The sequence below is a fragment of the Meleagris gallopavo genome, chromosome 2 (genome assembly GCF_000146605.3).
Source record: "Meleagris gallopavo isolate NT-WF06-2002-E0010 breed Aviagen turkey brand Nicholas breeding stock chromosome 2, Turkey_5.1, whole genome shotgun sequence".
NCBI classification, from domain to species: domain Eukaryota; kingdom Metazoa; phylum Chordata; class Aves; order Galliformes; family Phasianidae; genus Meleagris; species Meleagris gallopavo.
This window is the reverse complement of record NC_015012.2, coordinates 55449460-55502339: the sequence shown is the minus strand read 5'-3', so window position 1 is coordinate 55502339 and position 52880 is coordinate 55449460. Positions and strand designations below refer to the sequence as shown.

At 37.8% G+C, this 52880-nt stretch overlaps 1 protein-coding gene across 3 annotated transcripts; it reads left to right on the top strand.

Annotated features, from left to right (window-relative positions):
• Positions 1–4651: 4651 nt before the first annotated feature.
• On the top strand, positions 4652–28561 carry RNF217 (ring finger protein 217). Of its 3 annotated transcripts, none has more exons than XM_019612967.2 (6): positions 4652–4911; positions 12269–12433; positions 17637–17838; positions 24939–25010; positions 26074–26133; positions 27289–28561. In XM_019612967.2, exons 1-6 carry the CDS (start codon positions 4672–4674, stop codon positions 27336–27338), a joined length of 789 nt encoding a protein of 262 aa, XP_019468512.1. In that variant the 5' UTR covers positions 4652–4671; the 3' UTR covers positions 27339–28561. The 3 variants fall into 3 exon arrangements, with proteins under 3 accessions (XP_019468512.1, XP_010705626.1, XP_031408353.1); XM_010707324.3 differs by having other exon boundaries at positions 26074–26143; XM_031552493.1 differs by having other exon boundaries at positions 26074–28561.
• Positions 28562–52880: the final 24319 nt, after the last annotated feature.

Here is a 52880-nt window from a genome sequence, read left to right as displayed (position 1 = left end):
TTTGTAAAATCAGTTTGGAGAGTGCCAGGACAGTACTGGCATAGCGTGGAGACGGGATGTGGATTGCTAAAGTTAGTACTTGCATCACAAAAATGATCATGGAAATACAACCTTAAAGACAGGTGCAAAGTGTTTACTAAAAGTTTACACAGCCCTTTTTTATTCCTATTTGGTTTACTTGTTGAATCATGTCTATTTCAATTTCATTTGATTAGCACCAATCACCGTGGAGCCCTGAGCCGTGGTGAGTTCTTGAAGAATTTTCCACAAAAAACCTGTATGATTAGTCTTTAAGAAACAATTCAAGATGTCACTCTCTGCTTACCAGAAGTGAAGAAAGTAATTCTTCAGTAATTTGAAACTTACCAGCAAAAATGAGTGTGCAATATATTCAGTAAACTAGAAGCAGTAGAATTTTGCCTGTAAATAAAAGGAACTTCCTTCTGTTTGTTAATCAGTAGAATACGAAAGTTCTACAGATGAGACTGTCCCTTTGTTTGCATCTGTGTATTCTTTTTAAAATGTGAAGTCCACATTAGATTACAGGGGAAGTTAGTAGTAGTAAAAATTTAATCATTCTACAGCGATGCAGACTAAGCATGTTATTGTTCACTTTTCTTTTGGCTTAATAGTTGACAGTTTACTGGTTTGTTTAGCTAATGTATCTCTGAATTAAGAGTAAAGTTTAATTCAGACGATGCTGGTTTGTATCTGTCTGTTTTAAAGCAGAATGGCCCCCCCCTTTTTTTTTTTCTTCAGGAATACATCCCCCAAATTTACCCACACAGGTTGCTTTCCAGCTAGGTATGGCCAGGCTAAGCGAGAGGCACGAATTAGTGCTTCTTGTGTAGTTTGATCTTCACTTTCTGTGCAGCTAACAAAGATTTCGTTTTTTGTGAAAAATTATTTCCCCTGCTCAGGTTTCTGACTTAAATGACCATAGCATCCTTTCCTATTACTTATAGCACTGCGGTCTTTTTTGAGCAGTGTGTGGACTGGTTGAGAGTCTCTGCCCCCCTCCAATATTTTGTGATAAAATGTCAAGAATTAGGGAAAATGGGGAGGTGTACTGCTGTTTTGATAGTTCAAGCATTACCTCTATATAGCATGGAAGTCATGAGAGCCTGCTTCCATATGAAGGATTGTAAGTAGTACCAGCCCTTCCAGAGATGCTTTGCATTAGTGAAGCACAGCAGGGTGTGAGAACTGAATGCAATTTGACACTTACCATTGCATTGCCACTCAGCTACCTTTAGACACATCAATCATTCCTCATGCAGTGAAAATATACCATGCTGTTGTGTATATTGAGTGCTCTTAAGTTTTTGATACATGGTGGTATTTTGAAATTCAAATAGTTCTTAAAACTCAGTCTTTTGATACTGTGTTCAGCTGTTAAGGGATAAGGCTCTTCAAAATTTCCTTTGGGGAAAAAAAAAAGGGAAAAATGTAACAGCTATTACCCAGGTTAAATTTTTTCTTCTTATCCTGTTCTACAGTACCTCAGGGGTCTGCAGCAGCAGGTAGCCAACAAGCTACTTCTAAAGCTGTACTTGCATCAGTTGCTGATCCTAGTGCACAAACAAAGATAGACTGTTTTAGTAAGACAAGGCTCCATTGAAGTTACTGCTAATGAGCAAAACAGCTCTGTTCACTCAGTCCCATTCAAAACATAGGAAAAGAATCAATCTTTGCCAAATTTGAAAGGCTGAAACTATTACAGAAGATAAAAATGATTTACTTGAAGTGGGTGTAAAACATATTTTCAAAATAAGCACTGAAACCACACTTGACTTTTACCACATATTTAATCATATTCTGCGTGGGCATGAAAAATAGGAAGTGTTCAGTGTTGTAAATGCAGGTTTGTTCTAAATAGCATGTTATATATTTATTTATTTATTTAAGAACCAGCTTAAACGTCTAATGCAGTGAGCCTTCTCAGTGTGAAGTGTTTCTCCTCTGCAGCTTACTCCTAGCAAAAAGGCTTACCCACTTGTGTATTTTCCTAATTCTTTAAAGAAATAAAAAACCCAAGTAGCTGTAGATGGGATTAATTTGCCTATTTGACTTTAAATTACTGTGCACTTCTTTAAATAGACTGTTTTATTAATCCTCGTAGTAATGCCACAGTGTTTTTGCATTCCTGTAAAGTTTTTTCTCCTAGGTTAGCATATTTGAGTTCTTGAGGATGAGACTTTTTTTTTGTTTCTGCTTGTTTAGCACAGATGTACTGGATGATAAATTTCAACTGAAAGTACAAGTGTTCTGAAATAAAATACTGATATGTGTTTGGTCTCAGAAGTTGTGGGTGTTCTGTGATGCAGAGAGCTGTTGGAATTAGACTCTCAGGAGGGGTAGGCAGCAGCAGAGGAAGAGTATATTTTTCTTTTCTTTTTAAAATTAAAGTCTATATATGCCTCCTGGGAGCACCTGTGAAGGGCCGGGATTGCTAGAACATGAGCTGCCAGTATTGAAAGACTTGAGCATCAGCAAAGCTTTTCGGGCATCAAGATTTCTAGTAATGTGACTGGATTGCTCGGAGACCCCTATTTCTTGTCAAAAATACTTTGATAAGAAGCAGAGAGCATAAGTAAATACATTTAAGATCACATGATATAGCCATACATTCAGTATTTCAGATGATAGCATCCCTTTTAAAATAGAGATGTGCTGTCATGATGTTGTGATCTTATTGTGCCGTGGCTGTAGCTCATTTTGAATGTGTGTCAAACTGAGGTATTTTGACTTTCTGAGAAGTAGTTTAAAAATTAAAGAAGAAATTTGAGTGATGCCACACACCTGAGTTCAGTTTTCACATGCTGCTTCAGATGCCTTTCTGTCTTCCAGATATAAAACTGGTCATTGCCTCAGCACGTGGGTTCTTGTCTTTTTTTTTTTGTTATTTCTTTGTTTAAAAGTGTCTTCAACCATATACTCCTCTCACTTCACTCTGATCCATGTAAAAGCCAGAATGTTTGAGCCTATCTTTGTTTGCATGTAGTGGTAGTCTTGTCTGGATGTGAAATTTGGAGCATTTGCCTCCTGAGAACAGGTGTACCTCCTCTGTTCCATGGGAAGGTCTCCCTCCACCCTGACCTGTGCAGAGCATTTGCTGTGTTCTGGTTTCCAGATGGACTGCTGCTGTCTTGTAGTTACCTGCTTCCTTTCTTCACTCTGTTTTGGATCCACTGCATTGCTGGGAGACTAAAGGTAGTGCAGTGTGGATTTCTTTTTAAAGTCAATATGAACCATAGGTTTTATAACATTTTGCTGTGTCTTTTTCAATCCTCTAAATGGCTAAATTATTGTTCAGTTAGAGCCCGTGGCTCTGTAACTGGGGCAGCAGTGACAGCATTGTTGCTTTATTTTTTTTTTCCTAGATTAAATACTGCATTAGTAGTCTCTGGTGTAAGATGTCTTTCATCGTCACCATGGAGTAGGGAAATCTGCATCAGAATTTGAGAGGTTACTGTCGTATATAAGAGATTCCAATACCAGAGCCTATTGAAGAATAAACAGTATAAATTAACTGGACTGACCTGCCTTGAAACAATTTCTAGAAAGAGAGGCTGATTCCATCCACAGTCCTCCCTGCACGGAGAAGTTAGGTGAGGAAGGAGTTGAGCTGGTGGTCAGCTCCATGTCTGGAGTCAACACTCATTTTCTCAGCATCGCTTGTGGCAGACGTGAACATGCTCATGCTGGGGCCTTGCAGGCTTCTCAGACCCAGCAGTGTTTATTAACTCGGGCTCAGTGCCAAGCAAATGTAGCTACACTGCTGAGGATGTGCTGTTTTGGCACGGAGTCAGTCTCCAAGTCAGAGAAGTCTGACAGGCGCAAAGGGTGCAGGCCTGGGTCCAACCCTGGCCTAAGATCCAGGACCTGTGTTGCAGGTAACTGGCCATATGGATCAGCTTGAGACCATCAGGCCTTGTTGCATCAGCAACAGTTTCATCCCTGACAGATTGAATTTGCTTCTGTGTGTGTTTCTGTTTTGGTCATCATCTTAGGGATTTTTTAGTGTTGGATTTTTTTTTTAACTTTATGGCACTTCAAGTACTGGGAAAATTTATTAGCTTGGCCAGCCCCGGGCTCAACTGACGTGTTCTGTGCGTGCAGTATGGCATGTACTGAGCTGCTAGCAGCAAGGCAGAGCAACAGGGCTAGCATTGAGTCAGTTGATGATCTTAAATTGACTTTAATTTCTCTGTGTTGTGATTCCCAGCACATTTTGAGGTGAAGCAATATACGTATGTTTCTACTGCCTATTTTCTCAATGTCTTTGTGAGCCACGACAGTGAAGAGTTGGCCATCACAGCTAAAGCTTGGAGTATAGCTTGGGTACTGCTAATTTAAGTTCATGTTTTGTTTTCATGGAGTACATCGCCATGGTACGTACACTGAGACTATATATTTTAAAACTGCAGTTATTATAAGGGTAATTGGCTTTTCTGTTTGGATTTGGAAAGTATCCTCTGGAAAAATGGCTATGTCCTTGGAATAAGTAAAAACAATTTTAAGATGTTATGCTTGATAGTGTGTGGACTGTTAGAGTACTCTGCAAGACAATTCAATTTAATTTAGAATTTGCAAGAGTCTGCTTCTATTATAGTTGCAGAGTAGTACCTTTTCCAAGCAAAAGGTCACGCAGCTCTTCTGTTTTTTCATATGCAGGTGCAGCTGGGACAAGCAGATATAAAATGCCCGATCACAGAGTGCAGCGAACACCTGGATGAAACAACTGTCCTCTATAACCTGCCCCACGAGGACATTATCAAGTATAAATATTTCCTGGAACTCAGCCGCATCGACTCCAGCACGAAGCCATGCCCTCAGTGCAAGCACTTTACAACCTTCCGGAGGAGAGGCCACATTCCTACCCCTGCCAAATTGGAGAACAAATACAAAGTGAGCATGCTTGCCAGAGCTGTGGATTAGATGGCACAGCAAAAGTAGGACAGCATTAGTACATCGATGCTTTAACTAGTTAATTCACTTCTAGCTACTTGAACAGGTGAACTTTAGTCCTTATTTGATAGGTGGCATAATTTTGGCCTGACATCTTTTAATTTTAATAGTATTTTCTTTCTTCTTTCATGTGCAAACAGTAATCATGATCAGAAGAGACTGGGGAAGGGGAATTACACTGTAACTGATAATTCTAGCTGCACAACTGGCAAAAATAGATTATTTCCTGAAAATGAGCAAATGAATTCGAGGTACTTACTATGTTAGGTGACGGCTTCCTGTTGCTTGTTCCTTCCTAAGAACTAGAGATGTTGTCTGTCCTGCCTCTTGGTTATGATTTCTTTAATCCCTTACTAGAGGTTAAAGATTACTGTGGTTTCATGACTCTTAGTACATAAAATTGGAGGAAGATCAAAAAGCATTTTTCAGAGTTCCTTCAAGTAGAAGGTTTGCTTATACCGATTTAAATCGGGGACTAAAAAGCAAGATTTTCAGTTAGAAGAGGCTTTGAACCCTGAAGGTACATCTTGGTTCCGAAAGATGAAAGTTCTGTCTGCAGCATCATGCTTCTCATTAGCTTTACATCCAGTTATTAGATTTGTTGTGGTTAATGTCATGATTGAGCTGGCCTTCCCTGACCAAACCAGTTTTTCTCAGTAGGAGTTTAGATGGTTGTTTAGATAGGCCTAATTACAACATAAGATTGAGCCCAATGTAGGGATTAAAAAGTAAAAGGTTGTGTATCCAGTGCAGTTGAAACTTCAGCAAAGCTAACTCTTGAATTCTGAGCTTCCTTCCTGTTTCTTTGCAGTGTTTGAATTATATATAAGTAGCCACAAAATCTAGTGTTGGACTTAAGATTTTCAGATTCTTGGCATTTTAAGCAAAGGTGGAGGAATTCCAAACTGCAGGTTAAATTCTTTTTGCCTGCAGCCATTCTTCTTCAGCCATCCATTTAATATCCTCTCAGATACAGACAGGATGCATGGTCCAAGGTAGACCAGCTGTTGTAATGCTTTTGCATCAGCTTCTCTTAAGGTTGTGCAGCTGTTGTAAGTAGTATGTGCATGCCAACTCAATTTGTTCATTATCTTCAGAGCACAAAAGAGTCCTTTGCTTATGAATGCTGTGAGTTCAGATGCCATGGTTAAAATGTTCTCACCACTTCCCCAGAAATCCTAATCAAAGAAAGAATCTGAAGCTGCCTGATGCTTGATGTAGTACAAGCCAGAAGCAGTTCCCTGGTCCTGTGATAAAATGTTGTGTAGTCCTGATCTGCAGAGCTAGAGTCTCTTCCTGGGAACACTGTCAAAATATGTACTTTGAGCTGGCTGTACCCATGTGTAAGGAATGTCTAGTTGATACAGGACAGAAATACACTTGGGAAAGTACTGGTAAACAGTACGGACACTCATGGTCCAGAGCTTCAGACTGATCCTTGAACCTGTGTTGTGTTCCATTGTAGGTAAAGTTTTAGCAAATTGGTAGAAGCTCAGTACACAGAAGAGTTGCTACAAGGTCGAGACGTTTAAAAAAAGAAAAAAGTACCTGTCCTTATGTACATGTGGAACTGTGGACCATTATCTCAGTTTTCTTATATTCTAACGTGATTTTTTTCATACATTCTTTTCTGTCTTGAATTATGGGCTCCTTGGAGGTGAAGATTCTTTTTTTCCACATGTAGCATAGAAGAGATCTGACCAAAGACTAGGAGCAATATGAGCAGTAATTGCTTCAGAGGAATTCTGGACTGAAGCACCAGCACTCGAAGTGCTGCCTTTTCAGAATAACAGAGTCATGCATGGGGAAAACCCATGCAGAAAGTTACTGTCAGGATCACAGAAGGGCTTTTCCCAGTACCCTTGCTGTACTATATGCAGGGACAGGAAGACACTGTAAAATCTGAGAGTACGTTTGAAAAGATATTTTTAAAATGTTATTAATGGCTTTCTAACAATAGATACCCTATTTTAAATTATAAATAAAGCTAACATCTAAATTTAAAGAAGGATAAAAGTTATCAGCTTGAGTATTCTTTCTTGGTATATCTGTTTTGTTAGCTAAACTGAGGTAAGCCTAGCAGTTCAGAGTTGGCTACTCCTCATTTTAGAAACCAAAGTCTTGATGTAATCCTTGAAAGTTAACCTGTGCACACACGTTGGCAGAGGAGGAGAGGTAGGAAAGGAAAACTGGCTGTTGAAACATTCTTTATCCTGTTAGTGTCACTTAACAGAACACCATACAGCAGATTAACTATCTAGTATCCTGCATCATGTATTCATGTCACAAGAGGGATCCTAGCTTTAAGTAAGGAAAGATCCCTGCCCTTTGCCTTGAATCAAATTGGGAATGTAAGATTCAATCAAAGAAAAGATTCCAATAAACCTCTGCTGAAAGTTGGTGTGCCCAAGGTCTGAAGAAAATGTGCAAAAAATTCAACAAAATGGTAGTTCAAGTCTTACGCATAGAACAGATGGGTTTCACTAGAGAATGTTGGCTTTTTACTGTGAGTTTATTTTTCTTCTCCCATAAGCCTTAGGTTTCACCTTTTTAGAGTTGGCTTTTCGACCTGTCGTGAAGAAGTTGTTCTTGATTGTTGGGCTTTCTGCCTTAGTCTGTGATGTTCATAACAAAATTCTCTTGGTCACTTCTGTGAAGAGATACCCGTCACGTAAAGTATGTTTGACTTCAGAAGTGTGAAGCTTTTTTTCAACGTGATTCTTACGTAAACTATCTTTTGTTGGAACTGTTGAGAAGTTTCTGAAACTCTAGTGCTCTAGAACTGTCAGGAGTCTGTAATTGTGGAAGTATTGTGATGGTATAGATCTGTGTAGCTGATACTAGTGAGTTCTTCAACTTTTTCTGATCAAATTTGAACCTTGCGTTGCATATACTTTCATGGCTATGTATCACTTCAGTCAGCATTAAGCCTAAACTGCTCATGAAGTGGTAATTTTGCTGTACACTCCCTCTGTGTTCTTAGCTGTTCGTTCTTGCCAACTTGCTTCTGTTCATATTCATGTTTCAGTGCCACACTGGGAACTGGATGAAAGATCAGCTTCAATGGGATACAAGATTTGTTTTGTTGTTGCTTATTTTCAGCTGGTATAGGAAAGAGGATGGATTGATGATGAGGAGGAAGCAACTGTTTTGGCAGTAACCAATAATTATTTTGGAATGAATTAACTGTGTAACTGTAGATAGATATTGTAATTCAACTAATCAGTTAACTGCATAATTATTTCAGTCACTCTAATATGTAGCTAGCATTCCATTAAGCTGCAGAGAATCCTATTAATCTTTCTGCAGCTTCAAGTTCTCAGAAAATTTTTAATGTAAACTTAGTTTTGCTAACGTCATGTCATAGTGGGCAGTGCTTTGTATTGCTGTTACCTACCAATTTTGGAAGGTCGGCTTCTGGGAGGTGAGGAAATGAAAGTTTAAATAATTTCACTGACTGTCTAAGAAAATGGAAATTATTAGCCTCAAAGATCAGCGTGTGAGAAAGTTGAGAACCAAGAGGGTTAGTCTGAGAACTTGTGTAATCTTTTCTATTTCAAGGGAGATTGACCTTCAGCTGTCATAAGTTTGTGTGTATCCTCTCAATTCTGATCAACTGAAATGGAAGTCATAAAATAAATGGAAAAGTTTATATTTGGAAAAACATATTTTTTTCAGAAATAGCGTCTGTTTTGCTGGACTATACTGTATTTTGCTGCTTTGAATTATCTGAATTTGAGTCCTTATTATGATTTATGTACTAATTCTAAAGATAAAGCAAATCATCTGATGGTATTCTCAGAAAAACAGAGGAAGCATGGAGTAAGAATCTGAAAGACTGATGTAGTTGTCCTGTAGTGTTCCTTTTTCTTGAGCACGTTCCGTGCTGGTTCACTGAATCCAAGTTAGAATACATTTAAGGTTGTTGTTTTTTTTTCGTCTACTTCTTCCAAGAAAATAAGGTTAATAGTATTTAAAATAACATACTTCTGTTTGTCTGCATAGTGTATGTTCAGATGGTATGTAATGACTGAGAGAAGTCATGTGCTCATTCAGAATCTTAAATCCATTTACTAATTCAGATTTGTGGAAGATGAAAAAGGAAACTAGTAACTCCGAATCTTGTCATGAAGTAGATCCCTTTAGTTCAATTAATCAGGGCCACTGATTAATGTATTCTGAAATCTGTGATTGCAGCCTCATTTTTTATTTCAGTGTTTTCTAAATGATGTGTTTGGAAAGATCTGATGTCAGTGTGCTACATTTCTTGTAGTTACATGTGTGCTGTAATAGAGCATGTGACAAATGTTTGTTAAAAGTTCAAAACACAAAACAGCAAAAAAAACTTGTTTCAATTTGTTACCAGGTTTCTAAGTAAGCAGTTCTTATTTGCAGCTTCCCAGATCTGTTGGCATGGTGGGTTTGTTTGAGATGGATTCGTTCAGATTCCATCTCAAATGACTGAATATTGTACCTAATAAAAGATTCCAGGTTGTAGAGCACTTAATTGTGACTACACAAGGTCATTGTTTGCCTTAGGCATAATAAACACTGAGTAATGCAATGTGGTGTCTGCTATATCATGTCTTCCTAGCAGTGGATCACTGTGATGTATGGTATTGGAAGACATGATGCTCGAAGAAGATTTTGGGGTTATTGGTCAGGGCAGTAAGCTAGTAACCAAAGGTGACTGTTGTGCATGTTGGATTCTGGAAACATAAATTAGTGCTCTGCATGAATTTCGTTAGTAACAATAAATATTTTTTAGGTTCTTCAGAATGGAGATTTTCCTCTTTCCTCTTAAGCTGTTTTTATGAAGAATTAAGCAAAGATAGCAGGATAGTGTGTGTGTGTGTGTGTGTGTGTGTGTGTGTGTATTTTTTTTAATGTAGTCTTAGCCAGTAGACCAACAAATCTGAGTAAAGGCACTGGTTGTATTTTGTATGTTGGTTGTTATATACTTTGTCTTGGCCATAGGCCATTACCATATTCTCATACAAAAAGTTATAGTTTGTAATATATTTGTTATAACTTCAGCATGTTGTTTCAATGCAAACAAGTTTTGTATGCTACCTACCTGTGTTTCTGGTACCTTATTTCATTGACAGAAAGCATGTAAATGCAGTTTTCTTTTGTTAAGTATTTTAGTGTTTACTGTGGAAAAAATTCCACCCTGTCTTGCTATAACAAGCACAAAGTCATACTTATGCAGGATACAGGACATCAGAATTTATTTCATCTGTTTTTAAATTACATTGTCTTAGTCTGCTAGATATGAAGGAAAAAGCTGTGTTCTAGCATTTGAATACTCTTTTGTTTAAGAGGAATAATGACCAGAAATGGTGACCAACTGAAATGTTAAAACATCTTGTAAAAAGAAAATCTGTCTACATCTCAAGGTTGTCTTCCTTATTTACACTTCAGCCATACAGAATTCTGGAGGGGGAAATGCCATCTTAGATACAGTGAGAAAATTGTTAAATCTTTTGAGCATGAACTCACATTCTTGCACTTGCTGATCTGTAGGTTTGGATTGACTTAAAGAGGTAAGCAGAAGTGGTTCACAGAGCTGAGCAGCACATCATACGGATGATGATACTTTATCATATCTGATAAAGATAAAATACTTGGTTGAACAGTGCTACTCAGAAATATTTCTCATCACAGAAATGAGGCTACGCTCTCAGATGTTGCTGCAATGCAGAAACATTTGTTTTCTACAATTAAAATTAAAGGCAACCACTAAACAGTGGGTCAGGTAGAGACATAAAAGTACTAGCTAGAGCCATTTATCAATTATCATTTAAGTTTTTGCCTTTAGTTTTTCACATTTAAAAAAAAAAAGTCTATGCAGAAAGGGCTTAGGAAGAAGCATTAAGGGCTGCAGACAGCTTCATTTCGATCACTCTTGAGATCAGATCAGCTCTGTATTAGCTTGCTAGTAGTAATGGATGTAATAACTGCATATATGAACAATTCTGGCTGTGCTGCAGCAAACTACTTGAGGCAGATCAGAGTGCCAGCTTTGGCCTCAGTACAGAGCTGAGGTGGCATGGTGTGTCTGAGCAGAGAGCCTGGGCAGCTTGTGTGATGCCAGGACTTCCAAAAGGTGTTCTGTGGGCTTCACCTGGGCCATACCCCAAGAGAGACCTTCCTTTCCTCACGAGTCTATAGTGAGCTGGAGGCAGGAGACAGCTGTGGCTGAGAAGCTTGTTTTGGTTGAATTCCTCAGGCCAGTCTGTGCATTGGCATAGAGTAGGGGCTGTGTTAGGCATGGGCTGTGGATGGGCTGGTGGAAATGAGTGGTTGCATGAGGGTTGTGCCTTCCCCAGCTTCCCTCCATGTATTCATAGCCCTGCTCAAATCATGTGCTACCAAACACATGTAGTGGAGATGTTCCTGAAGCCTGGATGTGTCCATGTCTAATGTGGCTTCTGCTTGTTGCTATCTTCAGTCAAGGACCAGGTGTGTGGCCAGACTTCATGTGTGAGCACCTGCAGAGTGCCTGCGTTGCTTAATGCTTTTACAAATACAGCTCCAGCAGCTTTTTACAAGTAATAGCCAAGCTCTAAAAGGTGTGATGATTGTGTGTTTGTTGTAATGATTCAAAACTAGGAGCAGGAAGAGTAGATCCTCTATCAATGTAAAGAGCTTGGCTTACCTTTTCGGCCATTATTGTGGTTGTTAACAAGTGTGCTGTTTGGCACATGTCTGATCAGAGGTGTCTGGCATCAAACTGGTGGTAGGGGCACTTGACTGGAAAGGAGAAGGGCCCTCACACTTGGCATCTTTTCCCCAGCCTGTTTCTAATAGAAGCTTCAAAACCCATTCTGGTTTCTCCAGGTTCCTGCTAGAAGAGAATTGTGTCCTCTCTGGTAGAAGGCTAGGGAGTGTAGGTTATATCTGGAAGAATGAGATCCATCACAGTGAAAGTTAGCTACTGATTTTTTACCTGGTGACAAGTGTGTTTGGGGCAACCATCTTGGAAGGTATTTTCTTGGAAAGATACTCCAAGATATTATCTTGGAAAACAAGATACTCATGTGCTTTGCTTGTCTGGAGCCTTTCTTGGATTTTAATAATTCTGTATTTTTTTCTCTTTAAAAATAATTTTAAAAAAGAAATCAGTGTTGTGTTGCATAGCTTGTTGAATTTGTTTTTAAAATGGACATTGCAGAAGATGTTAGACCCTCATTGCTGGACAGTTACTCTTTGACTTAAGAGCAGCATTTTTAAAACACGCTTTCCAGTTGGGTCAGTGTATAGCTTGTAAATGTGTGTTTTCCCATTTGTACAGATCCAGTGTCCATCTTGCCAATTTGTCTGGTGTTTCAAGTGCCACTCTCCCTGGCATGAAGGTGTTAACTGCAAAGAGTACAAAAAGGGAGACAAGCTGTTGCGTCACTGGGCCAATGAGATTGAGCACGGGCAGAGGAATGCTCAGAAGTGTCCAAAATGCAAGGTAAGTTGCATTCTAGGGGTGCACAGATGTTAGCTTAAAACTGCTTAAATATTTATGTAGTCTAAATATTTGTAGCTTCTATTCTGGGTTTGAAGCAAAATTCACACTTGCTGTGTAGACTCTTACCTTTGACCCAGAGAGAAAAATGGGTGAGGTATTTTGCTTACCTCCCTGAACTGGTTTCACAGACTCTTAACATCTAAAAGAAACATTAAGAAAATTTTGAGTCTCAACTTGTAATGAGTGTGTTAGTCTGAATTATTCCTGTAACAAAGCTTTAAATAAATATAAAGTTTTAGCAAAATATGATGCTGTTCATCAGGTTTTCCAGAGAGCTCGGAAGAGTTGGGTGAATTTGATGTTGGAGTAAAGCAGGAAGTACTTAAGGACAAGTTAACTAGGAGACACTTTAAGTTTTGGCAAAACCAGAAGATCTTTAGGCCTGTGAAAGGACTGACATTTAGCCCTTTCTCATAAATACTTTCAACAGAATGAAGTGCAGTCTCATGCCCTAAAAATGTCATTTTATGTCCTTCCAGGATAGATGCCTAAATACTTGAATGAGTTTGAACAACCCCCCAGTGGCCCTGCCCCAGTTGCCCTCAACAAAGGTGTTTGTTATGGTTGTTCACTTTTTCCTCAGCAGTTGTCTGCAGCTGCTGACAGTAAGAACTAAAAATCTGGAGATACTTAGTTGCGCTTGGAGCCTTGCTGTGTGTCATAAGGGTATACTTCTCAATTTGTTAAGCTTCTTAATTTGATAATGGGAAAATAAACACATGTGGTGCCATAGTTTGAAACACTTCAAAGCACAAAGAAAAATTAGTAAAGCCGTGAAATCTGTGGTCATTTGTTTACCCTTTCTCTTACATACATGTGACATTGAGTTTTAGCAACTGCCATTTGCTTAGATATGATAGGTTTGAGCCAGTTCTTTAATGCTCAGTTTCTGGGAAGTCTTACAGTAACATCTTTTTACAAACTTCCTTCTGGAGTGGACAGAAGTATCTTATTTTGGTTTTAATCTTTGACTTGTGTCCAGATTGATTTTCGTGACAATGCATATGTTGTTTCTATTGAAATAAGTCATATGAAATAAAGGAGAAAATAATGTACCAAACCAAAAAGTATGAATGTGAAAAGGAAGTAGAGGAGGGTTACTAGCTGGAAAGAAAAGAACAAAGGCTTCCTGCCTTAAACTTTTAATAACCTGACTTTTCAGAACGTGATTCGTGTGACTGTTTTTGCTGCAATCTTTTGAAAGAGAAGGCTATACTTACAATTGTGGACTTACCAAGGTTGGAAAAGACCCCTAAGAGCATCCAGTACAACTGTTCAGCTGTCAGCAGTATTTCCCACTAAACCAGGTCCCTCAGTACAACATCTAAACACTTCTTGAATACCTCCAGGGACAGTGACTCCACCATCTCCCTGGGCAGCCCAAACCAGCACCCGACCACTCAGAGAGGTATTTCCTAGCATCTAATCTGAATTTGCCCTGGTGCAACTTGAGGCCATGCGCTCTAGTCCTGTTGCTGGTTACATGGGAGAAGAGGCCGACTGCACCTCACTAGAACCTCCCTTCAGGTGGTTGTAGAGGCAGCTTAAGTCCCTAATTGTTTGAATTGGGCTGTTGATTTCTAAAAAATTCCAGATTTCATTTGATTTAACACAGGAAAAAAAAAGTAAATAAAACCTGTAGGGTGGAAGATAGCATGAGAAGTTACAGAATTAGCACAGAAAAATCATTTTTAAGTTCTTTCTGATAATGTGATATTATAAATGAATAGCTGAGAAGGAGTTCAGTCTTTCCATAAACTGTACCCAGTTTCTGGTATTTTTCTTCAAGAAATGAAAAAGTTCTTCCTGTTCACAACCTCTGAAAAGCTTATATCAACATGGTTTTTTACACCAACATATTGTTTTTTAAATCAAATCTGTAACTAGCAAATCAAAAGAACCACTTAGTTGGTGGTTGAAATAGTGGCATTGTTTTTTCTTAATCAGATATTGTATATTTTAAAAAGTACATCTTATGCAGAATTCTTTGTCAAGGCACCAAAGGATACCTGGGCATAGAGGGATAACAAACCAAAAGTGAAAAATCTGAGTGTGGGGAGGTTGGAGCTAATTTTTTTTTCCTCTTCAGCCACAGCTCAAAAACTCTATATAAAATATCATGTACTACATTGACTCAGAAAGCTTGTCATATTTCCGATTAAAAAAGAGAAAATAATAAAAGAGAAAACAGGGTTCATAACATACTTTTTGAACTATCTTTTTAAATCTACATAGACAGTGTTTCAAGCAGCATGTTTATTTTTATATATATATGAATATTCTGTTTAAAGAACTTCTTTCATGTTTTGGTTACAAATTTGCAGCAGTCAAAATTTTCAGAAAAGGAAGTAAAATAAATTGAGTGGTGAGTATTTGGTCTTTACTGTGAAACTAAAGCTAATGGAATCTAAAGACAGAAACTTCAGTAAGGTGGGTATTCTTTACTGGGCAGACTTTTAAGGCTATTGGTAACCTAGAAGATATAACTCTGATTAATGTCATAAATTGTGACAGTATTTCACAGATATCTTCTGGAGATACACTTCTGTATATGCAAATTTATAGACACAAAACTTCTTTTTGCTAGCTATATCATGGTTTTTATTTCTCCATGATTACCATGTCTGGGCATGCAGTTGAGAAAACAGGAATACTCTATGGGTGGAGGGACACATCCTTAGGCAAGTATTCACATGTTTTTCAGTGTTTTTTGGTAAGTGCTTTGAACATGTTTGATCATTCATAATGTGAGTACTAGCAGCCACTGTTAAATGAGCTTCAGCCTGATTACTTTACACAGTACGTGGATGCACCTTTAGCACACCTGGTAGAAACAGCTTATATTTTACCTGTTCTCTGCAAGGTATTCTTACAGAATAAAGTGTTACATACAAAATACTTAAGTGTTTTACGTGTGAGTATGTTTAAGTATGCAAATAGTAGAAAGGGCTCCTTTTTTCCGTATCTTAAATTAATTTTTGACATGTTGCTTTTTTTTTTTTAAGAGTAGTATTTTTCTAAACTTGTTATATGCTGCTTGGAGATAGCATAGATCATTTCTCAATTTCAGTTGAGGTTAATAACTTAAATAGACTATGGTTCAATGAATGTGGTTAATGTTTTTCATATAAAGCCTGAAAAGAGGGAGAAAGTCAAATTGACCTTTTTTTTTTTTTTTAAGTTAAAAAGCACCATGTGTAACTTCAAAAATTGGTATAACTGCATAGATTTTCTTCCAGTTTACGTGTACTTCAGTGCTTAAAAGTGAGAGCTTTGAAGTCAAGCAGCTTATAAAGCTCAGCAATGGTGTTTTCTCAGGTACTTGTGGAAAAACAAGGAACCTGTCATGCAGGTAAAGGAATGATAGAAACAAATAAAATCATGTTGGGCTTCTTCAGAATAGATGGGGATGATTGTATAGTCAGCCTATTTGCGTCCCTTCTATTGGATGAAATCTACTTTCCACCAAGATGTGACTTATTATAGCACAGTAAGTTTTTGTGAATGTCTTTCCTGTCTTATTCATAAAATAAGTGTTTGAAAGTGCAGAAATCTTGAGATTGCCTTCATTGGCACAGTGATGTTGGCACACCTACTTCTGACTACATCTGCCTTGCAGTCTTTTGCTGAAAGAAGTGCCAGTAGAAAATGTCAGCTTGTTACCTATGTAGAGTACCAGTTTCAGCAGCAGTTGAGATGAAAGAAATTTCTCAGATTCTAGATGAAGCTTGATCAGTACCACTGTTGACTCTCTAAGGAATGTCAGATGGCCCCAGAAGATGCAAACATCTGTTGAGTTTAGAGGCTTCAGTTGCACCTGAGCTTTCATCACCTCTGGTGCTTGCAGGGCCATTAAGTGGTGATGTCTATACCTGTACTCTCTGCAAAATAAATATGGGTTGATATGAGTAAGAAATTAAGGAGGAATCATCACGAGTTTCAGCAAGAAAGATATAAGGAGTGAAGACTATTCCCAGGGAGGGTCTGGAACAAGTAATAGTCTCACCCAGTATGGGTATGTTGTTCAAAGACAAAGCTTGAACCAGTCTGGTCTGCCTTTGGAGTTAGCCCAGTGCTGAGCTAGGGATTAAAATAGATAATCTCTGGTTACTTCCAAACACAGTTACTGTGAAATTTTATCTGTTGTTGCATTATGGAGCATGTGTGTGGGGTCGTGCTATTTATCCATTTTGTGAGATAGGCAAAGTTTGTTTTTTTTTTTTTTTTACCACCACCCCATTAGCAGTGGTTTTAGTTGGCAAGATTAAGAAGAGAGGCAGTCTAGGGGAGTATGTTTCATTCTATCACATTATGCACTGCAACAGTAATTATACAGCTACTTCTAAGTTTCTTGAAACTGTTAACTGAAATTGAATCCTTTAAATGTGTGCAAAGTAAGTAAATGCAGAGGAGTATATGGAAGTAAAGAAATAGTAAATAAGGTATTTCATGCAGAAAATGATTGGAAAGGTAGAAGCAGAGCCTAGGCAGCTCACCTTAATGCTATACTGTAGGCATTGTAAAAGTTTATTGTATTTTTTCATAGATTTTTTGGAATCTTTCTTTTAAACACTTAAAAGCAAAACAAACAAACAAAAAAAACAACATCCCGTGCTTTCCAAGTCCCTCTTTCTACAGCAGAATCTTTGTAGTGCTTATTACAAAATGCCAAATCAATTTGTGGTAATAATGAGAAAGAGTGGGGCCACAGGTGCCGTGAGAGGGAAACCCATCTATGGAGGGGTCATACAGAGTTCAAAACTTATTTACTGTGCTGCTTTCTTTCCTAATAAAATTTGATGCTAATTTGTCTACTTGAGTAATAAAAACAAGTTTTCATCTTAAGGCAGGGATCTTCTGAGACAATGGCTGTTTAAATGAAAGGGAAGAATGACGTAGGAAGGCATTTCTTACGTAAAAGCCTGGAAACAGCTGTAACTCATGTTTGATCTGAAGCATGCCTTAAAAAAACATAGTTGTCTTAGCACAGCTGCTGTATCATTTAATGCAGATGCTGAGTTCCATGGTGGGCTGCTTGCAGTATCTTCTCATCTGCCGCATGTGGGCTGCGTTGGAGTATTGCTTGCTTTCCTTCACTTCTGGGGTTAAAAATAATCTTTTCTTTTTCCTTCTGTTCCTAAAGATCCACATCCAGAGAACAGAAGGGTGTGACCACATGACCTGTTCCCAGTGTAACACTAATTTCTGTTACCGCTGTGGGGAGAGATACCGCCAGCTCCGTTTCTTTGGAGATCACACATCAAACCTCAGTATCTTTGGATGCAAATACCGCTACCTCCCCGAGAGACCACACTTGAGGAGATTAGTGCGAGGCTCTGTCTGTGGTGAGTGGATAAATGCACTTTGTAGAGAGCTGCATAAAAAGGTGATTGAGGCAGGTGGGGTATCAGTATCTTAAAGGTATGTATGTATAGGTTTAAAGTGTAGGATGGGCAGCCTCTTTTTTAGCTATGTAAAAAATGATTTACTAAGTATATTAGAATATATTTATAGTCACTTTCATGAGCATGGATTATTATGAATTATGTGTGGTTAACTGTGTCCTATTTTGGTAGCTTGCGTTTCCTAATCTTTTTTCATAGTATGTAAGCAAACTGTAAATCTACCCAAGCAAACTGACAAAAATATGTCTCGACGTAGGCTAGCCTTAAAGAATAACTTTAATTCTATTGAAAACTTAGTTTGCTTCTGATTACCTTCTTGTGACTTCAGATACCTAAATAGACCACCTCACATGTTGTAGCTGTGAAACTGCCATACTGTAGTTTCACATGAAGATCTTTCAGTGAAACAACTTTGTTCAGTTTTACCTTAAAATTTCATATTTCTATTTTTTCATATTGTTGTACAGCTACCTTTATCAGACTGTATTTCTTTCTGCTGTTGTACAAATCAAGAAGCACTTGCTCAAGCATGCTGTGAAAGCAACACCAGGTCAAGTAGCAGCAGAAATATAGATCCATTGGATGAGCTGACTGTAGCTGAACAAAGGCAATAGCACAAGGTTTGGTGACTGATGCAGTGGAGTCTGGCATCTCAGATACATGTTAGATTGGAGTGTGCCTGTACAACACTTGGGATGATTATTTCCAAAAATGGATTTAGGTACTGAACTGAGGGATACCTGAGCTTTCAAGTAGGAACAGAGGAGAGAAGGAAGCATCTGAAATCCTACATTTTTCCACTAAACTTTTCAGGTCTTGTCTGAAGTTTTGTTACTTGCTACCAGTTGATGACTGCTTATTAGTTTGGTCCTCAATAGCTCTTCTAATAGAAAGTAGATCTCTGTGATTTCACTAACAGAAAGATACGAGACTGTCAATATACATTTGTCGGATCTTATGTCATTCTTCTAAAAACATACAGGAGAAATGAGTCAGAGCAGGAATCTTTTTAGACGAACCTCTGAGTGAAAGATTTGTCTGAATAAAACATCATTTGGATTTGAACCTGACTTTGTTTTGATAACCAAAGCACTCAGGCTTATTCTCTTTACGTATATATAGGAGGGCACTTATCCTTTAGCTGTTAGCTTTGGATCTGAAAAAAGGATCGAACTTAAAATGCAACTATGTAAATTAATTTATCTCAAGGGAATATTGTGATTTTTTTTTTTAAAGATAGTCTTGATTTGGTTTGAACTAGTATACTTGTCTCAACTTACATAAGCACAAGAAAAATAAATTTTTAGATTACTTGTTATTTTATGTATGCATTAACTTGAGTAATTGTAGTTAGTTTGTATCATGTAAAGCTATATGTAACATGATAGAAAATAGTTCCATTAGGTGTTAAAAGCTGGAGACCTGTTAAGGAAAATGGGACATTCTGAACTGTGAATTAAGGCACAGGAATTGGAAAAAACCTGGAATTCACCTCAGATGAGGAAACTCTTTCAGTTTACACGTTGTTTGATGTCAAATGTAGAGTTAAAGGCAAGAGTCCGAATGTGTGGAAGTAGAAGTCAGCAGACCTGTGGTGAAAACAGTGCTCCCGAGCCAAATATGTTCCACTAAAATACTAGGTGACTTCCATTTTAAAGTAGCATAGGAGTTGACACTGGACTCATAGGCTTGCTAAGAGGAATTAGTAGCTGATCTGCAAGTTTTTTACAACCAAGAAACCTGCAATGTATTTATAATGAATGTCAGTAAATAATACAGACCCCATTAGTTTGACTTCAGAACCTCATAAGATTTTTGATCAAACTTTGTAAGAGAGAATTAAAAATACGGAAATAAATAGGAAAATGGATAAAAAATCAAAACAATTGGATATTTTCACGTTGCATTTTCTAGAGTGAAATTCCAGCACATGAGAAGTACTATTAAAGACAATGCTGGCACTACAGCATGTAGGTATAAACTGTTCATGAATAAATGTAAGCTTAAAATTCAAGGGCTATTTTGAAGTACTGCGTAATGTTTCAAAAAAACTTCCAGTAAAAGCAACCACAATATAAGCTGCTTTGCTGTGATAGCAAGGGACTGAGTTCAGGGACATCCCATTCTTTGCTATTCACATGTAGAATCATGGGTAATGTTATCCCAAGATTAAACTTGTTTTGTTTGATGCAGATAAAAACATAAGCAAGTATTTTGTTTATATGAAAATTACATGAAAATTATATTACCAAACATTACATGATGTCTTAATTTTTCCAATGCCTAACACATAAAAGTTGACATTTTTCAATGAATGTGCATAATGCTAATTTTAAGATTATGTTCTCCTCTTTCTTGTTGTATGTTTTTTTTTTTAGGTAAATAGTAATACTTGTCATTTCTTTTTCAAAAAAAAAAAACAAACTATTACTGGTTTAAAAGAGAATTAGTTTATAGGCAAACAGTAGCTTGGAGGTAGTAATGAAATGTGGAAGCACATGTAACAGTTAAAATTCAGTGGTAAAAATGTGTATGTTCGTAATTATAAAAGTATGCATAGAGAAGGCATAAGATATTTTGCTTTCATTTCTCTTTAAGTATACTTGTGGTTTGCCTAAATTAGTAAGCCAAAAAAGATTACTGAAGCTCCAATCCTCAGTCCAAATTTCTCTGGGGGTTTCTTTCCTGCGCTGTCATTGAGTTATTTCCTACAGCAATGTTCATCATTTTAATAGAGCTGAACTTGCTAGGGAATGTATTTGTTGACTGTGATTTTTAGCTTTACTTGTTAACACCCAAATCCACAATGATTCAAAGAATTCTACATTGATACTTGTGACCCTAAATCCTTCTGTCATCTCTAGCTGGACTTGTAGCTCTAAATGTAAATACATTGTCTTTGTCATTAGGTGTCACAGTGCAAGACTGAGCTCTGACTCTGTTATGAGAGTCAGCAGAAAGAGGAGGTTGTAGCAGAGAAGCAGGCTGTTAAAAACAGATTTCTTAATTTTAGTAGCATGTAAAATATTAAAAAATTGATTTAGTGTAGTGAAATGTCACTGCTACTTGGCTAAGTAGTGGGAATTAAGAGAACACTGTCTTTGCTGCCAGTAGGAGACGTAATGTGTTGCTAGATGCTTTTTCTGATGTATTTTATTCTCTTACTATGGAGAGGAAATACTCCTTTAAGTAAATGTGGTGATTTTGTAGTCTGAACAGAGAAGGTTCTTTGGTTTGTTTCTACTAAATCTGGGTAGATGTAGTCCATAGAAAGGGAAGAACATTTCTTAGCAGATTGGCATGCTGTCATTTTCTGTCAAGCAGTAAATGTTTGCGTCACAGACTTCTTTAATAAAAATAAGGGGAAAACCTTTATGGCAGCGTAAATTTCAACAGTTTTCATTGAGAATAAATGGTTTTGTAAAGTTGAAAGCAGAAGAAAATATACTGGGTGCAGAAGTGATTGCTTTTTCTTGATGTCACTTCTCTCCCCACCTTAGCCAGCTATGACAAATTAGAGAGCTGGGTGATGACCAAACGGCATGAAGTTAAACAAAATCAAATATATTCCATACCTGGGAAGTGGCAACCCAGGCTATACATGCTGACTGGGGAATGAAACAGTTGAGATCTTTAGAGGAACTTTATCCTGTAGCCAGCACTGAAGGATGAAGTTGCTAGGACTGTGAGTATAGAAAGCTGATCTGGAGATTTCATCCTCATGCTAATTAGATTCCTTTTGGTTCAGTTGTTGAAGCAGAATGTTTGATTGCAACTTGAGTTAGTGATGAATTGATTTGGGTTGATTTGGTTATTGACCTCAGGAAGGAAAAACGACGTTTAGCTGTCTTAGGTTTAAGATGCCACTTAAGAGCCACTTGAATTGGATGAATCATGTTCAAAGTCAATTGCTACATACTTACTACATAGATGCGCAGCAAGACACAAGATGTGATTAAACAAGAAGTTCTGTGTGTGGTGAGTAGTATCTCAAACAGGATTCTGAAAGCAGCACATTTTTATATCTGATTGACACACACTGCTGTCCCAACATGGAGTGCAAGATGCACTTTATGCATGGTTTTGAGCACTGTGGAAGGAAGCATACGTTTTGAGGATCCAGTCTTCATTGTCACCTTTATAGTTGCTTTGACTTGTACGAAGTTGCCTATGCACGTTTGACTGGACTTCTTAAAGAGATGCAAACTTGTATTAGCATTTAAATTATGTAGATGTGACTATTCAGACACTTGTAATGCCTGCTTAATTATATACACACAAATAGACTATTTTTCCATATCCTAACTGACTGAATTTGTTTTCTAAAGCTAATGTATGAATTTCTTAGAATGACGAAGAATTCTCTGAGATTTGTAAATATTAACCCCCCCTCCCCCCCCAAAAAAAAAAAACACAACCAAACCAAAGTTATGCAAAAAAAAGTTTAGGGAAATATTCTTTTTCATTTTTGTAGAAGAATCAGATTCTGTATATCAAAACTAATGAAACTTCTCTGAAACACTTGCAAATACAGTTACTACTTTACTACAAATAGCTAAATCTTCATGTTGAGTGAGTCTGTAGAGAAATTGTCTGCTATTATTTTGATTAGAATTTTTTAAATGTACTTTTTTTTTTTTGGCTTCTTTTACTTGTAACACTGTATGTAATTATCCTTAAAAACTAACTTTGGGCTTACCTGAAATGACTATCATAACCTACACAGGCAATCAAAGACTTTGTTCTACTCTTGGGCAAGGTTTACATTTGCTCTTTGCTAGTGATTTTGGAGCTACCAGAAATAGGACAACAAATTAGTGTGTCATGACTCTCTCTGAGCTTCATAGTCCTTCACAGAGTGACAAATGGTATATGTCAAACTGCATTTGAATAGAAAGCAATTTAGACATACAAAACAGAGTATTCTACGTATTTGTTTCATGCCATCTTAATAGCAGATTATTTGAGTAAAAAATAGGTATCTGCTGCTTTGCAGTGATTGGTGATGTTTATACTCCTAGCCAATAGTGATCTGTGTGTCTTGCTTACCTTGTTAACTTCTTTTTTTATCTTTACCTTTGTAAAAAGTTAAATTAAGGACCTAAATGTAATAGGTATCTAAGTAGAAAAGGAATTCTGTTTCATTTCTGAAGTCTTCTGAGGAAGAATGCATTGTTAAATAAAGGGAGATAGAGATAGTGAACTGGTTGTCCCATGATGATGAAAGGTCTCTATCCTGTAAGATCTTGTAACTAATAGACTACACAGTACTCAGCTTCATATTCACAGGCAGAAGGGGAAAAACAAACATTCATGCTTTATTGCTGCTTTAAGTTTGTTTGTCAAATGTAAATAAACAAGTTCTTAAACTGAATTAGCTTCAAAAACATTCTTTATGTGGGCAAAGAAGTGACTCTGGTTTAAAAAAAACAAAAAACAAAACACACGCACACACACGCACACACACACACACACACACACACACACACACACACAACAACCAGCTTAACCATTCTGCAGATTCTTTTGGTGTGTACTTAATCACCAATTCAGTAGATTAAGTTTAGTAGTTTTTGTACCAAACATGCAACAATCTCTTAAAATTCAAATTACGTGATTGTTAGCCCATGGAAAGCTTATATTCAAAACAGAATTTGTAAGCTTTACTTCAAAATTGTTAAAGCTCCGGTAATTTTTAAAATGGTTTTAGTCACTTTTTTTTTTCTTGATGTTTTTTCATCACTCTACATTCCTCCCCGTACTTGAATAACTTATTTAAGGCAATGACAACTTCTATGTTTACAGACTGCAGTGCAGTGGAATCTCAGGAAGGTCTGCCATTGGGGTGCCTAGCAACTAGAGTAATACCAACAATACTTGCCAACTTTTTCTTCTAGGAATTAATGTTTCCTACTCACAACACTCCTGTGAAATTTAAAAGCTATCAAAAGAAAAGCATGAAAAGGACTGATTCATTTAACCACTGCAAATGCTTCCAAAATATCTCATTTTTCCTTTCTGCTGCCCAAATTAGTGGCTAAGGTTATGGAGAGATTTACATCATTGTTGAATGAAGTAATCCATTTATTGAAATCTGATACAAGTGGCTTGAGAGAGGGAAGGGCAGAGAAGAGAGAGATAATGAACTCACTCTTCCTCTCTTTCCAGAGGTAATCTTTCAAACACATGCTTAATGTAAGAATTGCTTAATTTCAAATCTGTGTTGAAACAGCTGGTACGTTAGTAAGCATGCCTACCCTGCTGTGTTTTCACACTTCTGAGATGACTGACTTCATTGAAATAGCTATCCAGCCAACTCAGTGAAAGATTCTGCTGTTCAGTTGAAAGTATTAAACACAAGAAAAATAATTTGGATTCAAAGTTCAGCTTTGACTCAAGTGTTTTGGAGGGTACCCTGCCTTGCTTCCCTGCAGTTCTACAGATTATAAACTCAAAGTTATGAGTGTGAACATGCTTCTTTTGCTCTTAGCCTTATGTACCTTATTTGTATAAGAGCAGCAATATGGTTCCAAAATAGTTGACTGTCTTTTGATTTAGGCATAAATCACAATGTATTCGAGGGCTCCACCACAGCTTTTTAAAGCCTGCAAAAACATCTGTAGAAACCAGCTAATCTCATCACCTTGAGCCAATCTAAGCTCTTGAAGATGTTGGTTTGCTTGGCTTCTTTCTGGGGTTGTTGTACTGTAGGATGTTGGAGGTGCCAGAAGATAGTAGCTTGATATCCATCATGTTCCTGTCATAATGCCTAAGAGATTCCAGAATAAAAGTAAATGCGAATTAATTGTTAATGTACAAGATGAGCTGTGCTCAGTTGAGGTGGGTGAAGAGAGCAGAGAAAAATATGTAGATAGCTCCTGTATGAATTTGTACAGTGACTTTACAAATAGGGATCGTAGTAAGTATAAAAAATAATAAACTGACTCTTGTGAGAGGTCAGATACACAAATATTTGTGGATTACTCAAAAGGAAAAAACAGAATGCTTAATTTGAATTGTTTGTGAATTATCTATTTCAGCTGGAAAGCTACTCATTACACCCCTAATACTGATTCTGGGACTGGCACTGGGAGCCGTAGCTGTTGTAGTAGGTAAGAATAACATAAATGATTGGGTCTGATTTTGCAGTGATTTTCTGTATGACTTTAGCATCTCAGTGGGTTTATCTCTAAGAGACTTAGATTAGGCAGACATTTCTTAGATGCGTTTCTAGTATGAAGCACATGCATTTTTTTTAAATGACTTGTCTTTAGAATCTTTTTCTTCCTTGCATTTCATGCCTATTAGCTTTATTTCATATTTTTCAATTATTTGCTTAAGGCTTTTTTGAAACTAAGTCTTTAATATAGTTTAAAATACCAAAAGGGCTTGAGCAGCCTAACTTGTGCCCTCCCTTTTGTCACCTCAGTGGATCAGAGTTCTAATATCTTGGCCATATGCATGACAAAATTTTGGAGGTGCCAGCTATAGTCCCAGCATCCCTCCATCTTGATGATGCAACAACAGTAAGGAGAAAAAAGCAGTGAATTAGGCTGAGTCAATCTCAGTCTGATTTAATGCATAGACTGCCAAACTGAATTCCATCACAAAAAGATGTACCATAAACTAATGTGATATAGTTTCAAAGCTCTATTAATGTGGTTGTATTTATTGTGAATACAGTTATTCTAGCAAGTGTACTCTTTGTCCTTAGTAATTTCTGCTTTAGAAATAAGCCATAACAATAAAAATATTATTTTGGTAATACTTCTAAAGCCAGTAAAGAGTATTTTGCTCTAGTGATCTGAAATAATACAAGCTGGGGAAAAAATAAAAATGCCTTAAAAAATTATATTACTGCAAAACTGTTCAGAGAGTTGCCAAAGTGCTGTTAAAAGTTTTTAGTTTGTATCTTATACAAAATAAAACTTGGTTCAGGAATTAATTTTTCAGGAACTAATTTTTAGCAGGAATTTTGTTGTAATCTAAACAGGGAAAGTGTAACTTAACTGATTGCCAGAGAGACTGTTGCAGGCTGGGTTTTCTCTGCTTGTCTGAATTCCTTCTGTAAACTTTTTTGAGACATATAGAGCTGTGTCTTAATACTCTCTACATATAAAGAAAGAACACGGTGCATTTTTTGATGCCTTTTTTCTTATTTTCTTATTTTGACAGGTTTATTTGTGTTTCCTATCTATTGCCTTTGTAAAAAGCAGAGGAAGAGGTCACGGACAGGTATGCCCTGGTAAGGATGGGCCATACTCACTGAACTGAGCTGGTCCTGCAAAGGACTATACACGATTTGTGCAACAGAGCAATACAGTGCTGGTAACGGCATCACAGCCATCGCCCTGGAAGAAGAGTGGGGGATCTCCTGCATCTTCTCTCAGCTGAAACACTACTGCAGACCAGAAAGCCTCTTTGCTCTGGTGCACTCTGAACAGGATGGGCCCCCTGACTGCTGCTTTTAAAATATTTTTTCTATTATTATTACTTTGAAGAGGTTTTTTGAAAGATTTAAGTCTAAGTTCATGAACTAGACAATCAAAGTCTGTATTTTAGCCACAACTCTACTACCGATTTGGCCTGTGAAGAAATCATTTAACTGCTAACGTGTTCCATTTAACTTCAGTGTTCGCCTTTAAGGGGGGAAATGCTTAGAAGTGTTTGGACTCTTACTGTATACTGAGCATACTACTTTTGGTATTAAATACTACTTCTGTAAATAACTTCCATCACACAGCATTCTGTTCAGCATACCAAAACCCCATCACATGCCAGGATATGACAGCTGGTTATCTTCTGAGTTGTCCTACTAGAGAGCAAGAGTTTAGATTATGTTTGTGCAGCATGGATTGCCACAGCCAAATAACAGTGCCTCAGAAATATTTTTACTATTATTGAGACTTCATGATACTTACAAATATGCTGGTTGGTTTTCCTTTTGTATTTACTTTTTGGAAGTCTGTTAATATTGATTAGAAATGGCCAGAGGAGTTTGCCAGAGGAGTACAGCATTTTGAACCTCTCTCAGTACAAGAAAAGATTTCAAGGGTTTAGATAACAAGAAGTAACTTGAGACAGAACAGGCAATTGATATCCGCTGAAATATGACACAGAACATACAAGGAAATGAATTTGAAGAGAAGCTGGAAACCTGTTCTTCTATTCTGAACTAGCATATAGTACATAATCTACACACTAGGTGTGTGTGGAAGATTGACTTAACGAAATCCTATAACCTAAATAGCATGTACACTTGCTTTGTAAGTAGCCTACGTAAGTTTTAGAGCATCCACTGGTGTTTCATGAAGAAGATTTTGAATTCTGGTTAAAGGAAGTGATCGTTAATTATTAGGAGACCATTTCATTCTTATTCTCTACTTCCAGTGTCAATGTTCCTGGTGTGTAACAGATCTGAAGAGAATAGCAATCCATGACCTTTATTCCTGAACTTCAGAGTACCTCTGTTCGTCACTGGACTTCTTTCTCATCACTTCACTACAAGGGCAATGTAATTTGGAGTTGAGACTAAATTTTTCATTTCTAGTTATAATCAAAATGTATCATACAAATACAACTTAAAAGAAAATAATGAAGTTGTGTTAACTGTGATACACCAAAGTGAGAAAATTAGGAAAATACCTACTTATATTAAAAAGAGCTGTGATCTTGAAGGTTAGATTTGTAGTGTGAAGGTACTTTTTGAATGTTTGAAGACACGTACATGTGTATATATATAGATGCATATTTATGTGGGAGGGGGGAAAGGAAGATAATCAGTGCCCTAAGTCTACAGACTTCAAAATTAACACTCAGAAATAGTATATCTTTTGAGAGGGTTTACTTTGTACCTCCTTCTCCGAAAGTTATTACACCTGAATCTAGTTGTAACTTTTAAGTAAACAGTCCATTTCCCCACCAACATAATACTCTTATCATAAGATACTCACTCTGACTTCAAAGCCTCAGCGGAAGAACTGATGAATTCTGTTTACTTAGAAACACAAATATCAGCTTACTATAGTTGGCTAGTATGTGTCTTTTTCAGACAGCTTCTGGTTTTGTTTCCTGGTTCTTTTTTCCTTTTGTTGAAACCGTGAACGCAAGCATACTGTAACAGTCAACAGTACTTAATTTTTTGTTTGAACTTAAGGGCGTGTTAACCCTGTTGTTCTGTCAGTTGAAATAGTACCTTTGTAAGATGTGTTAATTAAGATGGGAAGCAATGACATTTAGAAGTAAAGTTCAAATACTATTCTCAATGCAAATGCACCTGCTAATTAGATTTCTTCTTCTATAACTCATCACTTTTCTAGTTCTGTTTTATCAGCAGGTTGGAAGCTGCCTTAAAATCAAGTCTTGGTTTTGAGTGTTTTCTGAGACCATACATATCGGTTGTCTTTGGCTTACTCAGGGATTCTTATTCCTTTGTTTAAATGTCAAATAATGATAATATTTTTGTATTATTTAGAAAATTTCAGACCTCAGAGAGTGAGAGATGCATTTATATATACATAAATAGATTTCATTTTGCAATACCTGTAATATCATGTCGAACTATTCCACTTGAGAATGTTTTAGTACTTGAGGTTATCTGTAACTATACAATGTGTTAATTTCCTTTCTTTTCCTGATTCCTTATAAACTATGTGAGATACTATTGCAGTTGTCTTAGCTGTGTTCTCTCTTCTGTTCACTATTTTCAGTTTCTCTGAATTCAGTAAGATCTGAAGTTAAAATGCTAGAATAATGAGCATAAGGGGAAGAAATAGATCTGCCTTTATTTTACTTTCAAAAAGAGTGTTACGAGTGGAGGAAAAAGCATACATCTCAACCCCTACATTATAATTTCATTCAGATCATTTGGATTTTATCAGAACAGATTAAATCAAAGTGGTTCTTTATTTTTTTACATGCAGCAAAACTAGGCATATTTGACCATTTTAAGATGAGAGAGTCCAATCTCTGTTTCTCTGTAGAGAAAAAATAGGAATGACAATGTTTGTTTTTCTCTGTAGATAAGGAGAAAAAAAAATGCAGGAGCCAGGCAGCGTAAGAATACTGAAGTCTTACTATCCCTATAAAAATATGGCCATTTGAATAATATGTAACAAACAGTTTTCATTAATATTATGTAGCACAGCAAGTTGAAATGTAAAATCTAATCCAGTAACTTCATCCATTGAAATGTAAATTTTACACAACTATTCTCATTATAGGAAATCTTACGTCACATCAAAGTCGTGTCATTTATTTTACAGTCTTTTTTTTTTAAGGAAATGGGGTGGACTTTGTAAGAAATTCAAAAGAGGTTTTTCTTTCAGGACCATAAGATATTTTGGCTTTAACTGTGCTCTTAAGAAACCATCAGACTCTTCTATTACATCTTCATTAGCAGGAAATATCATCAGGCAGTCCGATTGACCTGCTAAGGTAGATGTTACTGTACGCCGAGTATCCAGATTCCGTTCGCCATATTCAGGATTATTTATTCTTCTAAGAATTGCTTGCTCACCAGTATCTGTATTCAAATTAAGTGCTTAAATCTGTTCTAAGTGAGCTGAATTTCTAAGCTGTCTGGAAATCATTATGTTAATGTACTTAGGCTCTTTTGCACTGGGTCAGAGCTGCGTGCCCTGCAGAGGCTCCAGGCTGAGCAGAGCTCTGCTGGCTTCTAGAGGCTAGGGCAGACCTCTAGGTTGTACCAGTTGCAAGAGACTGCTTGCAGTTCGGGCTGAAGCTGCTTTTTCACTTTGACCTGTCATCTTTCCCTGCATTTGGATAACCTGGATGGAGGTGCACAGCTTCAACAGTGCTGGCCTTCCCTACAGTGGTGGGGCCTTTGTGGACTTCTTTCTCTGCTATCTTTGTAGGACCTGTCAATAATTATACCCCCTACAACTAAAGTGTCTGTCTTGTTCTTGGTCTTCAGATGAGACTGAAGTAACAAGAGTTGTTCTAGCCATGTGTCACTCTACACTTCCATGTATTTCATGTCTTCAAGTTAGCTCCTGATTCCAGATCAGCTATCTTCGGGTTGGTATGGCATAGTTTGAGCTATAACAGTTTTCAGTTATGCTTTCAAACTGGCCACTCTAGGTATGTGCTCTACATGCTGAGTAAATCTGTATGGCCAAATAAATGCTTTTTTTTTGTGTGCAGATCTATTGAGTTCTGGTTTGAGTTTTTTAATTCTTTTTTTTGTTTTTCTCCTTTTGCTCCATGCTGCTCTTCTGCTCTTGAGACTTCATTAACTGGGTCAAGTTTCAAGGCTCTTAGCCGTATCTGTGGCAGAGTCTTTTTTTGCCTGCTGTGGACTTTGAGTGTAGTTGTGTACTGAAAGAGCTCACAAAGGACATGTAACTGGAAAATAATTGTATGGTTCTTTTTTGTAAATGTGTTTGACATTGAGAGTAGGAAACTGGGTTGGATAGAAGTGAGAGCCAGAAGTGCAGTTTGGAGTAGACCTGTGCTCTGAAAGACCCATCAATTTTAGTTCTGCACAAAAAAAAAAAATTGTTTTCAATTCTTATCACCTTCGTAAGTAGTCTACTCATAATCTTACAAATGTCATTAAAATGCAGTGCACTTTGATCTTTTATCTTTCTCTGGGGCAGTGCAAATGTGTACGAAAGGGAGGATTTTTATTTTTGTTACTACTGCTTACTTCATAACTCTTCCTGGTATGATAGCTTTTTTTATTATTTGCATATATTTATTGGTTTTGACCAATGTAAAGTTGTACTTATTAAAAATATTGATTAGCCTGTGTAACACTGAGTGGTATGTAGAAAGAACAATAATTCTGTCAGAGGGTACAAATTCCCCAGTGATAGAATGGTTTCCCTTGCCTCTTAGATCTGAGAAACCATTTCATGATCAGTAGCCAAACAATTTGCCATGCAGACAATTTGAGTGTTTTTTTTTTTAATTAGTTGTGGTAGTTTTGTTCCTGAACAGACATTGCATCAGTCATAATTCTTGGTATGATAATTACAGCATAGTGCCAAGTTGTGCAGGAGAACTATGGATTTCTGTTATTTTATAATCTATATTCATCTCTGTTAATAAACAGAGGTGTGCTGGTGGAAAGAATCATACACAAGGAAACTAGAGAGAGAATCTCTTCCTATCTTCTAATTCTGTAGTGGGTCTGCTCCTGAAATCAGCCTTAGCCCTTTTAAATCAGGAAATTTATGCGCATTTTATGCCAGCACAGTATTGGGCCAAAATTCTTTGATATTCCAAAATATTAAGAAGTATGTTAACAGCCATAAATGACAACCATTATGCAGCTACTTAAAAATCTAATTTATTTCTGAAATGCAAACTATCATAAAGGAAGACTGTCCAAATAGCATTCTTACTAAAGCAAATAGTCAGGGGAATGAATGTACGCTTTTAATACGAGAGGGATCTTAATGATTTGAGTTACCAGTAACATTAAAAACAATGTCCACAGAAAGTGTTAAATAACCTATTTTAAAATTCTAACAAATGTAAGCATGGTATAAGAACTGGAGTTATAGCTGTTTAATATTTTTCAGGCTTAACGCATGAACTTTGAAAAGAAGACACATATTTAAAAAGTAACACTGCTGGTATATTTGCTGGCTTTTCGTACTACTGCTACATGAAAGAGACAGCTGAGTCTTGATTCAGCTACAAGACTAGCAGTGTGGTCACTGCTGAAGCTGGCACATTGCTACTGTTTTTTTTGTTTGTTTGTTTGTTTGTTTTTAATTAAAAAAGCAAGCTACCAAATGTGGATTGTTTCAGTTACATGAGAGTATAACTTCCTTGCTGTTTCTTCTGTATCTGTGTATGTGGGTTCAGGATCTGTACTTGTTCTCCAATAAGGAATGGAGTCCTCATTCCTTTAGTGCAACTAATCACTGATGCTCTTAGCCTCACATCGAAATGCTGTAAGGTAGAGAAATGAAACCAGTGCATGCTTGATTTCAATGGTGATGACTTGTTTTAGGCTTTAATTAGTTATTCCCTAAGTTTAAAAAAAAAAAGAAAGAAAAGAAAAAGCACATAAATTTTTAAGAGTAATTCAAATTGTTCACTTCTCAATACCTATTTTTAATTTAAAAACAGGTATTATAGTTATTAGTCTGTTAAGAATGCATATTTGTGTGGAAGAAGTTTTCTTTGGAGCTTAGTTGGCTTATCAAAACATGAAAAGTAGATCTGAAGTGTGTTGTATGGGTTGAAGTCTAAAGAGGAGAAACTTACGTAAAAAATGTTTGGTGTTAGTATAAAATGGATTTTGCACATACTTGCTTGAACTTTGTTGCATGTTAGCCCCATTCAGTGTTTTGTCTTGCTGAAAACTTGACAAACTTAAAACAGTATTGTTGCAATTTTATCCTTCTGTACTGAACATGATATTACTAATACAGTGCCACATTTACCTCATTTTTAAAATGAAAATCTACTCACAGAACCAAACAAGCTTTTCACATATTTTAAATGTCTTGTAAAAACACTGATGCAGTCAAGAAATATTTTTCTTTCATGTCTTAAGACGAGGTATTAGGAAACATGTCTATAGGGTGGTAAAACCCTGGAACAGGCTTCTTTGAGAGGTGGCTGATGTTCTATGCCTGTTCAAGGGATTTGGACAATGCCCTCAACAACATGATGTATGTTTTGGTTAGCTCTGAAGCAATCAGAAATTGGGATTCTGTAGGTCTCTTCCAAGTGAACTTCTCTATTCTTATGCAAGTTGTGGATAAGGAGATCAGTCTTTACTCATGAACTATTTTTTTGCATAAAAATGCACTATGAAGAGTTCTTTGGTATCAATTTACATTATGCTGTTTCATGTCCAGAAGTTACAAGAACAGGTGTAGATTTTTCCATATCACTGTTTACCATCTCATAATAAAATGTTTACCATGTTTCCATTAATTATACACTTGATTTCTAACTCCTTTTGGATTTCATAATCTGAAACTGATTTCTGGAAATAGTTGAAGACAAAAATTGGATCTTAGGAAATGATCACATTAGATTTTGCTGAGCTACATTGGGAAAAGATTATTTGTATTGTATTTATTTAAATGCGAACTACTGAAATCTCTTCTTCTTTACGACTTTTAATTTTGCATTTTTTTTTCCAATTAGGCAGCATTTTGTTACAGAACTAACCATTTGAGTCCAAATAACTCTTTAAGGCTGAAAATTGTCTTGCCTGTGGTAGAGATGAGAATTAATGGTAGTTGCTGAGAAGGTTGTCTGTGTTTCTGAGAAGCTGAGCTTCATCTTAGTTTCTCAACGAGTTGATGAGAAGTTTTCTCCTTTTCCCATTTCTTCCTCTATTTTAGTGTCAAGAATTCCCTTTAAGTTTAATCTGAGTAATGGGATGCAAGGTTAGAAAAGTGATAAGTCATCCTTTTTAGTTTAGCTGTTTCTGGCACATGTAGAATGCTGGACAAAACTCAGTTTCATTAATAAAGAAACCTCTAATTCCACATTTGAGTTGCTTAAAATCTATGTGCATTAGCGGTTAGAACTTTCTGCATGACTCAGAGTAAGGCTATAAAAGCTGGAGGCAGGCAATATCCATGTAATCAACACTTGAATTCCAGTATTGTGTGTTTTATATAATGAGAAATTTTAAATGTGTAAGTGCCTTATTGCTTGAAACAAATGAAAAGTGTTCTCCATGCTCCCCTTGATAGAGCAATATCTGTTAAGTAGTCAATCCTACACACAGATGTTTTAAGCCAGACTAAATACTGGCTTGCTCAGAAGGTTGAAGAACATTGTTAGTGAGCAAGTTATTGTTTCATGAGTGATGACGTTAACTTGACATGCCTATTGTAATTCTACTGATCTTCATCTCATTTCAGTTTTTTCTAACTTCCTATTCATCTTCAGACTTTGCAGAAATGCATCTTACACGTGTTGTCAGAATTAGTTTGGTCTTCCAGCATAATCAGCTAGGCATCTTCAACTACTAAAAAGAACCTGCTTCTCTTCAGAGATAAGAATTCAACTGAATTTATGTCAAACTACAGTTGTAGTATGTTCACCTTCAGTCTTCAAGATTTGTGAAGATGGAATTACTGAGAAGCATGGGGCACAGGGGTGCACTGTGGGTGGTTTGGGATTCAGAGCAGTTTAACAGGATTTCAGTGGTATCCAATTTGAGCTAACGTATCCCGTTAATACAAACTGGTATTCATCTGGGGTAGGAACCTTGATGGTTTTGTCCATCAGAGTGGATAGTGATGCCTAGTGGAATAACTCTGGGATCTCTGTTTTGCCCTTCACTTCAAGGGGAGATATATGATCTGCAAAAATACCATTCATTTCTCCAACTTTGGAAACCTTTCCAATGGATACTGTGGAGTTTTTCTGGGATTACTGTCCCAGGGAACAGGGGGCAGCTTTTAGCTTTTATGAGTTAGATTTTTCTAATGGTCTTTTCCTTACTAGCATTGCTCCCTCTTCTTTTGTCCATATATTTGAAATCAGGTGCCAAGAAAAGCTTTATTAAAAAATTTCAATTATATGAACCCTTAGAGGAAAAAAATTGGGACTACTAAATGGTAATTATCAGAAGGAAATTAAGAGTTGACAGCTGGTGGGTGTTAGATGAAAAATGTTTAGGAAGTCTGTTTATTGTAGATTCATAATAAAAACATTTTCACTGTGTTCAATTTCCTTCGCTAAGAATTTGTGAAGGAAAGAAGGAAAAAGATGAAGATGAGAATACTATCTTCTTGGACCTATTTGCTTGAAATTCATTAGTTTTTCTGAACTGCGTAAGAGGCCTTTTCTCCTGCTGGAGTTGTTAATTAGTAATATGGCTGTCACTTGGAGTATCACTTCTTCATAACGCATCATACGTGAGTGCTTAATCAGGATTCAGCTTTCAAATCTGAAGTTTTTGATGGTAGGGAATTTGATACAGTCATATTGAATTAATTATCATGAAATACTAATAGATGCTATTTCAGTATTACGTCCAACTTTTAGGCATGAACTGTGTCATTCTGTAACCCACTGGATATGAGGCACCATGTCAAAATACTTCATCACTCCCAAGAATTGCTGTTTATTTCAAAAAAATTACTTCTTTGGGTATCATTCTGCTCTCTTAAAACCAGCAGGCAAGCAACCAAAATGCTGTTAAATTCTTCTGATACATGTCTTTTGCTTTGAGCTGATAACTATACTTGTTGCATAGGATAGCATCAATGGGTCTTCATGATGTAACTTGACAGAGATGTTTGGTAATCCTGGGCAATATTTTACAGTAATTCCAGTTGGTGTGTTAAATTTATACCAATAATTCCTGTTGCATACCTCTGTGGCTGCTTCAGTTTGTGTCAATGTGAGGATTATTTTTTGCTACCCTCTTCAGAGTGCCTTTTAGTTTAGGAGGTCTAGAAACAGCTCACTGAAATCCTCTGTTGAATTTACCATAGTAATGTATGATTTTAAACTTGTCCTGATGAATGTATAACTAAAATCCTGTTCTTTAAAAAGCTATAGATGATACAGGCTGTATATGCACATGTACATGCGTGGATACGAGGGAAGTTGTTCTGCCAATGTTCGTCCTGCTGGACAGGACCTTTTGAAAGTAAGTGAATTTTTTAACAGTTTGTTTTCAATATGTTACCTCACTAGTATTCAGTAGTGGGTATGTCTGTGTACTGCTTCACTTTGCTAAATACAATCACATTTGTGCTAGGCAGTTCAGTTTAAAAGGCTATGCGTCGATTCTGGTGTCCGTATTGAGTGAAGTTCCTAAGTCTGGACTTAAGGTTCTTCATTTCCTTTCAAAGCATTCCTTTCACTTACACTGATAACCCAACCCCTTGTTATTAACAAACTGAAGAAGTGTTCCCCCATGGTGAAACAGAAGAATGTAAAGTAGCATTTGAATGCACTCCAACTTAAAACTAACAATTGGAAGCCGTGGGGGGATTGTGCGTTTAATGAGTTGTGAGAAGACATATTGTAGAGTTCATTCACTTGCACACAAGGGGTTTTACAATGTCATCTAGTAATGTCTACCTAATAAAGTTTTGAAAAAGAGAAAAACTGTCTGTTTCACTTTTTTCTTCAAACATTTCTATTCATAAATATTAGTTAGTCAGCTCCAAATAAATGCGTAAACTTATGATTGTTAGTAATAGCTTCTTAAAAATCACATAGAATTACAAACTTCAGAGTATTTGTGTTCATAAACACAAAGATTAATGTGATTCTAATACAGTGTTTTAAAACTTAAGTAAAATTTATTTCTCGGATATTTTTAATGCAAAATATGGCCGGCCATGTGGTTCTATCTCTGAGCTACTGCTGTCTTTTTTTAAAGCATCCTAATATGCTACAAAATTTTACTTTATTAATAAGATGCTAAAATGTTAGGAGGAAAAGAAGAAAAAGAAACACTGTGAGCCAGTTATCCCATTCCCCTGTAGAACCACTTGCTAAAGCTCCATATTCCAGGGAGGTTTTTAGAGAAGGCAGTCTTTATTGTAGCTGACTGTAAACTTGAAACTTGTGAGCTGTTAATTGAGCCAGGTGCCTTTCTCAGAAAAAGAAACTGATTTTAGTTTCCATGCTAATGAACTGACTATGTGTATGTGAAGTTTTGTCTGACTTATTGGGGATTTTGTAATGCTGAGTTTAAAATAGGTTTGGTGTGTTTATGTACAAGAACCCACGACAGCAGACAAGGTGGTGCATTCATCTACATTTCATTTTTGTAGAAAATAAAGCTGGAAAAGAAAGTTTACTGCCATGAAATAGACAGATGGAGCTCCTTGCTGGGTGTCTCTGGCCAATGACGAGTCTTTTTGCCTTCTCTTCGTTTCCCCCCCCCCTCCAAAAAAGTCAAGTCTTGCAACCAAATATCAAGGCCATCATACTGGGGGTTCCTTATCTGTTCAAATTTTAGCATGCAATATACAGCAATTAAAGGATGCTCAGGAGTCCAAAGAAATATACTTACAGCTGAAACTGCAGTTAAAGGCTAGTTTCTCCCTTGCAGAAATAGATGTATTTTCCTTACATAATGGATGGATTTATGTTAGCTTGCAAGAAATGAAATTCAAATTTTAACTATTAAATTAACATTCCAAAAAACTTTGAATCAATCTATTTTAATTTGTTGTGTGCTTGCTTAGTAGTTTGGCTCAGCAGCACAGCCAAGCACTGGTGTAGTGAAATGTGGGATACGTGAAATGCTGGTTAATGAGAACAGAACTATGAACAAAAATTAGCAGCCCCATGGGTAATGTTGTCATACTTTTGAGAAGCAAGCGCTCTCTCCAGCCTATCAAGTTTACTTGTCAGGAGCAGCAGGCATGCATTTAAATCATCTTCTTTAGGTAGCCTGTTTGGATTTGTAGAACTATTTGTTGGAGTTGGAGTTCTTCAGGTGAAATGGAGTAGATGTAGACTAAGGAAGAGAATCTAACATTGGGAATGTAGCTGTTGTGGTCAGAAGACAAGCAGAGTAGGTGTAAGTGGCTCTTGCAGTGAAGGGAACATGCCAGTTAAATCTTGTAGCTTTGGAAAGCTTTGCACTTAAGCTTATTTCTAAGCAATCTGGAGAAAAAGGTAAATAATGGAGTAATAAAATGCTGATGGCTGAGAGAGTAAACATGAAAGTAATAATGATCAAATGAATGCTTTTTGATTATGAACAGCAAAGTAGAAGAAGGCTCTTCACCAATGAAATGATACAGCTGGCACAGTTGGTTTGGTTCTAATAGGAGTACAGCAAAAATGACAGAGTATTCCTTTATCACATGAACTAGGGAGCATCAAATGAGGCTAACAGGAGTTGTAACAAAGAAGAGGTAGTATGCAAATAGTAAAAGATTGGTGAAATCTCCTGCCAAAGGATATTGTAGATGCTGATATGGCAAAGCAGAACAAGTTACAAGGGAAGTTTGTGGTAGGCCATTAAATGAAAGAATACCCATTCTTGGGTCATGGAACTTTGGTTGCATTATCTCGCTTCCTTTCCCAGACATCTGTTTTTTCTTCCTGTCAGAGGTAGGGTATTTCATTCCTTAGAGCCTTGATCTGGCCTTTTATCATCTTTCTGTCATTGAAGGTCACTAGACAGGGCAAATGTCAATGTAGATTCCAGCACTGATATGTTGGGGATGGCCTCCCTCATCCTACTTCCTTAGGAAAACGCTATCCTGCTTTTCAGGCAGAGATGCTTCTAGATAAAACACAAAGTTCTGACGTGGTGGAAACCTATCCACTTTGTAGCATGCTGTTTTCTCACCATCACCTCATTTTGTTTCCTCATATAAGCAAAGTTCTTGCCTCAGCCTAATTTTACCTAGCTTGCCCCCTTATTGTTTCTTTGCATCCACTCATAGTCACTTCAGCCTCTCCCCAGCTGTTCTTTCCTCTTCCTTGACCGTTTACCTGTTGTAATACTAAATGATCTGAAGATGAGCAATGTTTTCTTTATCCAGTAAGTGTGATGAACACCTCAAACTCTGTGTTCTGTACTGGTCCAGGCTCCTCCTCCTCTCCAGAAGCCTTTGTCTCTTAATGAGATGGCTACCATTTTAAGTGCCTACTGCCCACTTATGTCTGTCTTCTGTCTCTTCTGTGTTTGGCTCAGTGGATTTGGATGCTGTGAAGACAGCAAGCTTCTGGCCCTTGGTTTTACCTAGACCTGCAGCTCCCCTGGCAGGGCAGCCTTTAGCTGTCAACTGGCGTGATGAGAAACTATCTTGAAGGCTCTTCTCCTGAGTTCCTATATAACCAAGGTCATCTCTCAGTTCACCCTTTCCCTGCCACCCTTGGCTTGGAAGCCTGGATACAGGTTTTCTCGTATCTTGTCAAACAGCAGTAGCAGAAGCCTCAAGTATTCAGGGCCTGGCACCAAAATAACCTCACAGAGCAGAAAACCCTTCAGGCTGTGACCTGCAGGAAAACCAGTGCATGTGGGACAATAGCATGCTGTGGGGTGGCTGCCATGCCACAGCAAGAGGCTTCTCATTTCTCAGAGCTTCCCTCAAGCTTCTGGGTTTTAACATTTTTTGTTGTCAAACAACATATTCTATAATTTTCAGTTTTGCCATATGCTTATTATTTATTAAAATGTCTAAAATCATGTTTTCATTGTAACTTCATCTGGCTTTTATGAGGTGATGGACAAGTCAAAGCTCATAATAAACTGGCTATTGGCAAGCCTATGCCAAATCAAACATTAATTCGGTGGTACAGCTTTCTTTCTAACAAAGCCTTCACTGTTTTGGACCTTCGGTGAGTGCTGTTGCCTTTTTCTCAGATTCCTTTACAACAAGAACTTTGTCACCACTCAAATTACTATGCTAGTAAAAAAAAACAAAAACAGTTTACTTAGATGACAAACAACACATGGCCTCCATTTAACTATCATTTATTAAACTGTTTTTGTTTTATGTTTTCCTTGTATTATCTTTCTTATAGCAGTAAGAGGAGATGAGACAGAGAAAGCTGGCTTTCCTTCACCCAAAAGTAAGCATTCAGGCATGAAACGTGACTGTCATAAGATCACATCTTCCACAGGGGCCCCTCGTCAGCCCATGGCATGGCTCAGCCTGAGCAGGGGATAAGCCAGGAGCAGCTGCCTCTGCCAAATCTGTTAATCCAGCTGACAGCCTGACAGATGAGGAGTGCCCCAAAAAGGCAGCCTGAATGCAAGCTTAAATGTGAGCGGGAATTGCTGTGGTGGTGGCTGCCTGTCCTTAGCTGTTGTACTCCCTATCTATACCTGAGGGGTAAGTCTGACACATCCCAAAGCACTGGTCTCTGCATGCCTGCATGGACTGGCTGCTACCCATTGCAGATCTCGCCAGGTAGCCAGGAACACCACACCTTCTTTCCCATTCATATTTCCTCAGCTAAGACACATGGATTTTGTAAGAGTATATTTACATTATACAGTTGATGGCTCGTATGCATAATCAAGTTAGTAAAAAATTGTGAAATCTATGGAGCAAATTAGAAGTTACTTAGCAAACTTAACTTTAATCATCACTGTGCATTCTATTAGAGCTACAGATCTTCACCCATGGATCATTTCTGAAACTGAACCAGTGATAAAAGACTGAAGACCCCATCTGGATTGGATCTGTTGTCATAAACTTAAATGCTACAAGTAATATTACCAATATGTGTTTTTCAACTTTCTGAAGCTACCATTGAAACAGCTTCCTCTCTGAAATTTTCTGATGTGGGAAAAGAGACCTCAAGATGTTCAGTTAAGGCATTGCTCTGATCAATAGAACCAGCCACGGTGAATTGCTAGGGCTGTAAGAAACTGGGGGCCAAGCAATCAACCAACATAGCTAACGCAAAGCAGTTATGCTGTGGTAGCTACGCCAGTTAAGTGTTCCTCATGGGCATTCTTTTCTGGAGTAAATTTACTTTATCTTGGAAAGATTTGCTGATTTCTGAATGCTGATACAGAAGCAAATGCCTTCCCTCGTGTTCCATTCCAGCCAATAAAATTATTGGGTGAAGCCAGCCTTGCTTCTTGTTTCCCCCTAGCAGACAAATATCCTCAAAATGTTGGTTCATCAGGAGACATGCAGTCCATCTAAGCCTGTCTCCTTACTTAAATAGGGGTAAGCATCAGTAACAGATCACTTTCAATATGGTTAAATATAACTATACATGGAAAAAACTTTCTTATTCAGTTTGGTTATATTGGCAGAAACGTGAAGCCTTAAGAGACAAAGCACTTCATTTTGCTGAACCTGTCACGTTCATGCCTGCTTATTTTATCAACAGCCCACCTTGCCAGCAAAGGGAAATGATCAAGTGGGTTAAGAGATGTGACATTAGATTTATTGTGTGTTACTGGTTTACATCATGTTTAAGTAATATTGTGTGACATGCTCTTCTGTTACCAGGCACTTAATGAATTTGTGCAGGAGTTAACGAAAGTTAAAAATGAACTAGTAGAAGAACAGCACATCAAACATATTTGCTATTATAAATCAAATTCAGGAATTTTTATGAGACATTTTGCATGTAATAAAAAGAAAGAAATGCAGCCATTTCACTGAATAAGGATATTATACTTCTTGCCCAAGAACAGAATACTAAATTGAAGTAGACATAATCACCAGAGTACTGCTCATAAATGCACTGAAATTGGATGATGTCACTGTGTGACCTCGGTGGGTCTGATGGATGTGTGGTATCTTTGAAAAGATGCCACGTACTTGGGAGTACATTGGTTTATCTTTTTCAAGAATGCAGCCCAGACTCATGTTTTAAAGGGGCAGGAATTGTTTGAAAAGTGTTGCATAAAAGCATATATCTTTACAATGTTTTGCAGAGAAGGAGACTATAATTATGTTTTCAAAATAGATTTTAGCCAGATGCATACCCTGTATTTTATTGTGCATGAGTTCAAAGGTATTTGAAGTTCTAATTATCTCCATTTTTTTATGTGCAACTGAAGAGGAAAGATAGTCACCTACCTTTCCGTTGACCCTGCAGAGAATTCCATTAGAGGCAATATACCCCTGTCATTCAAGGTCCTTGTTATGTTGCTGCCTCAGCATATAAGCTCCAGTTCTCTGCAGTTTTGACGTAGTCTATCAAACATAACATTTTGCTGCTTTGTCTCTGGCCTCTGGACATGTTACCAAGCCAAAGAGCCACAGCATGAGTACTGCATCCTGAGAAAACTCAGTTTGATGTGGTGAACAGTGTTTTCCCTCAGAAGCTGCTGTATGCGCAGGTCATGATGAGCTACCACTAGATGTATGTAGGTGTTTAAGTTTTAATAGGACCCACTGCTAGTTATCCTAAAGAGACAGAAGAATTCTTAGTTGGGAGCTGTGCAGCATTGGCTAGGAATAAAGCATAAGAACTGAGACTAGCTGAAAATGGCCCGGTGTTCCTCAAATGTGAGAAGGAAAATTAGTCATAACTCACTTACTCTCACTTACTCTGTTTTGGTTGCCAACATATTTTTGGATGCACTAAGATTGCCTAATATGATATTTTCAGAAAACTGATACAACTCACAAATATCATTTGTTTATGCATCAACTCCTATCAGTACAAGCAATTAGAACTACTTTAATTGAAACATTACTGCAGTTAGCACAGGAACAGGGACCAATGCCATGCATTCAAAAACATACTAGCATACTAGAACATACTGCTTTCAGCAAGAAGTTAGTAACAATTTGATGTTGCCTGTGTGGAATACTATCAGACACTAAGTATGGAAGTTTGTATCTGAATGCATTTGTTTGGATGAATTTTTATTTTATTTGTTAAAATTTATCAGTTTGACCTGAAAGATAAAAAATCAGATGACGGACTGTTTCCACAGCAATGTTTAGGTAAAGAGATTAATGACATTTTTATAGTAAAATACCATAAATATTTTCTTCCAAGCATTACAGTTTCAAGCTGGTGTCTGCCAATTGGAACTAAGGCAAAAAGAAAGTGGTATAAATGTTCTGTGGAAAGAGAATGTCCTAATAACCATATTGACATTGTAGATGATCATTATTTCTTTTTCAATAGTGGAAATGCAGTTTTTGTGATCTGCATTTCTCTTTCCTTCAATCTATGCAATTTGAAAAAACTCCCAGGACAGACCATTTAGATTTTCATAAAATGATCTCTCCACTGACCATAAATACCTTCTTCCTGGTTACTGTGGGCAACATATTTGCTTCCAATCCTTGCTCGGGTCATTTTTCTCATAGATTTTCAGTTCCTTTCTACATCTCAATAGGAAGATCTCCAGTATTTGGACTAGATTGTGGACACTGGGAGAGAATGAGCAGAATAAAGAGGGAACAGTCATACTAAGTCCAATTTTTGACCCTCCAGAGGTTATAGTTTTCAGCCAAGCAATGGCTTATCTGCCTACAGCAGCATACCTGAATTACCAACTTCTGTACTTGACAGCTTGTAGGAACGCTTGTGCTGGATCAAGCAGTCTTATAACACATGACTAGGGTAGTATAAGAACTTGTTAAGCACTCTCCCGAAAGTCTTCTGAAGAGAAGTGGTATTTTTCAATCTAATTGTTTCAACAGTTATTTCTTATGTGAGTTTTCCCAATCACTTTTGAATAGACACAAATTTTCATTAATCACAATATCCTGTGGCAAGCACACCTCATACACATCATTTGAATCAATAGTTTGTATATATATAATTTCTTATATGCAGATTATCTTTTCGTCTGGATTTTATCTATGTTCTTTATTACATGTTGCAGTATTCATTATAATCTTTAAATGTGTTACTAAGTACCTATTATATGTATATGTATGCAATTTGAACCCTGTTAATCACTGAACTATTTGTTTAGTCCTGTCCATGTGATTACATGAGGTTCATTAGTACTTATGTTCATCCTTACATTTAAGCAGCAGCACTTGCAACAAAGCTGCATCGCACGATGTGTACAATCACAGTGAAGCATGTATGCTTATGTGTGCTAAAAGATCCCTCCCACGATAGGTGACCTAAGACTAGAGCAGCTCTATTTATTAATCGAGAATGGAAGATTTTCTGGTGTCGGTGCCCATTGGAAGTTCTGGCCTGAGCCAAGGATCCCACCTGAGCTGAGCAGGGTGGGAGCTGAAAAATAAAACTGGGTAGGAGGGCAGTGATGGCAGAGTTCTTGCACAGAACAGACAGAAATGTCCTTTCAAGCAAAATGCAGAGCAGTAAAGCCTCAGAGCAAAATTTTTCATTACTAAATACTGTTTTCAGTGCAGCAGATTAGAAACTGGAGCTAACTCAAGAGTTGGAAGCAAGATCAGTTTTCCAGGAAAAACATGCCTTGAAAAATGCTTGGAATGCATGCTAGAGTTTGGGAGGCAGTGGTATGATTTTGCACTTTGATTCTAATTGTGCTCTGGCAGGCTTCAGTCTTTGACTTCCTGGGTTGGGGAGGTGGTTGGGAACAAATGCATTTCAATATGATTTTTTGCTTAGACTTCTTTGAAACAGCTTAGTCATGCAAAGGTAGCAGACAAGATACAGTATGCACAATGGCAGTGAGATAGTTATGCCTATGTATGTTTTGCAAACACTTCTGAAGTTGTGTAAGTTACTGTCATTCTTTAGTATGGTTTCTGATACCACCGTCCCACACTGAACTGAAGTAAAGCAAAGTAAAGATGATGGCAGACCTGTGTCTGAGATATTTGTCCATTAGCAGAGATGTTAGAAAGTGTGGTTACGTAGCTTTCCTGAATTGCAGCAAGTCACAAGGCGTATTTCATAGGTCTGGTAGAAAATTGCCTCCCATGCAAAGAATGGTGCACGCTCATCATCTTGGCCTGCATCTCAAGGTAGCTCTTTTGCTGTTCTCTCTAGGCAGCATCCTAGTATTTTCAAGATATCCCCAAAACAGGACCCTCTGCACCTTCCCTCCTTATATTTCCTTTGTTTCTTTCCTCTACACTCACACTCAGCATCACTTTCAGTTTCCCTTTACAAATACACCTTGACTTGTATTTTTCTCCCTACCTCTGAAGACACAAGGTACAGCTAGCAATGGGGGTACATGGAGGTGTGCAGAGGGACAAAACATTCTGTCTTGTTTCCTCAGTGCTCTGGCAGAAGGATGATGACACAGCCTGATCTGACGAGGTGTCAGGCTGCAGTCACTTTCACTTCTCCAGATATGGCATTCCCATGCATCCCGTATGTCATCCTGCCTAAGTCCTGGCTGAAAGGTCACAAAATATGCATACTGGAAGATATCTACAGACTTCCTTAAGCTTATGACCCAGTAACTGGGCTGAGAAGATGACCTGCATAGGGTGCTTACTGCAACCCTCATACCTGCTCTTAGGGAATCAGCCTCCTTCTACTGGTGAGTGTACTGCTCAGGTAAGTTCATTTTTATTTAGGCTTAAATATAAGTGGGAGTATTGCGAAGGGTGAGGACATCATGCTGATTTTGGAAAGGAGATGGGGTAGACATGCTGGCAGGGATGTGTATGTGCAAAAGGAGCCCATCAGAGCTGTGCATACCGGGCTGTCATTACCTACTGAATGTAAATACCAGGTGGGTGGGGATTTGAGAGGGGTAGGAAAGATGAATCATTGGCACACATGCCCACTTACAGCAGTTCTCAGTGCTAAACTTATAGTAGGTGAGCGGTAACACCAAATCTTCAGATATCTATGATATCAAATGATAGATGTACGTTTCCCATTAAAATGAAATATGATTCAAGCTTCAACTTGAGCTGTGTTTCAAAAGGTGAGTCGCTTTTGAAGCATTAATAGCTTTGGTTAAGTGTGTAAAACATTTAGCACCATCAAGTGGTTAAATGATGTACTGCTCGTTCGTTACAGTCTCGAGAGTAGCAAACAAGACAACTACTTAGTTGCATATTACAAAGGTTCCTAAAGAATCCTTGAATATGCTTCAATGAGGTTATTCAAAAATGTTCCTGAGGTTTTCCCTAGAAAACCACCTGATTTAAATGCTCGTGCTTTCAGCAAATCTAACTTGGATCAATCATTGTTTTAGCTGGAATATATTCGGTATCAGTATTCAGTATCAGTATTTTTCAGTCTAAAGTACAGAAGTAGAGTTTATTTGTACATGATCAACATAGAAATATTTGTTTGAAGATAAAAGTTAATGTAGAATTTTTTGGTGTCCTGCTCTTTGTGATGCCTTAAATATGAAGGTCTACAACATGGGAAAAGAACTAATAACCTGCATTGTCACTGGTCTCTCTCTTAACTATTCCCTGTTGGCCATATAATATTCTTGGATGGAGATAGCTACTGGTATTCCACTTCTAACAACCAACTGAACTGTGTTCAGTTTTGAGCCCTCACATGGAGGCCCTGCAGCATGTCCAGAGAAGGGCAATGAAGCTGGTGAGGGGTCTGGAGCACACGTCTCATGGGGAGCAGCTGAGGGAACTGGGATTGTTCAGTCTGGAGAAGAGGAGGCTCAGGGCAGATCTCATAACTCTCTACAGCTACCTGAAAGGAGGTTGTGTGTTTGTGGGTGGGCGTTGTTCTCTCAGGTAGCAGCGAAAGGACTAAAGGGACTTGCCTCAAGTAGAACCAGGGGGGATTCAGGTTGGGTATTAGGAAAAATTTCCTCTCCAAAAGAGTGGTGATGCATTTGAACAGGCTGCTCAGGGAGGTGATGGAGTCACTGTCACTGCAGGTGTTCGAGGAGCATGTAGAGGCACTGAAGAATATTGTTAGTGGGGATGGTTTGACTGTTGAACTATTGAATCTTAGACATCTTTTCCAAACTTTATAATTCTATAATTTTATGGTGAAAAATATCTGCAGAAGAGACAATTGTAGGCAGGTAAAATGAATAGAAATGGAATACAGAATTTGTAACAGCATAATTAATTTGATTCCAGAGAAATAAAAACAACAAAGTCCTTTGCTAGGCCAAACTCTGCAATCTGCTGAGATTTAAAATTATGCAGTAATCATGCATCATTTCAATTAATGCCAGCCTGGATGTGAATAGCACTTAATTTATGCATAACTTGATTAAAGAAATAATTGATCTACCTGTGGGGTAAAATGATCTATAATTATCCAGGTTTTTTGTTTCATAAATGTTTGTAATTTTGTCAGTGTGTGCTTACCAAATAAGAATAGAGGAAGAACTTATTGTGTTACAGAAAAAGGAAAAAAAATCTCATTAAAATAACATTTCTGTTTCTGAAAAAGTCCCCTTAATGAGAAGTAGACTTCAGATAAGAGCATACAACTGGAGAGGAAAGAACAGACAGACAGGCAGGCAGATCTCTGGAGATCTGCCAGTGAGGAACTAAAACTGCAGCAAACCAACCTGAGAAACAGTGAACAGAAAATCCCTGTGTTTCATCAAATGTACTTTTCCTGATATCACTGAATAACTCAAAGCATTTATTTGGGTTGACTTCTCATGCTTCTCTGAGCAAAAATATTTAGTGCAGAAAACATTCCTCCGTTTTGCAGTAGGTAAAAAAAAAAAGATGGAACTCAGCCTATCAGAAAAGAAATTATTATTGTTACCATTAAAATTCTTTTCTTAAAATCTACTCTTTAGACACGTAAGCATAGTATTTACTGACAGATGCAGACTTAGTTCTCCACTTTTTGTTTGAAATTGGTGTTAAATAAGCCTGGAATTCTGCTTGTGGGAAGTGAAGAGCATACACAGCCTTCAGTAAACTTGGACAGTTAGGAAGTTCAACCCCTTGCTACATCATTAGCTTGTAATGTTTCTCATAGGTCTTCTGAACATGCCAAAAGGGGGATGAAACTTTGAAGGACCTCATGGGAGATCTTGACCAAATTTTAGGAAATCACATGCAAAAGAAGTCATTAGATCGCTAAAGCTTGCTCAGCATCAGAAAGGGAGAATGAGTCCACAGAGAGAAAGGTTGGTGATTATAGAGGTATGCAGAAGAAGGCAAAAAATTCTCTTTCAGTTTGCCAGTGTTAGATGCTAGCAAATGGCTAAGCAAGGCCAAAATATGTATAGGTGTCCCCTTATAAGGAAGAGAAGGGAGGGAAAGGAAAGGGAAGGGGAGGGGAAGGAACTGAGAGCACTGGGGACAAATACAAGGGAGAAGTACTGAGTTTTATGAAGTCTACAAAAAGTCCTTTGTATAATTCCCCTGTATAACCTCTGCCTCTCTGTAAGAGACTGTGACTCTCTCTGAGCCTTCTCTCTGAGCTGGCTGGGGCTATCTCTGCAACCCTCTGAGTTGGAGCAGGCTGCCCTGAAACGCAGATTGCTTCTGTTGTGTGCCTCAGAAAGCTTCTGCAGACATACTCTGAGTGATGAAGTGTTTCACAGAATCACAGAATCACAGAACTGTAGGGGTTGGAAGGGACCTCTAGAGATCATCGAGACCAACCCCCCTGCCAAAGCAGGTTCCCTACACCAGGTCACACAGGTAGGCGTCCAGGCGAGACTTGAATATCTCCAGAGAAGGAGACTCCACAACCTCCCTGGGCAGCCTGTTCCAGTGCTCCGTCACCCTCACCGTGAAGAAGTTCTTACGCACATTCGTGCAAAACTTCCTGTGCTGCAGCTTATGTCCGTTTCCCCTCGTCCTGTCTCCACGTACCACTGAAAAGAGACTGGCCTCACCACTATGGCCGCCACACCTCAGATATTTATAAACCTGGATCAGGTCCCCTCTCAGTCTTCTTTTCTCAAGGCTAAACAGACCCAGCTCACTTAGCCTTTCTTCATAGGGGAGATGCTCCAGGCCCTTCACCATCTTTGTGGCCCTCCGCTGAACTCTTTCCAAGGCCTTCATTTCAGGCCTTTGAGAGGAGTGTGCTCTGTAGATTGCACATCCTTCAGCTTCATCCTCATGTCATTGTGACTCTCCCTAAATGCAGAATTCACAACACCACAGACTATGCAGTCACTTTATTGCATGAGTAAAGCTGTGGCTTAACAAGAATTTGCTTAGACCCGGATAAACACTAAAGTACACAGACATATCAAAAATAAGGACATAGTCTGTCATTCATTTGTTTAAGTCATTCATTATTTTAAGTTTGGTGATCCAGATAATAAATAGGTGAGAATGTTTTCATGTTATTTTGGTCACTCCTCATCATGTGGCAGGATGCACTTCTACTGCAGCCTGTGAATGCAGGATATAAACTGCAGAAATGGACATTAAATCCAATAATACTGAAAGTATTAGATTTTTTAGACTTTCCAACATTATCAAGATCACTTCAAATAGAGAATTAAATGTTTCTCAAAAATAGCTTGTGTACCACCTTCCCAGTGCACACATACAAATGAATGCGGTCTAATCCCATGAAAGAAGTCCCAGCTTAACTCCACTTCTTAGCTACATCTGGAAAACAAATCATATCCTTGCAATTAGGATAGCTTCGTACCTTTTGGGCATAAAGATAACATTCTAAAAAGATACAAATAACTGTATGAGTTACACTGAATTAAAATGAAATTGCATTGAATCTGTGTCAGAGATCGGTTTTGACTCATTACAATTTTAATTATAATATAGATTCACCAAGTTGACTTTCTTAAAAAAACATCATTTTGCAGTATTTTCAAAGCAGCATGTTTATTGTATCACAAGGCTGACACATTACTAGGAATACTTCACAGATCCCCAAAAGATCCTGTGTCGTAATATGGCAGCTCTACATTGCCATCTCAGGTCCATTAAGACACCTAGAACGGTTTCTCCAGATATATGTTAGGCATGTTTATATTGTTTTCCTACAATTTTCCATTGTCAGGATTCAGCTCTGTGCTCTAATGGCTGCAGCTCATCTGAACCACCCATGAGGTCTGTGGTAGGATGCCATGAACACAGTTCTAGGAATGCAGGTTTTCTTTTGCACTCTAAACATGAGAGATGTCTTTTCATTTCAGCAATTAATGCATTTCATTTCGCACGTTATATGAATGAATGTTGAGTTCTTTACTGCAGTATTCATAGTATTTATACTTTTTTTGAAAGACCTGCAAACATCATGAATGGCAAATCACCTTGTAAGAAATAACGTCCCAATGCTGCAGCAACAACGTATCTCAGTGCAACACCTTGTAGGAATACATGATAATTTATTTTAAAGCATAGCTGATTTCACTCTGTCATGCTTGCATTATGCTCATCATGGAGACCAGGCCATGTGCATGCAGTTTGCTGAGCATTCAAATACTGAGGTTCTATGTCCAGACAGTCTGTCCAGGATTTCTTGCAAAGACGCCGTTGAGACAAGCAGCATCAATTTTGGAGTCCCTCCCTAGGCTTCCTGGGTTCTCCTTGAATGTATGCTGATTTTGGATGTCCTATTGCATCCATCAGGAAATGACTGGTTAATCTCTCTATCTTGTCTAACCTCGGTGAGTCACTGGGGTTTAGACATTGTTTCTATTTCAGGTGTCAGCCACACATGCCATTTTAATAGTCCTTCTCTTGGTGATATTTTGCTCTTACACATTCACATTTATTGCCTGTTCATATCAATATGAACATCTGTAATACAATTTTCCACAGCACTACAAGATTTCTGAGCTTCTGTATTGTAATGTATTGTAGGCACTTTGGTACCTGCTGGAAAAATTATCTTTCAAGACTCACAGGTTTTCCTTCTGAAAGTCTCCAAGTTTCTACTATGAACCTCAGTATTTCAACAATTATTTATGGTTAAATTCACACTTTCCTGGCCCAAATATACAAATCAAAATTATAATTAACTTACTTCTATGCAATCACTTCATCTATAAGTTCTAGTCTGATACAATCTTCATATTTTATTTTATTGAGTTCAGTTAAGCTTTCTGGTGTGTTTACATACTGGCTCAATATTCACTATTCAGCTCGCATTATCCTATTTTATCTCAGGCAAACTGGGATAAAGTTTGAGAAGGAGAAGAGACACTTTCCTTTGACAGGATAGTCAGAAATATGTGGAGTAATGGAAAAAAAAAAAGCATTTCTTTCATTTCTAAATAATGTTTGAATTGCTCTCCTGTGTTATTGACTGTGACAGTCAATAAGTTGCTATTGACTGTCATACTGTTTATTTACCAAAGATGACCTCAGTGGCTAATCAGAATTGCATTGGCCATAATAGAGATGTCGGTTGATGTCAGATAAAGATCTTGATCCAAGTTCTCTATGCAGCATTTATCATTGGAAGCAGCTGCTGATTTTCTCCTGCGATAGCAGCATAGTGTTCAGTGCTAAATAGCCAACATGATGTTCAGTTCCACAGACCCTTATTAGGATAAATTCAAATAAGTTCAAAAGAAAATTGAGTTATGGAAGAATCAGACAGTTTTTAACTCTTACTAATAAAAGAAACATACTTTTATGTACATTGTTATACCATGGATTATACTTTATACAATGCTGAGTACTGAAACAACTTGAGAAAGCACACAAGGTTTGTGCCTTTGTCTTACATTCCTTTAGTAGCAGCTGGTGAAAATACATTCCATAGGAAGAAAAAAATAAACTATTCAAATACCTTATCAACAGACCACTGAAATAACTGTGGAAGTAGTTTCAGTGCAACAGCCATGAAAATCTGCTGATAAAAGTGTGAGAATGTAGGCTTTCAAAGATAGAGCCAGTCACTACAGAACAATGTCTTCAGGCCTTCGTATTGGTTAGAAGAGGCCTGGCATGACATTCAGTTCCAGGTATTGTAGTTCATATGAAGGTAAAATAAATATATATTTAGAATTCATTCCATACAACTTTGCATTTCCATAGCACTTCCCATGCAGCCTGGAAGAAAGTTTAAGAAGTCTGCTAGTCATATAAGAAAGATCTATGTTGCAGAATTGTGGCTTCTTAATAGAATCTTCTGAAAAGGATCATATTGATGGACTTGGGTTTGGGTTTTTAAATGCAGAAGTTGATGGCTTTCCTGAGCTCAAATATTGTCATGGAAGGATGTCTTGTTATTTGAAATGGCACAAGTACAGGAATTCGTTCATCTGAAAACCTCTGATATGCATCTGTAAGTGGTAAACTCCAGCCTGAGGACATGTCAAATCACAGAGGCTTATCTTGAGAAAATAATTCATGTTTTACAATAATTCAAATTTGAAACCAGCAGCATGTATATATTAGGGAAAAATGTTAGATATCTGGAGAAATTAAGGCTGTCTTTGGCTTTTATTTTCTAAATTGTTTGAAAAGCAAAGCTGGGAAGTAAGTAATGCTGACACTTTTCAATGCTCTATGTTATTTTAATGTGAAGAACTTATTTTTCACCTCTTTAACCTCACTGCATGATCATTTTCTTTTGGATTTCTTGCTCTTGACCTAAAATATTACCTGTTAGAATAGCTCTACAAAAAAATGTCCAGTACTTCCTTTGCCTGCCTTTACTTCCTTCTTTTGTTACTTCTAGTATTACAGGCCCCAAGAAGCTACCTGCCCTCAGTTTGTCCTGGAAGGCACTCAGTAGTATCAGAGCACAAATCAGATACAGTGTCTGACTGGCAAATACATGGCAATGCAGCATTGCTAACACAAGTGTTCTGGCCCCTTACACAAGCAAAACTGACGTGGACTGATAACTATGCTGGTGTGTGCAAAACCTTGAGTAAATCTGCACTGCTGGTGATGTGACATCATGTTTATATTGCATTACTGCGAAGAACTTACCGTGAATGGTAGGATAAGGAGCTATGTAATGAAAAAGCTTCATCTTTACCTAAATTGCTAAATACAAGGGCTGCTCTAAAAGTAATGCTTCCTATTTTATCATGTTGGGCTACAATGTCAGAGGCAAATGGTGGTGGTATGGCAGTAGAGGCTGAACAGTCCCACCAATATTCTGTTACATTTTGTTGCTGTGTGACGCATGGCAGCAGAGGGGCAGTCTGACAAAATCTGACAGGGAAGTGCATATGAAGCAATAGTGCGTCACTGAATTCCTCCATGGGGAAAAAATGGCACCCACTGACATTCATTGACACTTGCTGAATGTTGATGGAGTCAGAAGAGTGGATGTGAGCACAGTAAGGTGGTGCATGGTGCATTTCAGCAGCGACAACAGTGACGTGAAATACAAGCCACATTCTGGACAGCCATGCAGATTTTGAAGAGCAGGGCATGCAGGATCTTGTTCATGACTGGCAAAAATGCATAGTAGTGGCTGTTGAAAATAGTGTTTTGTAACTGAGAATTGGGAATCAAGCAGTGTTAACTACGCTCTTTGTATCTGTTGTAGTTTCCACAGAAATAAATAGGAGGCATTACTTTTGGAGAGACCCACACGTGTATGACAGCTCCGACAGCATCAGTACTCCTTCGGATACTCGTGCCATAGGAGAAAACCGCAAACTAATCGAGTGACTGCCCACTGCCCACACAACCGCGGCGGGCGGACTCGGCTGCCCGGCTTCGAACTCGAGACAAAGGGGGAGCTGGGTCGTGCTCCTCAAGCGAGGTCGTCCCGGGTTCCCGGCGCCGAGGCAGGGC

Excerpts from the sequence above, each read along its gene's own strand:
- RNF217 (XM_019612967.2), top strand. The coding sequence starts at position 4,672 with ATGCAGGTGCAGCTGGGACAAGCAGATATAAAATGCCCGATCACAGAG. Across the intron at positions 17,839-24,938 it reads AGTGCGAGGCTCTGTCTGTG|CTGGAAAGCTACTCATTACA; the intron begins GTGAGTGGATAA and ends TATCTATTTCAG. Across the intron at positions 26,134-27,288 it reads GAGGAAGAGGTCACGGACAG|TGTCAATGTTCCTGGTGTGT; the intron begins GTATGCCCTGGT and ends CTCTACTTCCAG.